The sequence below is a fragment of the Miscanthus floridulus genome, chromosome 8 (assembly GCF_019320115.1).
Source record: "Miscanthus floridulus cultivar M001 chromosome 8, ASM1932011v1, whole genome shotgun sequence".
Lineage (NCBI taxonomy): Eukaryota > Viridiplantae > Streptophyta > Magnoliopsida > Poales > Poaceae > Miscanthus > Miscanthus floridulus.
Genome location: NC_089587.1, coordinates 216,785,434 through 216,857,207, shown reverse-complemented (window position 1 = coordinate 216,857,207; position 71,774 = coordinate 216,785,434). Strand labels below are relative to the sequence as shown.

General features: G+C 47.0%; 4 protein-coding genes and 3 pseudogenes across 4 annotated transcripts in view; 5 read left to right on the top strand and 2 right to left on the bottom strand.

Moving 5' to 3' along the window:
* The first annotated feature begins 2,814 nt into the window (after positions 1-2,814).
* Positions 2,815-5,056, top strand: LOC136478160 (alpha-amylase-like). The gene is made up of 4 exons (XM_066476507.1): positions 2,815-3,336; positions 3,424-3,556; positions 3,697-4,511; positions 4,603-5,056. Exons 1-4 carry the CDS (start codon positions 3,250-3,252, stop codon positions 4,852-4,854), a joined length of 1,287 nt encoding a protein of 428 aa, XP_066332604.1. The 5' UTR covers positions 2,815-3,249; the 3' UTR covers positions 4,855-5,056.
* A 29,168-nt stretch (positions 5,057-34,224) lies between these two features.
* LOC136474955 (ethylene-responsive transcription factor ERF109-like) lies at positions 34,225-35,645 on the top strand (annotated as a pseudogene).
* A 3,659-nt stretch (positions 35,646-39,304) lies between these two features.
* Positions 39,305-41,474, top strand: LOC136478159 (photosystem I chlorophyll a/b-binding protein 5, chloroplastic-like). Its single transcript, XM_066476506.1, has 6 exons — positions 39,305-39,669; positions 39,752-39,884; positions 40,560-40,672; positions 40,766-40,870; positions 40,949-41,037; positions 41,118-41,474. Exons 1-6 carry the CDS (start codon positions 39,446-39,448, stop codon positions 41,252-41,254), a joined length of 801 nt encoding a protein of 266 aa, XP_066332603.1. The 5' UTR covers positions 39,305-39,445; the 3' UTR covers positions 41,255-41,474.
* LOC136478934 (U4 spliceosomal RNA) lies at positions 40,101-40,247 on the bottom strand (annotated as a pseudogene).
* Positions 41,475-41,624: 150 nt separating the features above from the next.
* LOC136478158 (galactoside 2-alpha-L-fucosyltransferase-like) lies at positions 41,625-44,337 on the bottom strand (annotated as a pseudogene).
* A 21,628-nt stretch (positions 44,338-65,965) lies between these two features.
* On the top strand, positions 65,966-67,111 carry LOC136474954 (ethylene-responsive transcription factor ERF109-like). The gene has a single exon (XM_066472515.1). It carries the CDS (start codon positions 66,193-66,195, stop codon positions 66,943-66,945), a length of 753 nt encoding a protein of 250 aa, XP_066328612.1. The 5' UTR covers positions 65,966-66,192; the 3' UTR covers positions 66,946-67,111.
* A 4,600-nt stretch (positions 67,112-71,711) lies between these two features.
* LOC136478157 (photosystem I chlorophyll a/b-binding protein 5, chloroplastic-like) overlaps positions 71,712-71,774 on the top strand; it is a 2,140-nt gene continuing 2,077 nt past the window's right edge. Inside the window, exon 1 of the mRNA XM_066476505.1 lies at positions 71,712-71,774. This exon is cut by the window's right edge and continues 284 nt beyond it. The gene's annotated coding sequence lies outside the window, so the exon portion shown is untranslated.

Genomic DNA, 71,774 nt, shown 5'->3' with positions numbered 1-71,774 from the left:
GTTTAATTTTAGAAAGGACTATTCACCCCATCTAATCCGTCATCTTAACCCTACACATGTTTTATCCCAAATAAAATAATATTTCTTTTTCCTTCATGTACGGACTCTAGTTTGCATCTCCCAATTGGACTTTAACAGCACGTATGCCATTTGGGCTCAGATCCTTTTCTCTTTGCTTCCGAAGTTGCCATCCCAATGGAACACGTAGTTCAGGCCAAGATCTCATATACGTGCTTTCCGTAACCAAGTCCTCTTCCATGTACTTCGGAAAGTCCAAATCAACTTGCTTAGGGATGTCGTGCCTTGCATGCATGCAAATATACATTAATTATTGAACCATGCCTTGTGCATACGTGACGACATCCAACCAAAATAATAATTTATTTCCTTCATGAGCATTCGTAGTCGCATCTGATTTCCGAATTGATTCTGTGTGTGTGCCAAAGCTGCGTCCAGTAACGGATCAACCAGCCGATCTCTTTTTACCAAATTTTGGTATAAACACCTTTTCAATTAAGATGTTTTTTGACAGAAAAACTGTGGGGGAGATCCCATAGTGGTTTTAAATATATTTAAAAAGAGTTCAACAGAGTTACAGACCTGAATTAACTGAAATCATCTAGCCAAAAGAGAAAGGAGGACCTAAGGTCTTCCTTGAATCTAATCGACTGTACAAGACACTGGTTCTTAAAATTAGCAAGCCAAAGTACATAAGTAGGGTCACTTCTCTGAAAGATCTTGTCATTCGGCAGCTTCCAAAGTTCCCAAGAAGCTATAAGCACGACCTCTGAAAAAAGTCAGACGCTGGAGCTCTCTTTCTTTCGCGAACCGTTCTCGAAGAGGAAGGGCGACGTCCCAATGGAAGTTGATGGTAGACCAGCAATGTTGTGGAAACGGGTAGGAAAAGAAGACGTGCTCAATGTGTTCTTGTACCCCATCATTGCACATTACACATTACACATAACGCGTCATCTTGAGTATTTAGGTGCCTCCTTCTCAGCATTGCTTTCGTATTTAGCCGGTCCACCAGGATTAACCAGGCAAAGAATTTCACTCGTGGTGTGCAGCGAGAAGACCTCCAGATCATTTTGTAGATGGGATGTACCTCCATGGTGCTGAAGACATGCATAAAACTTTCTAGAAGAGTATCTAGGGCCCCAAAGTGACTCCCACGAGTCTGAGGATTTCTCATCATATGGTATGGCATCGAGGTGATCTTGAAGGAGTTGGAGCTCATCAAAAGCTTGTGTCAACAGGGGAAGTTCAGTTAAGATGTTGCTAGTTAAAGTTAGAATTTTTTTTTTGACTTGGAACAACATTAAATTAAACATACTTATATTTCTTTTATCATAGGAAATGCATGAGCTAAATGATCCCACACTATTGTAAATCATTAATAATCTTTCGGGCGATCTGGCCATTCATGATGTCAAAATAAGCATATAAGATGAGTTGTACTACAATCTGGCATGTGTTAAATGAGCTACATGTTATTCAGGAGCTTGTAACTGCCTTGTGCTAAGGAATGGGTGGCCATCTAACAAAAGATAGGTACACCATGGAAAGTTTTATGTAATGTATGCTCCAACGTCAAAGGGGACGTAGCTCATATGGTAGGGCGCTAGCTTCGCATGCGAGAGGCACGGGCTTCGATTCCCTGCGTCTCCAATTGGTTTTTAGTCTCACCTGTTTCGAGTTTCCCAAAGCACAGGCAACGGACCGGCCCACTCACAGGGTAACGGGCCCCTGTGTAAGGGCGGGACACGGTGTTCGGGGGTTTTCTCGGCCTGCGTGAGAAGGTCTTCTTCCTTAAGCACAAAGTTGCGGGGGCTGTCTGCCCACCGTAGGCCGAGTTTTTTTTTTATTTACTCATCAAGTTGAGCATTCTTTATTCAGGTTATAGGCACAAGCTCAGCATGATTACCCAACATGACTTCAGGAGCACTTCATTTTTCTCTGATTGATGATAAAAGAACCTGATCTATGCTTGTTATACATACATAGTAGGGCATCAAAACTACTCTCTGCTTTGAAGAAAAATTATTTGTGCTAGTTCTGCAGAGTTGGTACAGCATCTGACAACTTATCAGCCAATCATGGCTACCGGCTTGGTAACGGAGTCTGCTTATACAGAAGCATGAGCAATGAGCAGGAAAAGGCGGTTTGGCGGATCCCAAAAGGATGCGGAGAGCTGCAACCGCAAGGCAAATCTTGGAGTATTCCTTGGAGTACGAACCGATTTAAATCCGGGGTGAAATTTGCCGTGCCCATGCTAAAAAAAACCGTGTTTCCCCTACCTTATCCTCGTAAATCTGGGTGAAATATCATGTGGGCTACCTTATCCTCGTCAAGAAATCGACGTGGATCACTTATGGTTCTCGAACGAATGCAGCTCGGATAAACTTCCTGGATCGCTTTTGATCCGAGAATGGTGTAGGGTCGATGAGTAGAGCTGTCAAGTTGTTCAGGCACTCTTTGCTGGAAGTTTGCTGGAGTCGAAACTCATAGCTCCTAGAGTTATCCGCTTCGAGAGACGAACCATATCCTGAAATGAACCTGTAGCACATACTCATACAGTACATCGAAGCAGTATACAGCCTGCAGCGCGTACGCGTGGTCAAATACCACTTCATTCAGTGACCATGGTTTCTTTCTTCAGTGTCTATGTTGACCTTGGCTTTGAGGGGTGCAAATATCTGAACGCTAGATTTTTCTTCAGTGACACAGACACTAGTAAACTGTAAATGCCCTCTGATGAGTGAGGACCTCTGAAGTCTGAACGTTCGTGTCCCTGCAGTTTTTCTGTCCCAACTCGCCGTTGATTCTCGATCTGTATGTAACCCGGCATCCTCGCAAACGCCATGCCGTTCGCGGTTGCTGGTTCTCTTCTCCAATCGATCGGTTGCGCGCGGACGCAGTTCCGCCGCGTGTTTTTGCTTCAGGATTGCTCACGCACGTTACCGATCCGCATCAGGGGTAACAGACAAACGTCTTGACCGGGGCTGCCTTTCGAGGGCTCCGCCGTCATTGGTCGTTAAATCGTCTATGGATGGGCTCACCGGCCGATGACAAGCTCCGGCGGCGTCCGGTTATTAATGCACTGTGAGAAAGCAACGCTCGAGCCTCAAGCTCAAGCACCTCCGGCATGCATGCTCGCCAATAAATACCGGGCCAGTTGCACCGTCCAGCTCCATCCAGCCATCTCCTCCAGTTCATAAGCACACCAGCAGAGGCGCAGAGCTGAAGAACATGGCGAACAAGCGCTTGCCTTTCGCCCTGTTCCTCGTCCTTCTGGGCCTGTCGTCCAATTTGGTGGCCGGGCAAATCCTGTTCCAGGTAAGTTTTAGTGTTGTTCATCACACATCAGTTGCTAACAGTGGTTTCTACTGAGATTGAGATTCAGTTCGTGCCACCTTCCACCAGGGCTTCAACTGGGAGTCGTGGAAGCAGAACGGAGGATGGTACAACTTCCTGATGGGCAAGGTGGACGACATCGCCGAGGCCGGCATCACTCATGTCTGGCTCCCTCCGGCGTCTCACTCTCTCGCCGAGCAAGGTGCTTGCTTTCTCCTCTACTCTGTAACTCCCACGGTCCCACCAGTGCGCTGCATACCAGCCAGGTGCTTCACTGTCTTGCATGTGCTAACCTGTGGGCTGTGCCGACCGCACGTCTCCTTCGCGTGGTGACGTGCACAGGTTACCTGCCAGGACGCCTGTACGATCTTGACGCGTCCAAGTATGGCAACGAGGCGCAGCTCAAGTCCCTGATCGAGGCGTTCCACAACAAGGGCGTCAAGGTCATCGCGGACATCGTCATCAACCACCGCACGGCGGAGCACCAGGACGGCCGCGGCATCTACTGCCTCTTCGAGGGCGGCACGCCGGACTCCCGCCTCGACTGGGGCCCCCACATGATCTGCAGCGACGACAGGGCGTACTCCGACGGGACGGGGAACCCCGACACCGGCGGGGACTTCGGCGGCGCACCGGACATCGACCACCTGAACCCGCGCGTCCAGCGCGAGCTCATCGGCTGGTTCAACTGGCTCAAGACGGACATCGGCTTCGACGCGTGGCGCCTCGACTTCGCCAAGGGCTACTCCGCCGACGTCGCCAAGATCTACATCGACAACACCGAGCCCTGCTTCGCCGTCGCCGAGATATGGACCTCGCTGGCCTACGGCGGCGACGGCAAGCCTTTCTACGACCAGAACGCACACCGGCAGGAGCTGGTGAACTGGCTGGACCGTGTGGGAGGGAAGGCCAGCCCGGCCACGACGTTCGACTTCACCACCAAGGGCATCCTCAACGTTGCCGTCGATGGCGAGCTGTGGCGGCTGCGCGGCGCCGACGGCAAGGCGCCCGGCTTGATCGGGTGGTGGCCGGCCAAGGCCGTCACCTTCGTCGACAACCACGACACTGGCTCCACGCAGCACATGTGGCCATTCCCCGCCGACAAGGTCATGCAGGGCTACGCCTACATCCTCACGCACCCCGGGAACCCATCCATCGTGAGTTCTTGACCTCTGAAAGGCTGTAAATTGCCGTGCATGATAGTGATGAACTGAAGAAAAAATTGTGATTATATTTCTGCTTCCCCAGTTCTACGATCATTTCTTCGACTGGGGCCTCAAGAACGAGATCGCGCACCTGGTGTCCATCAGGGATCGCCACGGGATCCAGGCGGACAGTGAGCTGCGCATCATCGAGGCCGACGCTGACCTCTACCTCGCTGAGATCGATGGCAAGGTCATCGTGAAGATTGGATCAAGATACGATTGTAAGCATCTCATCCCAGAAGGCTTCCAGGTCGTGGCGCACGGAGATGGCTATGCCGTCTGGGAGAAAAACTGAGGCAAATTTGTGCTTCGTCCGGCACCAAGAGTTTTAGCAGATTTGACCTGCATTTTTCTTAGCTTATTATTCCTACTAATATGGGATAACTACAACCTGTATTCGAGATTAAGGTACTTCATTATCCGTAAATAAGTGAGGATGAGGGGCATGCAATATAATTTTGAGGAATAATGGCACAAAATAACTTTTTTTCACTGAATATGATGGGTGTATCGTTGTTTGTACTGCATTACCTATAGCCAAGATGGAATAGCTGCGGCATAAGAAGAACATGCTATTTTTGTTTGACGGAAATAAATAATATACAAGCAAAAGAAAAAAAAATGCTTTTGATCAGTGATGTGATTGTTGTCAATCCCAAATTAAGTGCACATCTCGCACTTCGAGCAGTCAAACAAACTTAAGATTAACCAAATCTCTATAAAAGAATACTAAGATTTATGATATCAAATAATCAATATTAAATTAATCACATCATAAGCTTTCATACTAATTCTATTTAGAAATATAAATGTTAATACTATTTTCTATAATCTGGTCAAACTTAAGATCGTTTGACTTTTTGAAATGTGAGATGTGCACTTATTTTGGGACGGAGAGAGTACAATATTCACGATATATGAACAATAGTCGCTCCTAAAACCATTTATGAAAGGTCCTAATATGGCTACAGGGGGTGAATAGCCAATTTAAAAACTCTATAAAGTACTAGAGTAATTGATTAGTACAATAAACGACGTAATATAATTTTGCTCTAGCTCTACAAGGGTTGCAAGCCACCTATTCCAACAATTCTAGTTGCTATGATCACTAGGCACACACAAGAGCTAAGTCACTACTCACTAAGCTAGTGTGCTCTCAAAGACTAACTAAAGAGCCACACTAACCAAACTAACAAGCTCTCAAAGACTAACTACACTAAAGAGCTTGGCAACTAGTTTGCAAGAAATGTAAGAAAGTGGGTAGTGTGATTATACCGTCATGTCGAGGAATGAACCAACCACAATATGAAGATAACCAATCACCGGGAGAAATCCAATCACAAGAATGATACACGATTTTTCTCTCGAGGTTTACGTGCTTGCCGGCATGCTAGTTCTCGTTGTGTCGATCAACACTTGATGGTTCGGCGACTAAGAGGTGTTGCAGGAACCTCGTTCAACAAATGGACACCGTAAGAACCTACCCACAAGTAAGGTAGCTCAATGACACGTGCAATCCAATAAAGTACCTTTTGGCTAATCATCGGGAGAAGGTCAAGAACCCGCATAAGCAACCGATCGAGGCCGGAGACAATCACCAACTCCGCTCAACGATCCTCTAATCACCGGGCCATCTAGATGTCGGCAAACACCAAGAGTAACAAGCTCACAACCAGCCCAAATCACCCAACTAGTACCACAAGATGATGCAACTCAATGCAATGCATTAGAGGCTCACCAATCTCACTCAAATGATGAAATCATGTGTGCAAGTGAGTGGATTGTGTTTGCTCAGCTCCCAAAGGGTGTACATAAGTGTATGAAGTGCCAAGATAATGGCGAAGGCCGGCCACACCCTCTATTTATAGCCACACAAGCAAATAGAGTCATTGTACCCCTTGGAGCTGTTTCTATGAGGGCACCGGACAGGGCGGTGCTTGGCACCGGACAGGGTGGCGGTGCCCTCCAACGGTCGAATTCCAACGGCTAGAAATTAGTCGTTGGTCACTGGACAGGGGTGGTGGTGGCACCGCCTCAGGGGTGGCGGTGACCACCCAGCCAACACCCCCGAAAACCAAGTCTCTGGAAAAATAGGGTGGTGCACCGCCGCACCCATGGCGGTGCCCCCTTCGCTTGCGCCTGTCTCTGGAGAAAAATGGCAGTGGCACTGGACACCCAATGGCAGTGCACCGCCATGTCCGAGGCAGTGTACACCAGCATATCCAGGTGGGCACCACTCTAGGGGTGATGGTGCACCAGACAGGGGGTGGCAGTGCCATCCTGACACCTCCACTAGCTCACCGACTTACAAACTTTTTCGCGTTTCAATCCACATCAACTCGAGCTACTCCCCGCAAGTGATGCTAACTCTCAAAGTGTTTTCTCAAAACATGTTAGAGCCAAGTTAGCATTTCTCAAAAATATTTTCGCTTGCTCTCCGATTGTGCACTAGGCCTAAATGCAATGCATGAAGTCTAACACCTAGTGACACTAGATGACCGAATTGTCTAGTAGAGAACCTCTCTTAATAGTACGGCCATCTATCATAAACGTGATCACACTCTCTATAGTGTCTTGATCATCGAAATAAAATCTCTATTTATACCTTTGCCTTGATCTTCATAGGGTTTTGTTTTTCTTTTTTCTTTTCCAAGTTGAGCACTTGATCATCATCACATGTGGCCATCTCATCATTTCATGTGATCAACACCTTCGCTTGAGTGCCACCATGCTCCACACTTGGATTGCCCCAACCTTGCTCATATCATAACTCATGACAAAGGTTAGTACATAGGTTTCATGAATTATCCAAAACCAAACTAGGGCTTTCAATCTCCCCCCTTTTTGGTAATTGATGACAACCTTTTTACAAAGATATTCAATAAAATCTTTTAGGATTCATGTTGCTTGCCCAAGCATTTTACCATGTGTAAAGGATATGGACAAGTTTCATAAACCTGAATTGGTAGCATTCGCTCCCCCTACATATGTGCTAAGAGTTTGGATTTGAAAGCTTGCACATATGCATGTATTAGAAAGAGTGGGGAAGTAATGTCTACCAAATGATGCTAAGGTGTAAAGAATAGACCTTTGAAGTGTGATACCAATCAGAGTTGCTATTTGAACACCATCCTAAGCACCATGATTAGTTAGATAGCACTTGCAAAACACAAACACTAGATACCTCGTGAGATCAACATTATAAGCAAGGCTCTAGTACCACTTGTAAAACATGCAAGGCACATCTAACTATCATCCTATACATGCTAGATTTTCATATCATCAATGAATCCTACAACTAGCATACACCACACAAGCATGGATATAGAATTTAAAACTTGTGTCATGCAAGCAAGCATATGTAATGCACATACAAATGCAACATACAAGTTTATGAGCTTGCTCCCCCTACTTGTATGCTTTAAATTTTAATTGATCCCCTAACTTTCTCCTATCTTTATCTTTGTGTTTCTCTCCCCCTATCTTTGTGAATTACTTCTTCCCCTTTGGCATCAAATACCACAAAAGGTGAGCTCTAATTTTAGATAGGTTTGGGTGAAATCATGTTAAGTGGGGATCATTTTCCCATATTTGGTTCAATCTAGATCACTTACAAAAGATATTTAACTCAGTTTGATCCAAGGGCAAGCTTCTTCACACCTCATTTCATGTGTTATCTTGACCATGTTGAGTTAAACATTTATAGCTTATTTTCTAGATTAAACACTAGGTTCACAAGCCCATAAACATGTCATATGCTATTACTAGATCATTTCAAGCATACGAGCAATAGTGGTACCATACAAGCATCAAATTTATTTGATTTTTATAAATGCGCCTAAGACATGTGAGGAATGACTAGATGCACTAAATAAGTCCTTGTCAAAAGATGAATGACATGTCAATCAATTTTACTGTGCTTTGCTCGAAGGAGAGGCATGTCATATAATGGGGGGGGTGTATCAACACATATTTGAGAAGTCAAGTATGTTCAATTCATTTCTTAGCTTACAAAACCTCTTCTCATCAAGTGGCTTGGTGAATATATCGGCAAGTTGATCATCAGTGTCCACATTCTCAATGTAAATGTCCCCTTTTTGTTGGTGATCTCTTATGAAATGATAGCGGATATCTATGTGCTTTATTCTTGAATGTTGAACCGGGTTGTTGGTGAGCTTCACGGCACTCTCATTGTCACATAGCAATGGCACTTGTTTGAACTTGATTCTAAAGTCACTCAAAGTAGCCTTCATCCAAAGTAATTGATCACAACAACTACTAGCCAAAATGTACTCCGCTTCAGCGGTTGAAAGTGCTATACTATTTTGCTTCTTTGATGACCAAGACATAAGTGATCTTCCCAATAGTTGACATGTGTCTGATGTGCTCTTCCTCTCTACCTTGCATCCCACATAATCAGAGTCCAAATATCCAATCAACTCAAATATTGCTCCTTTGGGATACCACAACCCAACATTTTGTGTAAGCTTCAAGTACCTCAATATTCTCTTAGTTGCCTTCAAATGACTTTTCTTGTTGAGGCTTGAAATCTAGCACACATGCATACACTAAACATCACATCCGACCTTGATGCAGTCACATAGAGTAAGCTTCCAATCATAGACTGATACATCTTTTGATCCACCATATTGCCACTAGCATCACTATCTAAGCTTCCATTTGTCCCCATTGGTATACTAATAGCTTTGCTCTAATCCATGCCAAACTTCTTGATCATATCTTTGATGTACTTGACTTGACTTACAAATGTGCCATTCTTCATTTGCTTGATTTGAAGACCAAGGAAGTAGCTAAGCTCACCAATCATAGACATCTCAAACTCACTTGCCATCATCATTCCAAACCCCTCACAAAAATCTTGATTGGTTGATCCAAAGATAATGTCATCAACATAGATTTGCAACACAAACAAGTCCTTGTCAATCTTCTTGTGAAGAGAGTGGTGTCAACATTGCCCATAATGAATCCCTTAGAGAGTAGGAAATCCCTCAATCTCTCATACCATGCTCTAGGTGCTTGCTTCAAACCATATAAAGCATTTCTCAACTTGTAGACATGGTTGGGTTTTTTCTCATCTTCAAAACTGGGAGGTTGCTCAACATACACAAGCTCATTGATGTACCCATTGAGAAATGCACTCTTCACATCCATTTGGTACAACTTGATGTGGTGGGCACAAGCATAGGCTAATAAGATCCTAATTGCTTCTAATCTTACAACCGGAGGATATGTTTCTCCAAAGTCAATACCTTCAACTTGAGTGTAACCTTGAGCCACTAATCTTGCTTTGTTCCTTACAACTATCCCATCTTGATCTTGCTTGTTTTGAAAGACCCATTTTGTTCCAATCACATTATGATCCTTAGGCCTCTTAACTAATTTCCATACTTGATTTCTTGTGAAGTTGTTTAGCTCGTCGTGCATAGCATTCACCCAATCAACATCCAACAAAACTTTATCTATGTTCTTTGGTTCAATGGATGACACAAATGAGAAATGTTCATAAAATAATGCTAATCTTGATCTTGTTTGCACACCTCTTGAGATATCACCAATTATAGAATCCAAAGGATGATCCCTTGCAACATTGGTTGGTTGGAGCACTTGAACTTGATTGCTTGCACTTGATTGATTATTTGGTTGAGATGATGAACTAGCCACTTGTTGTTGATCTTGCACTTTATCATCACTTGTACTAGCTTTATTTTAATCATGAGAACCACTAGCTTGCATATTTGAGTTAGATAGCACTTGATTCTTATTATATTTAATATCAATCACCTCTCTTGGCCTTATGTCACCAATATCCATATTCTTCATTGCATTGAGCAATTGAGTGCCTCTCACATCATCTAGATTCTTGTCTTTCTCTTGGGAACTATTGGTTTCATTAAATTCCACATCATGAACCTCCTCAAGAGTACCACTAGATAAATTCTAAACTCTATAAGCCTTGCTAGTAGTGGAGTAACCAAGCAAGAAACCTTCATCAAATTTCTTCTCAAACTTGCTCAATCTAGTGCTTTCTTCAAGAAACAACATTTGCAACTAAAAACCTAAAAGTATGCAATATTGGGCTTTCTATCATTTAAGATCTCATAAGGTGTCTTCTCCAACATCGGATGGCAATAGAGGTGGTTGCTATAGTAGCAAGCCATTTTAATTGCTTTGGCCCAAAAAGAATGACTAACATTGACTCACTCAATATTGATCTTGCCATATCAATCAAAGTTCTATTCTTCCTCTCAACAAGACCATTTGATTGTGGAGTGTATTTGGCTGAGAATTGATGTCTAATGCCAAACTCATCACATAGCTCATCAATTCTTGTATTCTTGAACTCACTACCATTGTCACTTCTCACTTTCTTGATGGTTGTTTCAAACTCATTATGAATTCTCTTGATGAATGTCTTGAAGGTTGCAAACACATCACTCTTGTCAACAAGAAAGACTATCATGTGTATCTAGTGAAATCATCCACAATCACAAAACTATATTTGTTTTCACCAATGCTAGTGTATGTTGTTGGTCCAAATAAATCCATATGCAATAACTCAAATGCCTTAGATGTGCTCATAATGGTCTTCTTAGGATATGTGTTACCAACTTGCTTTCTAGCTTGACATGCACTACAAAGCTTATCCTTCTCAAATGTGACATCTTTCAAGCCTCTAACTAGATCATGCTTAATCAACTTGTTCAATTGTTTCATTCCAACATAACCAAGCCTTCTATGCCATAACTAACCCATGCTAGACTTAGTGAGCAAACATGTTGACAATTGAGCTTCTCTAGCATTAAAATCAACCAAGTATAGATTCTCATGTCTAAATCCTTTGAATATCAAGTTAGAGCTATCTACACTTATGATCTCTACATCATCCACGCCAAATATGCATTTGAAACCAAGATCACATAATTGAGCTACCGACAATAGGTTGAAGTTCAAGCTCTCTACTAGTAGCACATTGAAAATGCTCAAGTCATTGGATACTGTAATCTTACCAAGCCCTTTGACCTTTCCTTTTCTATTATCACCAAATGTTATACTATCTACTCCATTGCTATCATTTGTGTTGATTGAATTGAATATTCATGAATCATCGGTCATGTGTTGTGTGCACCCATTATCAAGCACCCAATGCCTTCCTCTGGCTTTGTAATTGACCTACAAAAGAAGATCAATTCTTTTTAGGTGCCTAAACTTGCTTGGGTCCATGAAGGTTAGTCGCTAAGGTCTTTGGTACCCAAATGACCTTCTTCTTTGGACCCACAATTGGTGCACCAATAAACTTAGCCTTCACACCATTGACATCCTTAACAAGCATGTAACAAGAATCAAATCTAATTGAGGATACATTAGGTTACTTGTTCTTGTTAACCTTACAATATTGCTCTATATACCCCACTTGCTTGCATCTATTGCAAAATCGACCATTGCCCTTCACAAAGTTAGCTTTGAGAGTGACAAAGGTTGCCTTACCTTTCTTGGGGTATAGCCTAATCCCTCTTTGTTGAGAGAAAACCTTTGGCTACTCAAGCACTTTAACAAGCGGGTATCTCCACCATAGGCATTACCTAAGGCACGAGTGAGCTCATTCATCTCCTTCTTAAGAGTCTCATTTTCCACCATTAGTGAGGCATTACAAGTGAAACCATCACTCAAGGGTGAAGTAGAAGTGGCAGTGCTACAAGAAGGGTTAGTAGGAGCAATAACAATGGGCTTATAAAAAGATTCATCAAGAATATCATATGTTAGTCCCACATCACATGACACAATCACTTGCTCCTTCTTGGCTTCCTCCTTCTTGACTTGCTTGAGGAGAGAGGAGTGAGCCTTTTCAAGCTTGGAGTGAGCCTTGCCAAGCTCCTCATGGTCTTCCCTTAGACTCTCATGAGAAGCATTGAGATCATCAAAGGATTGCTCAAGAGATTTGACCTTCTTGCGTAATTCTTTGCACTTATTTCTCTTCATCTCAAAGCAAGTGTGGACTTGCTCCAACATGTCCATGAGCTCCTCCTTGGTGTACTCCTCATCATCATAACACCTACAATCATCACTTTCACAAGCATCATTATCACTCACATCATATTTTACATTGGTAGGCTTTGCCATGAGGCAAGTCGATGGAGTGTTAAAGATGGATGGCTTGTTGTTGATGGTGATGCTTGCTAGTGCCTTCTTGAGAGACTTTTTGTCATCATCCATAGAATCATCATTCGAAGAGCCATCACTATCCCATGTCACCACATAGCCACCACCCTTCTTTTTCTTTTGGAAGGTCATCTTCTTTTTCTTCTTCTCTTTCTTTTCCTTTCTCTCCTTTTCTTTCTTCTTATCCTCATCATTGTCACTATTATAGGGACAATCCACTATAATGTGATCCTTGCTCTTGCACTTGTAGCATCTTCTCACATAGTCCTTGCTCTTGAAGTTGTCTCTTCTCTTTCTTACACCATAGCCCTTCTTCTTCATAAATTTTCCCATCTTGCGCATAAAGAGAGCCATGGCCTCATTATCAATGTCACTAGCATCTTCATCCTCACTTGATTCTTCCTTCTTGGATTTACTCTTGTTCTTGTATGATGAGCTAGCCTTGAATGCTACACTCTTCTTGTTGTTGTCTTCATCTTTCTTCTTCTTATCCTTGTCAACCCCTTTCCTTTCCACATGGTATGTCTCTTGTGTCATGACATCACCTAGTACTTGGTTGGGGGTTAGTTGCTTCAATCCTCCTCTAATGATGATCAATCTCAATATCTCAAATCTTGGAGGTAAGCACATCAAGAACCAATGAGAGACATCATCATCATTAATCTTTTCACCTAAAGCCTTCAAGTCATTGACAATACTTGTAATCGATGGAACATCTCTGTAATGCTGTCATCATCCTTCATCTTAAAGCTTGTCAACTTGTCTTTGGGTATATATAGCTTGGCACTCTTCACCGCCGGTGTGCTCTCATATGTTTTTTCCAATCTCTTCCATACCTCATTTGCTCTATCACAATCCTTGATTTTCTCAAACACCATGGAATCAACGGTATTGTAGATGGTGTTGAGACACATTGTATTGCATTGCTTGTTAGACTTGTCAACATTTATGGGATTGTCAGGATCAAGAATCACATACTCACTTTTGGTCACATCCCACACTTGATCATTGATTGAACCAAGATACATCTTCATTTTTCTTTTCCAATAATTATAGCATGTGCCATCAATGAACTGTGGTTTGCCCCCACATGGTTGAACACAACTTGAGCCATCTTTCAATACCGAGGTGTTAAGCCTTCAATCAAATTGTGACCACGGCTCTGATACCACTTGAAAGGTCCTAATATGGCTAGAGGGGGGTGAATAGCCTATTTAAAAACTCTACAAAGCACTAGAGCAATTGATTAGTACAACAACGGCGTAATGCAATTTTGCTCTAGCTCTACAAGGGTTGTAAGCCACCTATTACAACAATTCTAGTTGTTATGATCACTAGGCACACACAAGAGCTAAGTCACTACTCACTAAGCTAGTGTGCTCTCAAAGACTAACTAAAGAGCCACACTAACCAAACTAACAAGCTCTCAAAGACTAACTACACTAAAGAGCTTGGCAACTAGTTTGCAAGAAATGTAAGGGAGTGGGTAGTGTGATTATACCACCGTGTCAAGGAATCAACCAATCACAATATGAAGCCAACCAATTACCGGGAGAAATCCAATCACAAGAATGACACACGATTTTTCTCCCAAGGTTCATGTGCTTACCGACATGCTAGTCCACGTTGTGTCGACCAACACTTGGTGGTTCGGCGGCTAAGAGGTGTTGCACGAACCTCGTCCAACAAATGGACATCGCAAGAACCTACCCACAAGTGAGGCAGCTCAATGACATGAGCAATCCAATAGAGTACATTTTGGCTCTTCGCCGGGAGAAGGTCAAGAACCCGCACAAGCAACTGATCGAGGCTGGAGACAATCACTAACTCTGCTCAACAATCCTCCAATCACCGGGCCATCTAGGTGTCGACAAACACCAAGAGTAACATGCTCACAACCAGCCCAAATCACCCAACTAGTGCCTTAAGATGATGCAACTCAATGCAATGCACTAGAGGCTCACCAATCTCACTCAAAGTGTTTTCTCAAAACATGTTAGAGCCAAGTTTTCATTTCTCAAACATATTTTCAATAAATATTTTTGCTTGCTCTCCGATTGCGCACTAGGCCTAAATGTAATGCATGAAGTCCAACACCTAGTGGCACTAGATGACTAAATTGTCTAGTAGAGAACCCCTCTTAATAGTACAGCCATCTATCCTAAACATGATCACACTCTCTATAGTGTCTTGATCACTAAAACAAAATCCCTATTTATACCTTTGCCTTGAACTTCATCGGGTTTTGTTTTTCTCTTTCTTTTTTTCCAAGTTGATTACTTGATCATCATCACATGTGGCCATCTCATCATTTCATGTGATCAACACCTTCTCTTGAGTGCCACCATGCTCCAAACTTGGATTGCACCAACCTTGCTCATATCATAACTCATGACAAAGGTTAGTACATAGGTTTCATCAATTATCCAAAACCAAACTAGGGCTTTGAATCTCCAAGAGTAAAAAAAACTCCAAAAATTGTGATTTAGGATGCTCCAAAAGATTATTGGAAACAAAAAAAACTTCTCCAAGGCTTCCTTTTGTTCTTAAACAAATCAAAATCGCACATTCTAGCTTTGACTGATCACATCTCGGTTAACCTGAGCACCGACCGTGTAGCCTAGCCACTGCCAATTTGCAGCCACCCCACAGTCAGTCGCTGCCTCCGCCAGTTATAGCTTGTTTCCTTGCTCAGTTCATGGCCAACTTGGCTCATTAAAAAAATTAATGGGGGCCAATCCAAAGTTTTAGAACAAGCTAAAGGAGATGGAAAGGCCCAAAGAACAACCATCAACTTGTTAGCCCTACAAGACCCACATTCAACCCTAGCTTTGGAAATCGCACATCTCTTCTCCACTTGTTCCGTGATGCCATCTTTGTCTCATCTCTCTTATGTAACTCCATAAACATGCATGTCGCCAACTACCGCTAGGCAGACTCTATTATCGTGTCCACGTGGCTCCGTCCCATCGTCAGCCACAAACGGGCCTAGAATTAGGAAATCAAGACCTCTCCATCCATCAAGTCAAGGAGGATGAGGTGGTGGAGGTTGTGCATACATATCCACCAGCCAAACCCCTAGCTTAAGAATAGACACATGAAGAAAAGAACTCCTCGTTGGCATCAACACTGGTGGCTCTAGGAAAGCTATAAGAACCATGAGTGTTCTAAATGTAGGGAGACCCAAGAGGGGGAAGGGCTAAATTGGGCCGTTAAACATTTATGACTATGTCTCTACTAGAACTTCACTAGAAGACCCATAAATTAAAACATGTGGACCACTGCACCATGTTTACTTGTCTTTACCAACGATCGAGCAAAAAGAGTTAGGCACACTTTGAAAGCAAACAACAGGGTTACAAGCAATCCTTAGTACAAACACCATCATAAAAGCAATTACAACAACAAATAATGCATTGAAATGCCCATAACCTATTGCTCAAGCACCTACTGATACACAATCATTCATGATAGCAACATTGTTCCTTATACCCATGCATTGTTCCTTACCTGACTAGTGGGAATAGTTTCCCGCCTCCAAGGGGTATGATAGGCAATCTGGGTTTGCTATTTTCTTTTTGTTTGCAAAAAGCATTACTAGAAGTACGTCCTTAAGATCAAGTTTAATTAGCAGTCATGATTACTTTATTAGCTAACCATTCTGGTATGCATCTGTTCTACTTTCAAGCAAGGGTTGAGCAATCAGAACCAATTTACTATCTTTCATCTTCTAGTTCTTACTACAGTGCTAGACCATAGCCAAGTCATACCGTCTTACGGAAACAACGATTCGTGAACCAATTTATCCTAGCTGGGTACCCCAAAACACACGCCCCGTTTGTACCCTAGGCACAAACAAGACCAACCCATTCCACTCCTATCATGGGGTCTAGGTCCCTGTCCAAACTTGGACTCCAAGCCTCCACACTTGAGACCCGGTCTCAATATGGTGGTTAGACCTCCACCTTTCCCTGCCTCCAATCAGTCAGTCCGGAAAGATCCGGAACCCACGATAAGAGCGTAACGAGCCTTTCCGCTCCCATAAGCAAGTATGTGCTCAGGATAATAAGTCTGTGACCTGACTACCATCCACAGCAACGGGTGGTCCTCAATCAACATGGATAGGGAAAATAGTGTAACCAAGGGAAGCCCCGTGGCCGTGGGATGCAACTCATCACACCCACCATAACCCATACCATATCCCTGCCTAGTCTCCATTTTCCTTTCATCATTTTTATCTTGAGAGTAATTATAATAATTACCTATTGTGAGTAACAGTAGGTTACTCATGCTACCAAAAACCTAAGCATAGCAGCTACTTGAACCTATATTAGTAGGACTCATAGGATAGTTATATCTATGTAGGTGGTTTTCATAAGATTCCTATAACGTAAATGCGCATAACATATATATACAGTGATTATAAAAAATAAGGGGTTATGCATCGGGGCTTGCCTTGGGCAGGCGCGGTGTCAACTGAGTCAGTTGGTGGTGTCTCCAGGACCTCCTCCCACATGGGAATCTCTTCCTCATACTTCTCAACGATCTCCTCAAACTCGTGCTCGCCGGTGGTCACGATCTCCGCCGACTCATTCTCTATATGCATGCGATGACGATGATGCAGCTATTTAGTATTTAGACAACAACAATTCTTAAAATAAGGACACATATGCCATACTAACAAGCTAGCTCTAATAGCTAAGATATTAAGCTAACCATCAGCTCTATCAAATCAAGTTCAAGCTCATCCTAACAAGTGCTTAATTTCATAAGTCAATATTATTCTCTTCTTCATATTAAGGTTTAATGGATATTTAACTACTCTAATAAACAGTCTATCTTGGGGCTACAAAAATTACAGTAAGCACATAATAATACAATGAAGCTATTTTGAAAATTTTAGGATTAAAGCTACCACCAATTTACCACAAAAAATCCTACAATAATTACCCTAATAATATTAAACACTTTCAAACAATTTAATAACCCATAGTATCAACATAGATATGTATGACTAACTATACCAATAGATAGACAATAATTTTAGGAACCTAACAAAATTAGTTTTATAATTTTTGGACATCTATATGATTTTATATTAATTATTCAAATCTAGCTCCGAAATTGAAATAGAAAACTATTACTAATTCCTTAAGAAAAAGAAAAATGAATTCGACCGGGCGGCCCACTTAGGAGGTGGCCCACGATGGGGGAGCCCGCGCGCGATGGCGCTTTTGTAGAAATGTCCCCGCGCTATCCGATATTAACGCGACCGTTTTGTGTACTATTCCTACAGACAGCGCTTATGCAAGGAAGCCCTCGCATTAACCCGTCTTCACAATGAAATGGTCCTCGACATCCCCACGCTCGCTAGCTTGGCATTGACTGGCACTGAGTAGCTACGCCGACCAACTGGGGACCCCTATGGCGCATCTAAAGGGCCGTGCTCACCTACGGGCCAACACGCATTGATGGACAGCGATTAGGAGACCAGAGACGAACTATAGTGGCTCCACCACATCGACGAACAAACCGTGGCAACGGTGGCAGTGTTTCGGTGAACTAGGACAGCTACCGGCTTAATCAGCCAGCCGTGCGACGCCAAGCGGCCGCGCGAGGTGACCATGCGCATAGGCTAGGCATATGATGTGCATGAATTTTAAAGCGTGCCTAAAAACTAACCTAACACAGTTGAAGCTAAACTACCTCGACCATGCTAAAGAGGGTAAATCAGTCTACCATAAGGAGCAAAAACACAGCATTGACCTTGTCGACAAAATATGCTCGACAGTCCACCGAGGGGTATCCCGCGATGGTAGATTTGTCGGTAGGGGTGCACGTAATCAGGAACCGGATGGTGACACAAGGCGCAGAGACAGCAATTTAGATAGGTTCGGGTCGTCTGATCGACGTAATACCCTACGTCCTATATCTTTGGTGTATTGTATTGATCTGTATGTAGATCCGATCTGATAGATCCTATCCGCTAGGGGACCCCTACCTCTCCTTATATACTCTGAAGGAGGTAGGGTTACAAGTAAAGTAGCCTATTTGGTACTATACAATGTCTTGCGGTGCATGCCGAGCAGCGCCGTGCATGCCTTAACCTTGTGGGCTGGGCCACCCCAGGGGGCATAGCCCATGTCTTGGGGGCCATACCCCCATAGCTAGTCCCCGAGCCTGATAGTAGGTGACATAGTCACATGATGCCAGGGTCAAAAAGTAGAAGATTAGCCGAGTAGGTAGCCAGTCCTCGGGCGTAGCCTCAAGATGAGAACAAGCACATTCACCTCAAGGTGAAGTGTGCCCACTTAGTCCCCGAGCCTACTGGAAGATGAAGAATGAATCTTGTAGCAGGTTCAAAGGAAAAGAAGTCTGAAAGCTTGCCGATGTCGTCTGACATGTGCATATCAAGACCCCAGAAGTGCTGCCCAAGATCAGCACCCTGATCCAAATAGCATGGAGCAGCTTGATAGCACACCGACGAGATGTAGCAAGATCCGAGCAGCAAGGGAGTCCCCGGCGTCGCTGGCGATGACCGAGCACCGAGGAGCGAGGAGTCCCTGGCGTCGCTGGCGATGTCCGAGCACCGAGGAGCGAGGAGTCCCCGACATCGCCGGTGATGACCGAGCACCGAGGAGCGAGGAGTCCCTGGCATAGGCGGTGATGACCGAGCACCGAGGAGCGAGGAGTCTCCAGCGTTGCTGGTGATGACCAAGCATCGAGGAGTCCCCGACGTAGGCGGCGATGACTGAGCACCGAGGAGCGAGGAGTCCTCGGTGTTGCTGATGATGACCGAGCACCGAGGAGTCCCCAGCGTAGGCGGCGATGACCGAGCACTGAGGAGCGAGGAGTCCCCGGTGTCGACGGTGATGACCGAGCACCGAGGAGCGAGGAGTCCCCAGCGTAGGTGGCGATGACCGAGCACCGAGGAGCGAGGAGTCCTCGGCATAGGTGGCAATGACCGAACACCGAGGAGCGAGGAGTCCCTGGTGTTGGCGGCGATGACCGAGCACCGAGGAGCGAGGAGTCCCCGATGTAGGCGGTGATGATCGAGCACCGAGGAGCGAGGAGTCCCTGGCGTCGCTGGTGATGACCGAGCACTGAGGAGTCTCCGGCATAGGTGGCGATGACCGAGCACCGAGGAGCGAGGGGTCCCCGGCGTAGGCGGCGATGTCTGAGCGTCGAGGAGCAAGGAGTCCCCGGCGTCGCTAGCGATGACCGAGCACCAAGGAGCGAGGAGTCCCCGGCGTCGCTAGCGATGTCTAAGCGTCGAGGAGCGAGGGGTCCCTGGCATCGCTGGTGATGACCGAGCACCGAGGAGCGAGGAGCGAGGAGTCCCCGACGTAGGCGGTGATGACCGAGCACTGAGGAGCGAGGAGTCCCCGACGTCGCTGGCGATGACCGAGCACCGAGGAGCGAGGAGTCCCCAGCGTCACTGGCGATGACCGAGCACCGAGGAGTCCCCAACATAGGCGGTGATGACCAAGAACCAAGGAGCAAGGAGTCCCCGGTGTAGGCGGCGATGACCAAGCACCGAGGAGCAAGGAGCGAGGAGTCCCCAGCATAGGCGGCGATGATCGAGCACCGACAAGCGAGGAGTCCCCGGCGTCGCTGGCGATGACCGAACTCTGAGGAGCGAGGAGCGAGGAGTCCCCGGCATAAGCGGTGATAACCGAGCACCGAGGAGTGAGGAGTCCCCGGCGTCGCTGGCAATGACCGAGCACCAAGGAGTCCCCGGCGTAGGTGGCGATGACCGAGCACCGAGGAGCGAGGAGCGAGGAGTCCTCGGCGTAGGCGGTGATTATCAAGCACCGAGGAGCGAGGAGTCCCCGGTGTCGCTGGCGATGACCGAACTCCGAGGAGCGAGGAGCGAGGAGTCCCCGATGTAGGCAGTGATGACCGAGCACCGAGGAGTGAGGAGTCCTTAGTGTCGCTGGCAATGATCGAGCACCGAAGAGCGAGGAGTCCCCGGTGTCGCTGGCGATGATCGAGCACCGAGGAGTCCCTAGCGTAGGCGGCGATGACCGAGCACCGAGGAGAGAGGAGCGAGGAGTCCCCGACGTAGGCGGCAATGACCGAGCACCAAGGAGTGAGGAGTCCCTAGCGTCACTGGCGATGACCGAGCACCGAGGAGTCCCTAGCGAAGCTAGCGATGTCCGAGTACCGAGGAGTGAGGAGTCCCCGGTGTAAGCGGCGATGTCCGAGCACCGAGGAGTCCTCGGCGTAGGCGGCGACGTTCGAGCACCGAGGAGTCCCCGGCGTAGGCGGCGATGTCCGAACACCGAGGAGTCCCCGATGTAGGCGGCGAGATCCGAGCACCGACGTAGCTGACGATGTCCGTGTGGTGAAGTGTACCCACTTAGTCCTCAAGCACGAAGAATCCAAGCGCTGAGGAGTAACTGGCGTAGCTGGCGATGAAGCACGAGCGACGAATAGTCTGGTCAACTGGTCAGCGGCGAAGTGAATATTGAGTAGAAACGACCGGCGAACAGTCCGATCAACTAGTCGGCGATGGAGTCCATGAACCAAGCGGTCCGACCAGTTGATCGGTGGAGAAGTCCGAGCACCAGGTGATTCGATCACCTGGACGATGATCCTGCAATGCAAACATGTAGAACAGGTAGTACATGACGCACAAATAAATAAACTCCAGAGAAAAATCAGCAATGGTGATGAAACGACGTATGCAGTTCGGCGATCAGTTGGCGTGAAAATATATTTATGTTTAATATAAACCGCCTAAACAGTTAGTATGTAGCTGAGTTTCTAGCCCTAGCTAGCCCATAGTCCATAACGTCGAGCGCGGAGCCCGTGCACGTGTAGGAGGAACAGGCGTGACCAAGGAGCCGCTGCTGACCACCCATAACGCAGAGCACGGAGCCCGTAGCACGTGTAGGGAGGAGCCAGAGACAGGGCCGTCTCTGGAGGCATTCGAGCATCAACAGGACTATTCGAGGGTTTGGAAAAATCATTTGGAGAGCAAATATGGAGAAAACAATTTGGAGAAACATCATGGCGATATACGGAGATTGGAGAATATTTAGGAAAATATTAAAGCGTGACTTAGCTTTAGATAGAAAGTCTGGTTGGCGACGTATGGCGTTATCTAGTCGGCGTTGACGGCGAACACCTGGCGGGCGGTGAGTTGTTGGTGAAGATGACCTCAGAGGTGGTTCTAAGATCAGATCTGCTGTCACAGGGGCTGGTGTAGCAGTGATGAATCATCGTCGTGGACTGGCATGGATCTCCACGAGATTGACGACGAGAACACATTGTTGATTTGAGGTCCATCTAGCTCGCCATGGATCAAGCACACACCCCTACCTGGCGCGCCAACTGTCGATAGAATATGCTCGGCAGTCCACCGAGGGGTATCCCGTGATGGTAGATTTGTCGGTGGGGGTGCACGTAATCAGGAACCAGATGGTGACACAAGGCGTAGAGACAGCGATTTAGACAGGTTCGGGCCATCTGATTGACGTAATACCCTACGTCCTGTGTCTTTGGTATATTGTATTGATCTGTATGTAGATCCGATCTGATAGATCCTATCTGCTAGGGGACCCCTACCTCTCCTTATATACTCTGGAGGAGGTAGGGTTACAAGTAAAGTAGCCTATTTGGTACTATACAATGTCTTACGGTGCACGCCGAGCAGCGCCGTGCATGCCTTAACCTTGTGGGCCGGGCCACCCCTGGGGGCGCAGCCCATGTCTTGGGGGCGATACCCCCACAAACCTTTAGCTAGATTTTCAAAAATTAATTCACCAACATTGCATTGTCACACTGTTTTCAGACTTAGAATTTGCTTAGTCTTAGGCTGAATTTGATTTCAAGTTCCATTTCTGAGCTATTAGATATACTAGCTAGCAATATTATTTTTCTAAGACAAGAGTTACATTGTCCTCTATAAAGTTTATACTTCAAACTTTATTTAGGGTCACATACATGTTCTATAATATTTTTTCTCAATAAAAATTAGTTTCCAACCCTACTTGATATACATGAGCTATTGAATCAACTTTCATTTAACATTTTTATTAGTCATTTTAGGTTAAAAAATTGATCTACACACTTTATCACATGCTTTATCACCTAAACATGATGCTCATGACATGGTTTAGTGGTTTGTTTAGGGTGTAACACCAAGGGTGTTACAGCTCTCCTCCTTAAACAAAATCTCATTCCGAGATTTCATGTGAGTGCCTAGTGTGGGAAAAGGGATAAGAAATAAATTTCAATTTAAACCATTACCTCGACGCATTAGGAAGGAGACGAGGATAATGTTCTAGAATATAATTCTCCTGCTCCCAAGTTGCTTCGTCCTCCGAATGATTTTGCCACTAGACTTTATAGAATTTTACCACTTTGTTCCTAGTGACTCTCTTTTCATCCAAGATTTTGACAGGGTGCTCAATATAGGAAAGATCAGGTTGGAGAGAGAGTCCTTCTATTTCCACCACTTCATTAGGAACCCACTAACACTTCTTTAACTAGGAAACATGAAAGACATTATGGACTGCTAACAGAATATTCAGGAGTTGGAGACGGTAAGCAACCGAACCACACTGCTCCAAAATTTTATAAGGTCCAACATAACAAGGAGCTAACTTTCCACAAACTCCAAATCGATGCACACCTCTCATCGGGGATACCTTTAGGTACACATGGTCACCAACTTTAAACTACAAGGGCCTTCTCCTCTTATCTGCATAAGCTTTCTGACGGTTCTGAGCTGCTTTCAAATGACTCTGAATAACACTGACTTGCTCTCTTGCTTCCTTTATAAAATAAGGTCCAAAGTAACCATGGTCACCCACTTCAACCTAGTTAAGAGGTGTTCTACACTTCTTTCCATATAGGGCCTCGAAAGGTGCCATTCGAATGCTTTCTTGATAGCTATTGTTATAATAAAACTTAGCTAAAGACAAGCATTCATCCCACTTTTCTAGATAAGAAATGGCATAAGCTCTCAACATATCTTCAAGTACTTGATTGACCCTTTCTGTTTGTCCATCAGTTTGCGGGTGATAAGCTGAACTTCTAAGGAGGCGAGTACCAAGGCACTTCTAGAGTTGCTCCTAGAAGCGAGAGACAAAAATTGACCCTCTATCAGAGACAATGGTGAGAGGAACTCCATGTAGGGTCACAACCCAATCAAAAAACAACTTGGCATACTTCTTGGTGGAATACCTTGTATCCACCGGGAGGAAATGAGCAGACTTGGTAAGACGATCCACAATGACCCAAATAGAGTCATACCCCTTTTTGTTGTGCAGGGCAAACCCACAACAAAGTCCATGGAAATATCCTCCCATTTCCAAATAGGGATAGGCAAGGGTTGTAGAAATCTAGGCGTACGCATATGGTCTGCCTTAATCCTTTTGCAAATGTCACATTCTGAGATGTATTTGGTAATATCATGTTTCATATTTGGCCACCGATATAAGTGACGCAAATCATGATACATCTTGTTACTTCCCGGATGAATGGATAATTTGGAGTTGTGGGCTTCATCCAAAAATTTTCTCCTAAGCTCATCACTTGAGGGAACCACTAATCAATTCTTGAACTTCACCACACCTTGATCATCAATACTAAAATGAGGACCACGCCCTTTGTCAATTAACTTCTTGATATAGGGGATTTCCAAAGCATCTTGCCTTTGCTCTATAATAATTTGCTCAAGTAAATCCAAGACTAGAGCAATATGGGCTAACACTTCAGAATGGGTGAGGGACAAAGATTCTTCTTCAACTTGATGCGACTTCGGACTTAAGGCAACAGCTACCACATTAGCTTTCACCAAATGATAATGAACTTCTAAATTGTAATCCTTGATTAACTCGAGCCACCTCCGTTGGCCCATATTCAACTCGGATTGAGTGAAAATATATTTGAGACTCTTGTGATCCATGTAGATATGCACTTTATTTCTCAATAGGTAATACCTCCAAATTTTTAGAGCGTGTACAGCTATAGCCAGCTCTAAATCATGGGTGGGATAATTCATCTCATGCTTTTTAGCTAACGTGAAGCATAAGCTATTACACGTCCATCTTCCATAAGCACGCAACCCAATCGAGTCCTAGAGGCATCACAATACACATCAAATGGCCTATCAATATCTGGTTGAGCAACAATAGGAGCAGAGGTAAAAAACTTCTTTAGGGCTTTGAAAGCTTCTTCACAAACCGAACTCCATACAAACTTGACAAACTTCTAGAGCAACTTGGTCATTGGTTGAGCTACTTTAGAAAACTCAAGGATGAAGAGCCGATAATAACCAGCAAGACCAAGGAACTGACGAATCTAATGCACTAACTTTGGAGATTTCCAATTTAACACATCCTACAACTTGTCAGGATCCACAGAGATGCCTTCAGGTGTTAGGACATGTCCCAAAAACTGCACTCGATCCAACCAAAACTCACACTTGCTGAATTTGATATACAGCTTGTGTTCCCGCAATCGAGTCAAGACTATGCAAAGATGTTGTGCATGCTCTTTGTTGTTCTTGGAATATATCAATATGTCATCAATAAATACTACTACAAACTTGTCTAACTCTGGCATGAAGACTGAATTCATAAGATACATGAAGAATGTAGGAGCATTGGTGAGACCAAAAGACATGACTAAGTATTCATAAAGGCCATACCTAGTAGAGAAAGTTGTCTTTGGTATATCTTATGGCCGGATCTTAATTTAGTGATACCTAGAATGAAGATCAGTCTTTGAAAACACCTTGGCACTAGCCAACTGACCGAACAAAGTACCAATATGAGGTAAATGATACTTGTTCTTAATGGTTATTGGGTTGAGAGGGCGATAATCCACACACATCCGAAAGAGTGTCATCCTTCTTCACAAAAATAGCTGGACAACCCCTATGGTGAAGAACTAGGATAGATGAATCCCTTCTTCAATAATTCTTCTAACTATTTCTTCATCTCAGCCAAGTTCATTTAGAGCCATGCAGGTAGGGACTGCCATGCAAATAGGAGCAATACCTGGTTCTAACTCAATGGCAAACTCCACATCCCTGGTCCGGATGATAACCCTGGTAGATCCTCAGGGAAAGACATCTAGAAACTCATAGACCATAGAATAGAAGTAAGGTCAGGAGAAGCTTCAGCATGAGCAACAACTGGTAAGGAGGGGACTGAAGACATAAGTAGAGGACATTCTATCCTCAGAAGAAGGGAGCTTCAACTCAACAATTCTCTAGTCTAAGGTTCAGGACTACCCCATAATTTTTCAACTAGTTCATTCCTAGAATTGCATCTATGCCTTGCTCAGGCTAGCACCATGAACTGATGATGATAAGAGTGAGTTGCTAGCACTAGTCTCACTGTGTCCGTTTGAGTTTTAATGCGTAACTACGCACCCGGGGTTCTGATTCTATAGGCAATAGGAATAGCCATAGTAGATATATTATGCCTTTGTGCAAACCCCATACTCATAAATGAATGTGATGCACCAGAATCAAATAATACATATGCTAGGTGGGAATCAATGGTGAACATATCAGCCATCACAGGCTCTCCCTACAGGATCTCCTCAGCCTCAGTGAAGTTAACCTGTCCCGAGCGGCTCATGGGCACCTTCTTCCTGATGATAGTCCTCTTGACCAAATGAGAGTTGGCTGAAGGCTGAGAAGACTGAGTAAGATGGTTCTGGGGGCACTCACGGGCATAGTGTCATTCCTTGCAACACTTGAAACAAACACTCAGCTTGTTCCCCTATCCCTAACGAGGTGGAACCTACTGTCCCTGAGGTTGCTGCACCTGCTGAGTAGGTGCACGGTACTAAGTGGGAGGTGTTGGGTGAGTCTGCTGAGTTTGGCGAGACAACTATCCACCTAAAGAGTGATAGGACACCCCCCTCACAACCTGTACCTTCTGAGACTGTGGGTGACTAGAAGACCCAGTGATCACCCTCTTATGCTTCCACTTAGTCTGAGAGTCATGCTGAAGTCCCTCCATAGCAATGGCAACATTTATCAAAGCACCAAAGGTCTGATAGCCCCCTGTATACAGCTTCTCTTACAAGATGCAAGAGAGACCATAATTGAAATGGTCCATCTTCTTCTCATCAGTATCCACATGAGTCCCAGCATTTTGTGTAAGGTGGTTAAACTTGTTCACATATTCCATCATAATCATGTTTCCTTTCTTTAGCTCTAGAAACTTGGATAGCTTCTTGTTCAGCAAACTAGCAAGAATATAGTACTACGGAAAGCAATGGTAAACTCCTGCCAAGTCACATGGTGGTCCATAGGCTACATGGCGTTGAAAGTGTCCCACCAAGCACTAATAGATCCCAGAAGTTGTTATGCGGCAAAGCACACCTTCTGCTCGTCAGTCACATTGAGCAACTAAAACTTCCACTCTAGAATATGAAGCCAATGTCTAGAGGCTCAGGAGTCAGCGTGAACATGGGTGGGTGTGTCCCCAAGAAGTTCTGATAGGAACAGGTCCTCTTGGGACTGCAGGCACCACCCCCGTTCCCACCATTGCCACCGGGGCCTCCACGGGAGAAGCCACCAATAGCCTGTGTGAGCATCTCCAGGGCATGAGCCAACTCATGATGAGTAGCCAACATCTCAGCCATCATCTCTGCATAAGTCATCGGAGGCAGTGGTGGCGAAGGAGGAGGACCAAGGAGTGGGGCCATGTGGCTCTCCCCATTGGCATTGCCATGATCATCACCACGATCATTTTTGCCTTGATCTACACCAAGACCACGGCCCGTCCTAGCACTGGTGCTCCCACGACTAGATATCAGGTCCATCTATAGATAGATAGGAACCCACCGTTAGGGATAAGGCCTTAGATTAGGAACAAAAGATTAGAGAAATGATAGGGCTTGATAAGTTGTGGAAGGATAAGACTTTTCATTAAGAGGGGAAACATTTCTTTTTATTTATTAACCTATCATATTTACTACCCAAAAATATACATGACGGGGAGTTTAGCTTAAACAAGATTCTCTTTTCATTATGCATAGATCGACCTATTCGTTCGCTCAAGCTAGAATATAGCGGTATTCACATATAATTTTTGACATAGCGCACACTCACTTCCCGTACGCTAAACGATTCTTACGCAGCGTAAGCTAGTGTACCTATAGAAGATTGATAAGATAAAACCAATGCCACTATCCTAGATAGACCATATTACTAGGGCTTATATTTATTTACATAACTTATCGTATCCTACTTTTCGCAAAGCTTTTGTTGGTCAAATTTTAGGTTTTGAAAAGAGTTTTTAAACTCTTAGACTCAACCTGGCTCTAATACCACCTATGGCAGAACCGCCCGAAATAACACACTTTTGGAGATGCTCGTCTTCCACTAGACACTAAGTATCCTGAAAGTTAGCTACATCGGACAGTTCCGCCGAACATACCCCAAGGGAGAACTTCAAACTAATCCACGTTTTACATCTAGAATTCTAATACTGAGTATGAGTTTGCAATACTTAGTCCATTTCATACAACCAGAGGTCTTGAAAATTATTTATTACAATACCAGAGTTCAGAGTACGATAATTAAATAGCAGAAAGAAAATAAACATCTAGTGAAATGATACTAAGGATCCATTCTATGCCCACCAGAAGAATCCTCCACACAAGAGCTACTCCTTAAGCTGCACCTGCAATAGGGTAAAATAAACCCTGAGTACACAATGTACTCGCAAGACTTACCCGACTAGTGAGAATAGTTTTCTGAACTCCAGGGGGTATGATAGGCAATCGTGGGTTTATTGTTTCCTTTTTGTTTACGAAAAGCATTACTAGAAGTACATCCTTAAGATTAAGTTTAATTAGTAGTCATGATTACCTCATTAGCTAACCATTATAGGTAAGCACCTGTTCTACTTTCAAGCAAGGGTTGAGCAATCAGAACTAATTTACCATCTTTCATATTCCAGTTTTTACTACGGTGCTAGACCATAGCCAAGTCGTACCATCTCACAGAAATGGTGATTCATGAACCAATGTATCCTAGCTAGGTACCTCGAAACACATGCCCCATTTGTACCCTAGGCACAAACAAGACCAACCCATTCCACTCCTGTTACGGGGTCTAGGTCCCCGTCCAAACTTGGACTCCAAGCCCCCACACTTGAGACCCGGTCTCAATATGGTGCTTAGACCTCCACCTTTCCCCGCCTTCAATCAGTCGGTCTGGAAAGAGCTAAAACCCACGACAAGAGCGTAATGAGCCTTCCCGCTCCCATAAGCAAGTATGTGCTCAGGATAATAAGTCTATGACCTGACTACCATCCATAGCAACGGGCGGTCCTCAATCGACATGGACAGGGAAAACAGTGTAAGCAAGCTAAGCCCCGTGGCCGTGGGACATAACTCATCACACCCACCATAACTCATACCATATCCCTGACTGGTCTCCATTTTCCTTTCATCATTTTTATCATGAGAGTAATTATAATAATCACCTATTGTGAGTAACGATAGGTTACTCATGCTACCGAAAACCAAAGCATAGCAGCTACTTGAATCTGTACTAGTAGGACTCATAGGACAGTTATATCTATGCAGGTGATTTTCATAAGATTCCTATAACATAAATGCACATAACATATATATACAGTGATTATAAAAATAAGGAGCTTTGCACCGGGGCTTGCCTTGGGCAAGCGTGGTGTCAACTGAGTCAGCCGGTGGCGGCTCCGGGACCTCCTCCAGCACGAGAATCTCCTCCTCATACTCCTCGATGATCTCCTCGAACTCGTGCTCACCGGTGGTCACGATCTTCGCCGACTCGTTCTCTATATGCATGCGATGATGATGATGCAACTATTTAGTATTTAGGCAACAACAATTCTTAAAATAAGGACACAAATGCCATACTAACAAGCTAGCTCTAATGGCTAAGATATTAAGATAACCATCAGCTCTATCAAATCAAGTGTCAAGCTCATCCTAACAAGTGCTTAATTTCATAAGTCAATATTATTCTCTTATTCATATTAAGGTTTAATGGATATTTAACTACCCTAATAAACAGTCTATCTTAGGGCTACAAAAATTACAAGTAATGCACATAATAATACAATGAAGCTACTTGTGAAAATTTATAGGATTAATGCTACCACCAATTTACCACAAAAATTCCTACAATAATTACCAGTAATAATATTAAACACTTTCAAATGATTTAATAGCCCTTAGTACCAACACAGATATGTATGACTAACTATACCAATAGATAGACAATAATTTTAGGAACCTAACAAAATTAGTTTCACAATTTTTAGGACACATATACGATTTTATATTAATTATACAAATCTAGCTCAGAAATTGAAATAGAAAGCTATTACTAATTCCTTAAGAAAAAGAAAAACGAATTCGACCGTGCGGCCCACAAACACGTGACCCACACGCGAGGCGGCCCACGATGGGGGAGCCCGCGCGCGAGGGCGCTTTTGCAGAAACGTCCCCGCGCTATGCGATATTAACACGACCGCTTTGCGCACTATTCCTACAGACAGCGCTTATGTAAGAAAGTCCTCGCATTAACCCGTCTTAGCAACGGAATGGTCCCCGACGTCCCCGCGCTCACCGACGCGGCATTGACCGGCACTAAGCAGCTATGCCAGCCAACTGGGGACCCCTATGGCGCATCTAAAGGGCCATGCTCACCTAGGGCCAACGCGCAATGATGGATAATGATTAGAAGACTAGAGACGAACTACAGTGGCTCCTCCACGTTGGCGGACAAACCGCGGTGACGACGGTGGTGTTTCGGTGAGCTAGGACAGCTACCGGCTAACTAGCTAGCGTGCGAGCAACAGGGGCTCACCGTGTGCGACCGAGCGACACGGCGGTGCACCACGGCGGACACGACCGCGTCAGCAATGTTAGGGAAGTGGTAGAGGTACGGCTAAGGAGCGTAGGGCGACGTAGAGGTGGAAGCAAAGCTAGCGGTGCACTTGGATTGGGTTAGGGTGGACGAATGGAGGACTGCCCACAACAATGGCCAAGCTCGGCCTTATCGGCACGGCGATGGGTAAAAACTCCAAATTGGAGCTTGGTCGTGCTCGCTTCAAGGTTGTGTGGGGTTAGGTGGCTAAGGAGGTTAATGGTGGAGCTAGGGCGCATCGAATAGGGCGATGGTGACCTTTCCCTGATGGGTTTAATGAATGGCATCACGTACAGTAAAAACGACAAGGAGGGGAGGGAGGTCAGCCTGCGCTCGGCACGACATAGTTAAAGACGATGGCTGCTGGGGGTACGGCTGTCACGGTGGCTTGGGCGCACGTGGGAACACCGCGGCTGCGAGCACGGCCATGGGCTGAGCAGCGAGTGTTCCATGTGCATGCACGCGACCATGGCAACGCCAACAAACAGGGCCAGGGAACGGCGTAGAACTACAAGGGCGCGGACGCGATGGTGAGGCGACGGCGGTGGCAGCCGGGACAAGCCCAAGCGCGTGCAGGCGAGGAGGATAGCGGCAACACCACAGTGCGAGGTGGAAGGGCGACAGCGGTGGCAGCAGCGCAGCAGCGTGGTGGGCAGCAGCGTGACGGCCAGCAGCTGCAGGGCGATGACAATGGCCTGCTGGAGCCGGCCACGGCCAGACAGGCCGATCGGGCTCAGCACCGCGGCGCGCGGGACGCGGCCAGCCGCGCGACGCCGAGCGGCTGGGCGAGGTGACCATGCGCACGGGCCAAGCATATGACATGCACGAATTTTAAAGCGCGTCTAAAATTAACCTAACATACTTGAAGCTAAACTACCTCGACCATGCTAAAGAGGGTAAATCAGATTGCCATAAGGAGCAAAAACACAGCATGACCTTTAGCTAGATTTTCCTAAATTAATTCACCAACATTGTATTGTCACACTGTTTTCAGATTTAAGAATTTGCTGTCTTGGGCTGAATTTGATTTCAAGTTATATTTCTAAGCTATTAGATATACTAGCTAGCAATATTATTTTTCTAGACAAGAGTTGCATTGTCCTCTACAAAGTTTATACTTCAAACTTTATTTAGGGTCACATACATGTTCTATAATATTTTTGCTCAATAAAAATTGGTTTCCAACCCTACTTGATATACATGAGATATTGAATCAACTTTCATTTAATATTTTTATTAGTCATTTTAGGTTCAAAAATTGATCTACACACTTTATCACATTGCTTTATCACCTAAACATGATGTTCATGACATAGGTTTAGTGGTTTATTTAGAGGTGTAACACCGAGGGTGTTACAGTAATTATTCCATTAAGATGGCAAAAAAGTGTCAGATCTAAAAGATTATAGATTCTCGTCATTGAATAAAAGACACAGAGAAAAATGATGCTATGTGTGCTCGGGCGAGATAGCTAGACAAGAGACACCCTTTTATAGAATCGGACTAACATACCATGAAACAATAACATGGCATGGAGGGCTAGGCCCATTATGTCACGCCTTGCCACGTACTCGCGTGACACACCTCTTTCCTCTTCCAACTTCTAAACAGGTCCACACAATAGTTATCTATTTAAATTGGCCTCTAGTTACAATCCCACGTGGGACTAACACATTTATTGCACCTAAAATTAAGATTTAATATGGCCTTTTGAATTTTGAATTTTAATTAAATAAAATTACGCCAAACTTAATAATCAATAAAATCCAACGTGATGACCAACTCATATGTCGTAGATTTAGTACTTCATTGATGTCTTGAATGTCACGCTCTCTATCCTTGAACCACCGCCCCACAGTGGTCTACGATAGCGAATGAAGCCGTGGCCTCACGCACGAGTTGTTCTTGAGAGATGGCTTTGTACAGTTCAGTTCAGTTCATGAGGACAGGACTCCTTTTAGGGCCTGTTCGTTTCGTACGGAATGGAGCCTGGAATGATTTCAAACCAGGAATGTTGTGCTAATTTATACTATATTTGATCACCTAGAATGAATCCTGGCGAAATGAGGGCTAAACGAACAAGCCCTTAGTGGTTTGGATCACCCGGTCGACATGATAAGCAAGTCGGTATCTTGACGAGTCAGAAGCAATTAAGCGAGGACCCCGACGACCTCAGCTGATAAGAACACCACCGCGCCGATCCGAAAACCACTTCACGCTCGTCGACATCCACGACGACGAGGACGCGCGCGAAACGCACACGCACCGCCGGCCCGGCCGTCGCGTACTGGTTAGGTGGGCCGGCCGACCACAAGGCGAATATAAAAAATACCCACTTGGGACGGTATTATCTGGATTTTTTTTTTGAAACTTGGTATTATCTGGATCAGTCAGTACTAAGGTCCTGTTTGATTCCTATAGAAAGTAGCTATCTGCTAATAATTATCTATTTGGGATCAAATATGTATAGATAGTGGACTAGATAATTGTTAGTTTGAGCTATAAATAACAATTATAACCCCGTTCGCTTCGCTGAAAAAACAAGCCGAAACGCTTCGCTGAAAAAACAAGCCGAAACACTGTTCCAGCTGATTTATTGTGAGAGAAAAACACTGTTCCGACTAAAAAAATAAGCTAAAAAATATGAATTATAAGACAAGCAAAGAGCCTATCACACTAGCTGCATCAAATCAGAGACCTATTAGCTAGATAACTATTATCACATAGTAAATCGCCTAAAAAAACAATTGCGGTCCCCGTGCCACCGCGAGGTCTCAGTCTGACTTTCTGAGTTGTTTATTCAGTTCAACGACCGGTCGTCCCTCGTCAGGGTCTTCCAGTTCCATTCCACGATCCACACAGGACACAGCGTACAGCCTACAGCGTCCAGCTCGCCAGGGGCCACCCCAAAGTCCCGAAGTCCAAACCTCCAAGGGGGTAAACTTGCTGTAGATACAGACTGGACAAGAAAACGCTGCGTTTTCGTACACAGCATGTGAGTATATCACAGCTAGCAATACAGTTGGTCTGAATTTCTCTCTATGGCAATTTTCATCTTGTTTGAACGCTAGTCCATTAATTCTTGAGTTATTAGCGCTATAGTACTAAGGTCTGCTAGCACCAAGCAACTGCTAACCAAGGATTGAAGTAACATCAATAGTACTCCACTTTATTTTCTTATAGCAACATCAATGGTATCTTTCTGGAAAAAGGAGTATATTTATTGGTCCAGCACGAAATTAACGTGTGTTGAGCTCATGATATGCACTAATCATAAGATAAGAATGCCAAACCGGGCACTATAATAATACCGTATGAACCTCCACGGATTACTAGATTAGAATACCACTGTAATCGAAGCCGCTTGCATCCACCTAACCTAATCATGTATCTTCGCCGGCCACTTCTATTTCTGATCATCCATCCATTCATATCTTAAACTATCTGCACCCGTTCACACTGATGACGAGAAACGTGCGCCAAAACAACCCGGGGCGGCACCCGCTTGGACTCCGCGTGACGCTCGTGCCGGTGCGCATGCACGCGCGCGTAGGTATAAAAATCCCACAGGACAACACCCTGAAACATCATCGCCTCGACCTCGGAGTCCAAGACACCTTTTTCCGCCACTTTCTCGCGACACCGACGCCACGTCGTCGCACAGCCACCACCCCGCCATGGCGCCGAGGCTGGAGCGCGGCGGGTTCCAGCTCCCCAACACCGAGCAGGAGAACTCCCTCTTCCTCCGCGCGCTCATCTCCATCGTGTCCGGGGACACCGCCGCGTTGCCCCCGGTGGCGTCAGCGGCGGCGGCAGTAGAGGCTCCGGCTCCCGCTCCCGCGGCGTGCGCCAGGTGCGGCGTGGACGGGTGCCCCGGCAGCGGCTTGCGAGCTCGTCGCCGGGTCGAGCAGCGACAGCGACGGCGCAGAGTGCTCCGCGTCCGCGAGCCGCGGCAACGGCGGAGGAAGCGTGGGCAAGCGGAGAGGGAGGGCGAAGAGGGTGAGCCAATACATGGGCGTGCGGCGGCGGCCGTGGGGCAAGTGGGCGGCGGAGATCCGCGACCCGCGCCGCGCCGTGCGCAAGTGGCTCGGCACGTTCGACACCGCCGAGGACGCCGCGCGCGCCTACGACGTCGCCGCGGTCGAGTTCCGGGGCCACCGCGCCAAGCTCAACTTCCCGGCGGACGCTGCCGCCGCGGCGCCGGCGCCTTCGTGGGCGGGGGCGGCTGTGCAGCCGCACCCACCGTCCATTGCCCGATCATCAGAGCCTCCGCGAGAACTGCGGGTCCAACGCCGCGTCGCCGGTGCACGTGGCGCAGGCGCCGACCACGCAGCAGGGAATAATAAGGCCGGTGCCCAAGGAACAGGACATCTGGGACGGCTTGAACGAGATCATGATGATGGATGACGGCAGCTTCTTGTCCATGCTATGATCCTGCTCCTGCACCTTCGTCCATCCATCTCCGGATCTTTTCCTCTTGTTTTAGTGCTTTTTATTTTATGATGATGAGATTCCATGATTGTTTTTTTAGGAAGAGATTCCATGATCTCCCTCTGAAAAGAGAACACTTAGGCTCAGTGGCGGATCCACGGGGGCCGCAGCCCCCCCTGTGAGAATGATTTTTCTTTGTATTTACTGTAGAAAAAAAAAACGTGATTTCACTGTTAATCTTCGATATTTGTTCTAAATCTCTATTGATTAGCCCCTCGAGGTGCTCATCTTGGCTCCGCTAATGCTTAGGCTTCATGAGATTGCTTGGCATGCAGACGTACGTAAAGTAAGTTTTAATTTGGTGCCATAGCTCACGGTGGCCACCAGATTCGTCAGTCACCAATCGCTTTCGTATGACTTTTACACCGACCTCTGACCACCGTCGTCCGTTTACACAGTACTATGTGAGTCGATGAGTGGCTACAAAGAATCCAGCTAGCGTTCCTCCGTTCGTTCGCCTTCGTTACCTTTGACCACGGGCGCTGCACGTATGCACGTGCACCCACTTCCACCTTTACCGACAAAGTATGTCCGTATCCCGACCGATGTTGATGCATTGATGCATGCCGATTCAAGACGTAGAAGGGATGCATGCGGACAGGCAACTCCGATCTGTCACGCTTTCGCTGTTCACCCTACAATGATGCATCAGTTTGGTAGTTCTACTTCATTGTAATTTTTTTTCTTTGACGATGAAGCAGCTCTGATAGAATTTAAGGTGTTCTACTTCATTGTAGTTTTTTTTTCTTTGACGATGAAGCAGCTCCGATAGAATTTAAGGTGTTTTGCGACTTCACCTGTGGTCCAGTGGTAGACGCTATCCATCAGGGTTTGAATCATGTTGATCGCACATTTTTTCTGGAATTTTTCCATAAATTTTAGGATATACGCACGCGTGTGTGTTCGGTGGTACTGCGTGTTTCCCGCGCATTCGAGATGGCGACGCCGTCTCCCAATCACTTCTTTGCGTGTATATAGACGTGCATTGCGTGTGTGTGCGTGTGGTGTGAGTGTGGAGTAATGTGTTTTGTGTGCGACCAAGTTGTAAACCCGATCAAAAAAAAGAATTTTTGGTGTTTTATAGGAAAAACAAATTTGATAAAACATTTTTTCCTAAATATTAAAAATACTCAAGGTAACGGTGTTAAAAAAGTTGAAAGATGACAAGTTTGCCCTTCCGAATATTGCGTTTTTGCCCCTATTTCAAACCTCAATTGTGATTTTACCCCCACTTTCTTCTACTTTGTGTTTTTACCCCTACTTTTCCAAAACGAATGCTCCGTTTACCCCAATTCTTAACTCAGTTATCTACATTCGGATCAAAACAATTAAAATTAACCAAAGCCCCGTGAAAAGACAAATTTACCCCTTATCTCTCGGTCGTCTCTCTCAGGGTCGTCCCTCTCAACGCTAGCAGACAGCGGGGCAGCTGGGTACGGCGGCGGAAGGGGCAGCGTCGGGCCGTCGGGCAGGCGCGGCGAGCAGGCGGTGCGGTTTAGCCTGACGTGGACGCGCAGCCAGGCACGCGGCTCTGCTCGGCGCGGACGGGCGTAGCTAGGCACGCGGCTCTGCTTGGCACGGGCACGCACGGCTTGGCCAGCGTCGCGAGCGCGCGTCTCGTGAAAGCAGCCGACCATGGAGTCGAAGATCCGTCTCTCTCTCAACTCTAGCGGATGGCTGGGTGCTGGCGGCGGCGGAAGGCCAACAGCGGGCCAACAGCACACCGCACGACGCACCCAGCATCCGCTAGGAGTTGAGAGAGAGAGGCGGGTCTTCGACTCCATGGTCGGTTGCTTTTTCACAAGACGCGCGCTCACGACACCGGCCAAGTCGCCGCGCGCCCGCGCCAAGCAGAGCCGCGTGCCTGGCTACACGCCCACGTCAGGCTAAGCCGCGCGGCCCCGCGCCGCTTCCTCCGCCTGGCCGCACAGCTCGCTCGCCACGCCCGCCCGACACTGCCCTTCTGCCGCCACCGCCGCCGCACCCAACGCCCGCTGCCTGCTAACGTTGAGAGGGACGACCCTGAGAGAGGACGACCGAGAGATAAGTGGAATAAAATGTCTATAATACCTTTTTATTTTCCTTCCTCTATTTATTTTCTTTCTCACTTATGACTTATTTTACCCTTTCTCTCTTCTCTATGCGGCTTATCTTCTCCACGGGATCCTTCTCCGCACGAGGAGACCCTTCTCCACCACACACAGTTTTAGGGTCTATTTAATAACCCTAACAGGACAATTTTGATCCTAGAAAGTTAAAATCCAACGTTTGAGAATGTTTTGCCTACCAAACAGATTTATCGGGTGTCAAACTAAATAGATGCTTATTTTATTATTTTTAGCTACCACATTAGTAAATAGTATTTGAGTCAGGGCTCAAATAACCTCTTCAATGCATGGTTTTTATTTTTTATGTTTTTTATGAAATTGTTGCATTTAAACTTGGAACTTTGTCTATGAAGTTATCTAGTATGGTTAGGTGCAATCCTATCAAATGAGAACAAAGCTCCCATTAAGATGGGTCCAACGCTAAATGGCTAATCCAAGTGGATAGTAACATACTTATTAATCAGATGTTATATAGAAAACTATGTAGTGTTATATAGAAAAATTATATAGTGTTGAGGGACTAGATCTCCTTGGAGAAGACCCAAATAGAGGTTTAGGTTGCTTCATGTAAAAATCAGTTTCATCAAGGGCCTGCTTGTAAGTGACCACTTTCCTATGTAAAGTGCCTAATAAGTGCATAATGAGGGGAGGAGAGAGTTCTCTAGAATGGAAAGGAAGCCCTAATTCTTGTTATCCTGAGCTAGAGAATGAAGAACGTTCAAGGAAAGGTTAATTCTCCGAGAGCATTTGAGAGAAGGGTTTAACCTCGGAGAGACCCTTTAAAAAAGGTTTAATCTCCAAGAACCTTTGAGAGCATTTAAGACAAGGTTTAACCTTCGAGAACCTCGGAATGAAGGTTAAACCTTCTTTAGCATAGGAGAACCTCCAAAGAAACGTAGAACCTCTAAAATCTCCAAAGGAAGGTAAGGCTTCGAGAACCTCCAAGGGAAGTTGCGGGAATCCAATAAAACCTTCGCTGGTCTTTGTAAAAGCGTGCTGATGAAGTGAAATAAGATCTCTGTTCGTTGTTTCACCAACGTGTACAATCTTAAAGTTTATTGTCAAACAATATAATGATACCATATGTTGAGGGAGATATATTATAATTATCATAACAATGTAAACGCGTGATCACTGGGGACAGCGGATAGCCATAGCCTAAGCCAGACAGCAATGGGCAACGCGCAGCACCGCCCGGAAGCAGACAGCTTGTAGAGTTGTAAGGCGTAGCAGACCACGTGGATCGGACTTGCTTCGGAGTGATATTCTTGTTTTTTATATGCTTACTAATAAACAAGTGATATTCTTTTGGAAGCAACTAGATGACCATAGGAAAATCGTATTGTATATTTTATACACAGTACAGGCAATAATACGGAGCACGTACACGTACGAGGCTGGTACGCGCCTACGCGGAAAGCACGTCGGTGCAGTCGGCGAAGCCGATTGGTGCAATCAAACAGTTGGTCTTAGCTGGATCACCATCAATCACAATCAGGATTGTATTGACCTTGAAATTTGTCTGTGATTTTTTTAAATTTTTTGTGTGGCGGCTTAGCACTGGCGTTGAGAATAAATATTGGAATATGATTATGCTATTTTTTATAATAATTTTTGAAATCTCGTGTCCTCCGTACGAATCATTTGTAGTTTTATACCACTGGAAGGTATTGCTGCGCTACTGTATGATTGTTTTATCATGTTACTCTCGGTGGTTACAAATGCTTGTCATGTATACTCTGTACTCTCAAGTTAAACTTTCGATGCATTTCTTGAAAAAAGAAAACACCCATTTTTTCGAAACAAAAAGAAGAAGAAAAACTAACGAAACAGTGAATGCAGACGAACACGGCCCGGCAGAGGCCCATCTGTTGTTTCCCGTCTCAGCCTGAAAAAAACAAAATACCACCAACCAGTTCGTGCAGTCCACAGACCACAGATAATGTGGCCCAAAAAGTTCTCCTCACCTTATCAGATCGGGAGCCTGGCAAACAACCACATTCTTGCGCTTTTCCGCATAGCATCAGCATCACAGCCCGTCAGCCTTTGAACGAAGCAACGAACGCCTCTAATTTCATATCCAGAACCGAGAGCTTCCTGCCCAACACCCCCGGTCAAAAGACGAGCAAGCACGAACGCCCAATCCCCCGGCTGTATTTTGTCCCGCAAGACAACAAACATCCCCGGCAGCTACGGTGGCTGTGGCAGCCATGGCGTCCACTGTAACAGCCGCCAATAGCCATGGAAGCGTCCTGCGTACCCGTACCGCCCCCTCCTGCAGGCAGCTCGCAGGTTGGAGCAGCAGACGCACGCTTGCCATGCCTGCACACCACGCGCGGTCACCCAGAGCTCGAGTTGTCGCCGTCCGAGCTGCCGGCACCCAGCGGCCGACCTGGTTGCCCGGACTGGACCCGCCTCCTCACCTCGACGGCACGTCGGTTTTCTGACGCTCTGATATCTCCCGGTGTTTCTCTGCAGGCGATGATCAGTTGACAGTGTAGCGTCTCTGATTGCAGACTACCAGGTGATTTCGGCTTCGATCCCCTGGGCCTCGGCGAGGATCCGGCAAGCTTGAAGTGGTACGTTCAGGCCGAGCTCGTGCACTGCCGCTTCGCTATGGCAGGGGTCGCCGGCATCCTTTTCACTGACGTAAGTTTCTCACCTTCCCGTCTGTTTGTCAAAGTACTTCCCTTTCATTAGATGGGTAACTATACAATAACGAAGCCACCACAACTGATTGTAAGCCAAGGACAACTCCAATTAGGAAAAACAACTGAACCAGCCAAAGACAACACCAATTAGGAATTGCTGATGGATTCAACACAAACGTATGCAGCCCTCAAAAAATTTCAGTTACGAATTGTGGGCTTTACCCTGGTTAGAGGGAGCCCTTCCAAAAATTCTCTGTGGCCCTGGTGGGCCGCAGAGGGGGTTTGGAAATAGTTTTCAACCAGCAATTGACGCGCCTCGGTATTACCTCATGAGCTGCGTCATTGCCCCAAGCGCAAAGACGAGTTTAAACGCCAGCCCACAGCCTCGTTTTATACATCTCTGAGGACGCGCGTTCGCTGACATAGGCGATGTGGTACTAAACGGCAAACCGACCTACTACTGCTATGTGTTATCCCGGCGGGCTCGGCCTGCAAAGCTGCAACGCCAAGTAGAGCTGCCCAAGTGCCGATTTGGGCTTTTCCTCTTCCATTTTACTCCCTGCTAATCATGGGCCTAGTAGCGAAAGCCAAGATTCACATGGGCCTTACTGATTTGGAGAACAAGGCTGACTCCTCAACCCTTGCTTTGCTTGTGACTCTTTGGTCTTTGCAGTTGCTCCGTGTATCAGGGAACAACGACCTCCCCGTGTGGTTTGAAGCAGGTGCGGTGAAATTCGACTTCGCAAACACCACGGCGCTCTTCTTCGTTCAGCTTCTCTTGATGGGGTAAATTCAACTTTAACATCCAAACATTTCGATAGAAAATGGGATAGGCTGTGATTTGATTTCATGTTTTCTATTCAACTCCGCTTCCGACAGATTCGCTGAAACCAAGAGGTACATGGACTTCAAAAATCCAGGATCACAAGCAGAGGAAGGAACATTCATAGGGTTAGAGGCTGCACTTGCAGGTCAACAGCCAGGGTAAGTGAGCGTTGAAGCATAACAATTTACCTGACAGGACTTAGCTACGCTCATTACATTTTTTTTCAATTTCGACAGCTACCCTGGGGGTCCACTGTTCAATCCACTAGGACTTGCAAAGGATATAGAGAATGCTCATGAAGAGAAGCTGAAAGAAATCAAGAATGGTAGGTTCCTCTCAGTACAATTTGCGAGAAAAATAAGCCTACACTTAGTTTGCTAATAACGTGATTTCTTACTGTCACAGGGAGGTTGGCAATGGTAGCCATGCTTGGTTTCATGGTGCAAGCATCAGTAACTCATGCCGGCCCTATCGACAATCTTTTGACACACCTTTCGGACCCGTTCAACAAAAATATCATCCACGCATTCTCCTCTTCCTAAGTACTCGTCCCAACTCCCAAAACCTTTGTTTTCCCTGTCCATTGCTATGGCACAAAAAGGTCACAATGTCTTCTAACAGGGAGTGGCCCTTGTTAGCTCTGCTCTTCGCAGTTTTCTATCATGAAAATTGAATAAAAGCTTCAATAGCTGACGAACTGTATTAATAGCTCATGGTAGGGGGGACGGAAGACAAGGAAATACAGCTTATCATTCTTTGCCATTGATCATAGTCCTCAGTATATTTGCCCACTTTCATTTTCTTGGTCGATTTTTTCCCAGTTCAAGCATGTATAATTGCATGAACAGATGCTATGAGAGATACAGATAATTTTTTTTAGAAAGGCGGGAGATACAGATAATTTATATGTACAAAACCGTTATAGTTGCACTAAGCTTATATATACCTGACCACAAGCAGCATACTGTGCCATTTCGTATTAACTACATCACTCAAATCTTGCCTTCAATATAAATACAAACTCGAACCTATATACCTGAAAAATCCATAGCACAAAGCATTCGGTTGTACTGTACATATATGAACTAAACAAAGAAAAAACACCGCATCTAGTCATCTACAGCTCACCCGTATCAACTAGCTTGAGGCCCCAGCTCATGTCTTCACAGTGTCTTACATGTGGAACAAGCTTTCCTGTATCAGTTCCCCTCCTAGTTTTGCAATCATAGAAAGGTGGAGCATGAAAGCACGGCTCTATAGACATGACTTGACGGCAAGGTGGATTAGGCACGGTGCGGTTTTCTGGCTTGAACATTAGCCACGTCTTCGAACCACTCAGACCCTGAGCTACATACCCAAAAGTTGACCATGCACTTGTTACCATAACATCAGATAAGCTCAACAAATAAATCTCTGCCCATGCTTTCATGTTATGCATTTTCTTGTCTGAATCCTGATGCTCCTCGTGACTTGGCTGATGGAAGCTAATTATCTCACCATTCTCAGTTGGATGTTCCCAATACATGTTCCTGATTCTTTCATAGTATCCTGAGTTCAAAGAAGTAATCAGAACAACTTTGGACCTGATGTTCCCTGTCGAGATAATTGGCTGTTGTGCATTAATCTCTGGTAGTAATTTTTCCTTCAGTGTGCAATCAAGGACCTGATCCAAGACATGCTGAAATGGACCGGTTTCAGTATCGAAGACTCTAATCTGGATACCTAACTTCTCATCAGCTCTGGCAAGATAAGAATCATAGTACCTTGTAATCAAGCCCCAGACAACATTGGTAGGGTGGAACAAGTAACGTCCCAAGTGATGGAAAACAACATCTTTCTGAGGAAACAGCCTCGTGAGTTCCTCTTGGTATGATGGGATCAGAAAAAGTGAAGGTACAAAGTAATTATCGGATCTTAAGATCAGCCATGGGATCTTCTGAAGATGTTGCTGACTATGTTCACAGAAAAAAAGCTTATCATAATCATCATAGTCATGAGCCAGGTGAAGATATAGAAAGGCAGGTTTAGGACCCTTAAAAGAACCATCAGAGTGAATAGCTTCAGCTTTCACCATGTTTCCGTAACTCTCAGGGGAGCCAATACTGAAGTTCTTAAATTGAACAATAGGGAAATCCGGCGGTAGTAACCATGAAGTTTCAGGGAACGGTTCACAGAAAAGATCTGCAGTGCCTTTATCTCCATCTACAAGTAAAACTCTGTTTGTAAGGATGGCATAGAGAAATGCTGAGGCAATAGTCAAGATCCTGTTCCCAAGACCACTATAAGATACCCATACCAAATAGTTGCAATCTCCAGCCATAATATCTTGACCAGATTTTAGTTGCTCAATAGCTTTCTTGTATGACTCTGTATTCGGGCCACATTTCTTCTGGAGAACCTCATGTTCTCTCAATCTTTCCAGAAGATATGTTGATATTAAATGGGGCGATTCTTTACGATACAATGCTGATCGATATCTACTTATACATGAATGTTTATCAAAACCAGGAGTTAACAAGCCACCAATTAGTCTGTCCCTTTGAAACTTTGGAAGACAACATAGTTCCATGCTCCCCTGAACACAGGAAGTGAATAGTTTTATATCAGAGTTCAGATGGGATAATTTGACTTCATTCTGTGTAAGACAAATGCTACTTTTCGTTCTTCCATTATATTACATTCATGACATATACATATGTGAGGTGGTGGATATTCTCAGAAAAGAAAAGGAAAGAAAGGTGAGGCAACAGTGAATTATTAACTTTAATTATCAGTTCAATAAAAACAAAAATCTATGCTTCCACGAACAGCATCATGGCAAAACTTAAATGAGACCTTTTGCCACAGTTTAAGTGGCAAACCAGAACAAATTATTTTATCACAGATGCTATGTGAACGGTGAACCGCCTATAAAAATAAGTACCGGGGATGATACCTACATGTTAAAACACAGTAGCAGTAGCGGTAGCTAGTGCAAATCAAATGTCCACTACTTCAAATGCAGCTATAGGCGAGAACATATTGCAAGATCAAGACTCCACACATACACAATGGTGCTATGCACGTTCTCGAAAAAAAAAAGTGTTACACTGCAGGCGTCAACCAAGGTAACTTAAGACCACTGCGCTTAAAAATATTTCAGTGACAAGTACTAGGAGAATTTCAGAAATGCGACCAGATGGCAGTCCCAAACAGTCGAAGTCCAAATGGAAACTGTCAAAACCGAGGACCACGCGCATGTAGTTAACGTACCATCGCGCGGTCCGGCCTGGTCAAGGCCGCCACGGTCGTCGCCGCCGCCGGAGAGAGTGGTACGATCCGCGCCGGAGAATTGGCAGCCCCTCCTCGCCGCGGAGCCGCCCGCGAGCAGCAGCAACATGACCCCGCACGCCACGAGCGCCGCGATCGACAGGGGCAGCACCGCGACCCGGCCCTTCCTCCCGTGCGGGTGCCCGGGCGCGGACGCCGCCTGCGGCGTCGGCATCGGCGGCGGCGAGCGGCGGATCCGCTCCTTGATGTCCATGCGGCGTGGCGCCCGAGCCGAGCCGCAGGGTTCTTCAGTTCTCCCCGCGCTTCTGCCGCGGTGTGGTCTGTGGAAAAGCACAAAGGAGTCCGCGGTCGCGACGTGGGGGCGTCGTGTCGCGCCACGAAAGGCGCAGTTCGGGCGCGGACCCGCGCGGCTGAAATAGAGGGCGTTTACGAGGCCGAGCACGTGATGGGGCCGAGTGGCAACAAGGGTTTTCGATGCGTTGAGGTGAAAAAAGTGGGGTCCCGTACAGTGGCGACGTGGACGGCACGGTGCCGAGTGGGGGCGGTCCTCGGCACGACGTTGTCGGTGAAACTGGAGCGACTAGGCGTGGCGATCGAGTCAGGGCATCGGACGTGGGGTTCTGTTCTCGCCTATTGCACAGTCGTGCCGCGGAGTGCCGCGGATCTGAGGTAGTTGAGTCGTTGAGCATTGGCCGGCCGACTGGGTCATGTCGCTGGGGGTGCCGGGTTCGACTTCTGCTTTGGGGCGCATTCGCGGGGACTCGCCGGCGTGTGCTTCGTGACCGCTTTGGGGCGCATTGGCTGTTTGGATCCGCTTGTACGAGCTTTTTTTATAAGGGTTCGTGGAGAGAATAAGACAGAGTTGAAGAAGAAAATCATATAACCCCTGTTCGGTGTGAAAGTTTCAAGTAGAAAAATCATATGACAGGTCATGATGAACGGTGATGATGTATTTATTTTTCATTAAGAGCATAGTTCTCATCCAATTGCCACCCCTTCCTAGAAAATTGATCAGTGAGAGTTGGTCATCTAAACTCTCGTTACCCAAAACTCTACGAATAAACAAAGGATTTCTAAACTCCTGCCTTCCAACTCTTATTCCATCCTTTCAATTACCCCAACAAACCCCGCCATCAAAGAGTCATTTTCAAGACAAGGGTCATCCAAAACCTTTTTCTACTAAATCATGGAAAACATCCTTTTCCAACTACCATCTTACCAAATTTAAAGATAGGCCTAGCTATATCCTCATGAACTCCATAGTCAATAATTAAAGGGACATGGTCACTAAAAGCTTTGGATCCTATGTCCTAACAATAGCTAGGAGCTACTTTCAAAAGCAATGCTGCCAAAAAAAAATTACCGAGGGCAGTCATAATTAATTGCTTCCTGATTGTTTCACCAAGTGTAAGCCCTACTAGAGTTCTTATATTCATTGCACCAGTCATTTAACATATATTAGCCCAATGATAATTAATCATCCCATTATTCTTCTCATTTTGAGTTCTACACTATTTAAATCCCCACCGACTAAGGTTGGTCTATTTCAATTATCCATCACCATGTGAAGTCCATTAATAAACTCTTGTTTACCTTCCTCATAAGGGGTGCCATACACCACAACTACTAGGAATCTACACTTACATGACGAACAACTTCCGTCACTGAAGAAGCCAAATTCATCATAATTTCAGTTTTTATGACGAAAAACGGTTCGTCATAGAAAGCGCGTCACATTTGAACTTTCATGACGAATCCGAATACATCGTCATAGAAGTGGTTTGATCTGTGACGAAAAACTGACCGTCATAGAACTGTTTTGGCATGCCTGGCAGGAGGCTGCCATGCTGGTGGCTGTTTCGTTGGAGATGATTTTTACGTATACATGCTATAGCTGGTTGCATTTGAGATGGTTTGACTACGTATCACCTTCTTATTGCACAACGTGGTCATCTCTAGTTTTTGCACGTTTCATGTTTTTACTGGACCACGTGTCAGGTGAACCTAGCCTCCAAACAAATTATCTACTCCCTCCATTCCAAATTATAAGTTGCTTTGACTTTTTGATACATAAAATTTGCTATGTATCTAGACATATGTTATATCTAGATATATAGCAAATTAAGTGTATCAAAAAAATCAAAGCGACTTATAATTTGAAACGGAGGGAGCACCACATTTTAATATGCCCAAATCATACATAATTTGAAATTTTTATCAACATGCCATCTCAAATATGCCAGCATTAACCCCTACTTATTGTAACAACCCGAGTTTTTGTGCAACCAAAAATACGAACTTTTTAAAAAAAATCCTGCAATGTGTGAATCATGTAATCGCTAGGTCAAACCGAGGAGAGATGACTAAAAATTGTTGCATACATCTAGATTTGATTGTAGAAGTGTGCCCGATTCTTGAGTTGGTTTTGGGTTTGAGTTTGTTTGGAGTGCATAAATCCGTAGCAAAGTTCCTCTCGAATTCATCTCAATCCGCTCTTGAAATTCTGTCTCAAATCCCTAATTTAGAAGAGGAAAAATCCTTTTTCCTTTTTATTTCTCAATCCAGCCCACCTCCTCCTCTTGGGCTAGCCACCCATCTCCTCTTTCCGTCGGCCTAGTTCCCCACTTCCTCCTTCAGCCGGCCCGCTCGCTCCCCCTTCCCTCCTCTTAGCCCAGCCGCCAAGCAGGCCCATATGGCCTCTGTCTCCTCCCGCCTTGCGCCAGCCCACGCGAAAGCCGCCGCTAGGCCTCAGCCTCCCTGAGCGGCCCAGCTCACCCTCTCCACCTCGCGAGCCCACGCCGGAGCAGCAAACCTGCGCAGCCCAGCTTGACCCACCGGCCCCCAAAGGGCCATTCACCGGCCCCCGCGACCCGAGCTGCACCATAACCCTAGGAGCGCGACGCTCCCAAAGCCGCCGCTTGATGCCGTGACCGCGCTCCCTGCCTCTACGCTCCGCCTCCCGATGCGCTCCACACATTTCCTGGGTATGGACACCGAGGATGCCGCCGTCCATCACCTCAAAGCCCTAGCGCACCATGCTATAAAGCATGTGGCCACCACTCCTCTTCTTCTCTCCCCATCAGCCGCCGCCACTCTCTTCTTCCACCGCAGTCACCGCGCCTTGCCACCTCCCTTCGTCACCTCACGCCCTCCAGTAGAGGTGCTTTGCTCAACGCTCGTGGCCACGTGGAGCCTCACCGCGCTGGGCACCGTGCGCCGCCGGACTTCTTCCTCGCACGTGGGCACGCTAGAGCAACCGCGATGGCCATCCTTGCTCCTCGCCAACGCAGCCGAGTCACACCACCACCACGACGTCATGCCGCACCTCACCACCGCGACGTCCTCCTCCGCGACTACCACGAGCCCCTACACCGATCACCCCGTCGGCCTCCATGCCTCGCCTCGTCCCGATGTCTCCACTGCCGTGCCACCACCAAGGCCACGACATTGTCACCCATGCCGTCGAAGCTCCTCCTCGCGCCAAGCTTCACTAAGCCCCGCACGTCTGCCTCCCGGTTCATGAGTACTTCGCCGAGCCCAAACAACACCGCACCTGCTCCTGCTTCACCGTCGGCCACAACCTTCTTCGAGCCGAGCCGCATCCACCTCGCCGAGCTCTGATGCCCTGCTGCTCTCCAAGAAGGACACCACCACCACCTTCACTATACCTCATCAGCGACCCATCCTCCTCCTACCACCAGTGAGCTCTGTACCCCCAAAGCCCCCTCTATTCCTTGAAATCGGTCACTATACCTGCTGTCCCTGATCGTTCCCAACTGCGAGCTCAAGGTCGCACCCTTGTAGCCCTCCTTATCACCGCTGGTGTCTCCAACAACAGCCTCGACAAGCACCTATAGGAGGCCCCATGACAGCAAGCCGTAGCTAGCCCGAAGCCATGTTTGGCCAGCCACAGCCCCCTCTGGCTAGCCGCAGCAAGACACCGACTAGCCACAGCAAGCCGTAACCAAGCTATAGCAAGCTGCAGCTGCCCAGCAGCCAAGCAGCAGTCAGCCAAGAGTGGCAGCAGCAAGCCCGCAGCTCACCCGTGCCCATCCTCGTCTTCACAGCAAGGTCGAACTCCTCCAACCTTTGCCGGCGCCGCACCCAACATCGACAAAAGCCTCTTTTATCATCATCTATACTTGTTCATACATCCCATTCATACTTGTTCATACATCTCATTCATACTTGATCATACATCTTCATATCTTTGTTCATACTTGTCAAACATGATCTATCTATCTATCTATGCCTATGTCATGCCATCGTTGAAAGGTCCTAATGGCCAGAGGGGGTGAATAGCCTATTAAAATTTTTTACAATAACACTTAACAAATCGGTTAGACAATTATGAGGCGAAGCGAGTGTTGCGCTAGCCTACTAAAAATACAAGCCACCTACCATAATTCTAGTTTATGTACTTCTATCAACACAATAACTATGTCACTACACTAAGTTAGCGTGCTCTCAAAGGCTAACTAAAGAGCCACACTAACCAAACTAACAAGCTCTCACAACTAGTTTGCAGTAATGTAGAGAGAGTGAGCAAGATGGTTATACCGCTGTGTCGAGGAGTGAACCAATTAGTCATAAGGATGAATACCAATTACCCTCGGAATCAAATGATGACACAATGATTTTTACCGAGATTCACTTGCTTGCCGATAAGCTAGTCCTCGTTGTGGTGATTTACTCACTTGGAGGTTTACGCGCTAATTGGCATCACACGCTAAACCCTCAATAGGGTGCCGCACAACAATACAAGATGAGGATCACACAAGCCATGAGTAATTCACTAGAGTACCTTTTGGCTCCCCACCAGGGAAAGGTTCAAGAACCCCTCACAATCACCACAATTGGAGCCAGAGACAATCATCAACCTCTGCTCGACAATCCTCGCTCCTCCAAGCATCTAGGGTGGCGGCAACCACCAAGAGTAACAAGCGAATCCCACAGCAAAATACGAACACCAAGTGCCTCTAGATGTAAACACTCAAGCAATGCACTTGGATCTCTCCCAATCTCACAAAGATGAATAAATCAATGATGGAGATGAGTGGGAGGGCTTTGACTAAGCTCATAAGGTGCTATATCAATACAAATGGCCAAGAGAGTGAGCTTGAGCTAGCCATGGGACTTAAATAGAAGCCTCCACGAAATAGAGCCATTGTACACCTTCACTGGGCACAACACGGGGTGACCGGACGCTCTGGTCATATCGACCGAACACAGGACCCCAGCGTCCGGTCATGTGATGCATGCCATGGTCATCAGCTTCAAATGCTGTTCACCCAATCTCATACGGTCAAGTGATGACCAGACATGCTGCTGTGAAGTGATCGGACGCTGGACCTCAGTGTCCGGTCGTTTCCAGTAAGCATCTAGAAATGAGAAATCATGACCGGACGTGTCCGGTCATGCTCGATCGGACTCACCCAGCGTCCGGTCAATCAATGTCTCCTCTATACGTGCCACACTGGTGCGACCGGACGCACCTAGCCAGCGTCCGGTCATTTTCATCACCAGCGTCCGGTCGAAGACCGACGCCTACGCGTTTTCTGTTGGAACTGATCGGACGCGCCGGTCCTACCGAGACCAGCGTCCAGTCACTATGTGACCAGCGTGACTAACTTCTTTTCAACTCTATCTCCTTCACCCTTGCTCAAATGTGCCAACCACCAAGTGTATCACCCTGTGCACATGTGTTAGCATATTTTCATAAACATTTTAAGAGTGTTAGCACTCCACTAGATCCTAAATGCATATGTAATGAGTTAGAGCATCCAGTGGCACTTTGATAACCGCATTTCGATACGAGTTTTTACCCCTCTTAATGTATGGCTATCGATCCTAAATGTGATCACACTCACTAAGTGTCTCAATCACCAAACAAAATGGCTCCTATAATTTATATATTTGCCTTGAGCCTTTTATTTTTCTCTTTCTTCTTTTCAAGTCCAAGCGCTTGATCATCACCATGGGCATCAACCATCATCATGTCATGATCTTCATTTGCTTCACCACTTGGAATGTGCTATCTATCTCATGATCACTTGATAAACTAGGTTAGCACTTAGGGTTTCATCAATTCACCAAAACCAAACTAGAGCTTTCATTCGTGTCGGTCTATGTCTTATGCTATGGTCTCTACCTCTTGTGCTATGGAAATGTGCTACTCCAGTTGTCATTTGTGTTGTTGGTTCTTTGTGTGTTTGTGTTGCTATCTATGGACCGAGCCTTCGAGCTAGTCGAGGGATCGTACCTCGTTTGAACGTTTAGGTCGTTGGTTTGTCCTGCCATGGTTGTGATGCCAAGCTTAACATGACCCCTTTATTTTTAGTTGACTTTGTAGTGACGTGATCGTTGGCCCCTCCTATGGCCCTAGGACATGGCCACCTTGGGCTCGACATCGGTACGCTTACTACCCCGCACATGATGAGTCCATCATGGCCTAGTCTATATGGGACGAACTAGGGGACGACCGTTGTGGAACTTATGGAAGCCAACTCATGTGGGTAAAGCTCATGACCGCGAGTTATCTCGCTATGATCATCGGGCTCTACCCCTTTTGCTCTCTTGTTCTCTTTTGATCTCATTTGCTATCTTGTTCTTCCTAACCACCTCGTATGCTTGTACCACATTGACCATAGCGTTCCTTCGGATCTAGCAGTGACAATCACATTGCTACGGACCTTAGGGATAACCTTGTGTCGATTTAGTTGCATGGTCGTGGTGCCCTATGAGTGGGTTTGGATCGTGGGACCGTGCCTCCTTCCTTTCAACCTTTGTCCGTTCCATGACGAGTTGGTCGAAAGAGTGTGGATTCCATTCTTCTCTCCTCTCTTGTTCTCAATCCTCGTTGATCCAGTAAGATATGGATTGAGCCCTTCGCTTGTTTGGTCTTTATTGCTCTCTTGATTCCATTTCTTTGATTCTCGTCGTTGCTATGGCGAGTGGATCAAGGAAACTGGATCCCATGTTCCCCTCTTTTGGTTCTGTCATGCCTAAGCCCTTGTATGCTTGTACCTATTTAGACTGTAGCATTTCTTTGGTTCTTGCGGTGACAACCGCACCGCTAAGAACCCTAGGGATGTCTTGGTGCATTTAGTGCACCTAGGTCGTGGTACCCTACAAGTAGTTTGGGCACTCGTGTTATCTTGTGTGTCGCTCCTTTCAATGCCCCATCTCTGCCATGGCATGTTGATTGGAAGAAGTAGACCACCTCCCTTCTCTTCTCTCCCCCGTTCCACCCTTTCTTGGTTCTCGTCAATTATAATAGCGTATGGATTGAGAGAGACCGAAACTGCTTCCTTTCCCCCTTAGCCACTCTTTTCGATTCCCATTGATCTCCATGACGCCCGGATCAGAAGACCGCGAGCCGTGGTGTTCGCTTAAGATGAGCTAGGGTCTATGCCATTTTTATTGAAACGCACACGATCGACCCGGGAAGTACTGGCTAGGCTAAGACTTAAGCTTGCGCTTAGCAAACAACCACTTCTGTTTCTTTTGGCCTAGGGATTGGACATCCACCGAGAGGGCTAAGTCATTTTCCCTTTGGTGTTCCTTCAGTGTAGTTGTTCTTCCCGTGCTTTATTGCCTCTTTACTCACAGTCTTTCTTGGTTACTGGTTGATTGCTCCTTGCTTGTTTATCGTACGAGCAAGGCAGTTGCACTGGGAAATGACGTTGAATGGACCGGAACCCATTGGAGGAAGGACACGTGAACGACAGTAGGACTTGGAGGGAACGACTATGAGTACACTAAGGATCTCGGAGATATGATCAGTCAATAGGTGCCACGTCCCACCCGATCTCGTAGAATCCTATTAGGCACACAATAATATAGCTGCTAGTACTTTATTTTATGCAATTGAACTATGATAGGTTGCATGGTAGATTTGCATGAAAGCCTTTACCTTGACGCGACCTTTACCCCTGCACACCCGCTGATAGGCTAGATGCTCGCTTACTACTTGCTACTGCTTCTACTATGCATTATATATGTGATGTGATGCTTGGTGGAGGATTGTTTGTGAGTGGCTAAGGCACATGGTACCGCTAAAACTGGTGATAACTTTGGGAGATCTTGGCCTGTGTCTTGGTGTGTGTGGTGAGGATTGAGTTGACCAGGCAGGATCCTATGACAAGTCTTTGGACAAGTCTTGCCAGGGGGATGTGACATGGGCATTCCCTACGAGAGGTACCTATGGCGGGTACATGTGTGAGGAGTATATTCCGAGGAGGTGACTCTTTGGGATGGAGGTGCCATCGAGACATGGGGCTGTTGGTTATCCCCTTTGAGAAGATGTCATGTCTGGGTCCCCCTAATGACCGGTTATGTCGAGAGAACCAGATCATAGGACCCTACATGCACACCACTCGTTCCTGAATGGGCGGGGGACGGATGTTGACCAGCTAGGACGGTGCCACTACTACTCAGGTTGATAGCAGATAGTGTAGGGAGGGAGGTACGGGTATGGGCCCCACACCCTCCTAAGACAGCGTAGTGACCCTTGGAAGCCTGGTACTATGTCTCACAATCTCAGCGTGTCGGTGGACTCTGGGGTGGCCCAGGGCCTGAGTGGTAGGGTAGCATCAGCACCGGTTGGAAGGTAGCCCGGTATCAGCCTAGGCGAGGGCACACTCGGATGATGGACGATCTTGTGGTTCTAGGTGTACAAGTGTCGGTGTTTTGGAACCGGGGGTCCCTCAACCAACGAGTGAATTTGTGCTGCGTGCCCCTAATCCCGGATGGTGATGCAAAGAGACACAAGGTTTATACTGGTTCGGGCAACCGAGGCCCTACGTCCAGTCTGAGAGATCGATCTTGTATTCCTTGCACCTGAGTGCTCGTAGTAGGGGTTACAAGCTAGGTGAGAGGGAGCTAGCCCCAGGTCTCGGCGAGGGTGGTGTGGGCTGCTTGAGACGTTGCTCCCAAGCAGCGTGGAAGTGCGTGGCTCTATCGGTGTGTTCGTCTTTTGTTCGCCCTCCTCTCCCCTTTACGAATGGCACCGGCTACCTCCTTTTATAGCCACAAGGAGGAAGCCAGAAGTACATGAGAAGGTTACTATTTGGTGACGTATTCCGCTCCCTGGAGCAGCACGGCGTCGTGGGAGTTCCCGTCGATGTCTAGTCGGTATGGTCTTCAAGGCTGGCGACATGCCGCGCTCCTGTACTTTTGTTGACTTGGTGAAGTGCCGAGGTCTGGTGGCTGCTGTAGTAGGCTGTGCCGAGACCTGCCGTGCTGAGGCCTAGACCCATTGTGAGGTCTGGGCGGCCATTGTCGATAGTCGATTTAGGTGGCACAGTGCGGAACGTGCGTCTACAGGATACGGTGTACCATGTATTGTCAGTAAGGGATGGTAAAAAGGCGATTTGACCGTTGTCCTGTCGCTCCTGTTGCGGCGTACTGCCGATCGTGGCTTACGTAGTGGGGGCAGCTGGGCGCATTAATTGGATGCGATAGCCTGCCAGAGTGACTTTTGAGGCGGAGGCGACGGAGGGAGGGAGAGAGGGGGAGGCGGGACATGGCCAGTTCGCCCGAGGCCCTACCGGGAGCCTCGGGCGAGGCGGAACTTGGTTAGTTCGTCCGAGGCCTATCGGGGGTCTCGAGCGGGGCGGAGCGGTCGGTTCGCTGGTCCCGAGGTCACAGGAACCCGGTTCTGACTCCCCACGTCGTGTTCGTCCTCGGTGCAGGAGTTTAGGCAGCACAGTAGCCGGTAACCCCTGCCCAGTCCCGTCGTGGATGGCAGGGTGCTGACGTGACGGACGTCTGGTCTGCCACTTGCTGTACTGTGCCGTCGTGTGGTTTGTTGGAGTGGTTGAGCGCCCTGATGGGACGTGCGGAAGTGACACGCTAGTCATACTCGGTCTTGTGCGTCGTGGGGCTCCAGTACGGCTTGATGCAGGACATGGCGGGCGACGTGCTGGTTGTCGTGAAATGACGTAGGGAGCAGCAGCTCTGCCGATGCCGAGGCCGAGCCATCGTGGGGGGCTCGGTGGTCATGGACCCTCAGGCTGCCGAGCTCGTGAAGCAAACTGTCGAGGCCTTGGGGGGAGTTATTGGCCCTGGGTACTGATTCCGAGGCCACAGTAGCCCAGATGTGGCTCCCCATGCTGCATTGTCCTCGGTGCAGGAGTTGGCAGCATAGTGAGGTATGGGCGTTACGGTGGTTAGTACAGTGGCGGGTAACCCCTGCCCAGTCCTGCCTCCTGTCCCATCGGCCATTCTGTGTACCGTGCCGGGCGTGCGGCTGTTGTCAGGGACAGCAGCCGGCTGAGTTGATGTGACACGACGTTTTGTCAGAGGGACGGGAGAAGGAAGAGGTAGCGGAGTGCTGCCGAGCCCGCCTCGCGCGAGACAGAGGGTCGGTGGCCCGGCCGAGGCCTTTGGCGGAGAATCGGCCGAGGCCAGCAGCGTTTAGCTGGTTTCGATCTTTACGAAGTCTAAGCAGTCGTTTTTTGGTCTTGCTTAGGGTACCCCTTCTCACGGTATCCGACAGTAGCCCCCGAGCCTTGGGGGGAGTGGAGGCACTCCCCCTGAGGTTCTGACGAGAATGGCTTGATAGTTCCTGTCGGGATGGTGTTTGTTCGAGGTTTTGGTGGGTGCGCGCGAGCGCACCCGCCGGGTGTAGCCCCCGAGGCCCTGGAGGAGTGATTTCACTTCTTCAGGGGCTTTTTTCTCTTTCGAGTGAGGAGTTTTCATGTGTTTGTCGGGCCCGTGGGCGCGAGTTCGGATCGCAGGGTCTCGACGATGTTGCGGAAAGAGCCCCTTAGCCTCCGCCTGGAGCGAGAGGGCCGTCAGGGGTCTCCGACTTTTTTGTCCGTCTCCCGCACGTCCTTTTCGCTGGACGGGGGCTGTTTGCCGAGCCCACTCGCGTGCGAGCCTGAGCCGCTGGGTCTCGGCAAAGTTGCAGGAGGAGCCCCCGAGTCTCTTGCATGAGAGAGCGGTCAGAGGTCCCCCTGGCTTTTGGTTCGCCCCTCGCGTGTGAGGGTCTGTGGCCCCCTCGGGTGCGAGCCTAGGTCGCGGGGTCTCGGCGTCTTGCGGAAGGAGCTCCCTAGCCTCTGCACGGAGCAAGAGGGCCGTCAGGAGTTCTTCCGGCTTTTTGAACGACCCTCGCGCTTCCTTTTCGCTCGGAAGGAGGGTTTGTATTGCCGAGACCCCTCGTGTGCGAGCCCAAGTCGCTGGGCCTCGGCAATGTTTTGCAGGAAGAGTCCCTTAGCCTCTGCGCGGAGCAAGAGGGCCGTCAGGGATTCTCCTGACTTTTGTTCGACCCTCGCGCTTCCTTTTCGCTCGGAAGGAGGGGTGGAAGATGCCACGCTACCCTCGGTGGGCGCGAGCGACGGCATTTCCGGTGAGCTGTTATCGGGTAAGTCCGAGTGGAGGCCCGTACCCCGTTCGCTGGGGGTCGGCTAGCGGTCCGGAGACGCGCTCCAAGAGTACCGGAGGGTTTCTCTAGTGGGTGCCGAGGCCGTTCGCTGGGCCTCGGTGGCTCGGTGCCTCCCTACGGTGGGATCCCATTCAGAGACTCCCTGCCGGTCTCGGACACGACACAGGGCGTCCCAAGCGTTTCGCTTGCTTGGGCCTCGGCCTCGTATAGGCTCGCCCGTAGTCGTCCCTGACTCTTTTGCCCTGGGGCGGCTGTCGAAACCCCTGGGGGCCCAGCCTTCGAACCCCTGGACCGTAACGGGCTGGTTCGCTTGTCTTTATCTCGGGTGCAGGAAGAGCCCCCGAGCCTCCGCACGGAGCGAGAGGGCGGTCAGGGGTCTTCCCGGCTTTTTTGTCCGTCTCCCTCACGTCCTTTTCGCTCGGACGGGGGCTGTTTGCCGAGCCCACTCGTGTGCGAGCCTGAGCCGCTGGGTCTCGGCAAAGTTGCAGGAGGAGCCCCCGAGTCTCTCGCACGGAGCGAGAGAGCGGTCAGAGGTCCCCCTGGCTTTTGGTTCGCCCCTCGCGCGTGAGGGTCTGTCGGCCGAGGCCCCCTCGGGTGCGAGCCTAGGTCGCGGGGTCTCGGCGTCTTTTGCGGAAGGAGCTCCCTCCTCTGCACGGAGCAAGAGGCCGTCAGGAGTTCTCCGGCTTTTTGAACGACCCTCGCGCTTCCTTTTCGCTCGGAAGGAGGGTTTGTATTGCCGAGCCCCCTCGTGTGCGAGCCCAAGTCGCTGGGCCTCGGCAATGTTTTGCAGGAAGAGTCCCTTAGCCTCTGCGCGGAGCAAGAGGGCCGTCAGGGATTCTCCTGACTTTTGTTCGACCCTCGCGCTTCCTTTTCGCTCGGAAGGAGGGGTGGAAGATGCCACGCTACCCTCGGTGGGCGCGAGCGACGGCATTTCCGGTGAGCTGTTATCGGGTAAGTCCGAGTGGAGGCCCGTACCCCGTTCGCTGGGGGTCGGCTAGCGGTCCGGAGACGCGCTCCAAGAGTACCGGAGGGTTTCTCTAGTGGGTGCCGAGGCCGTTCGCTGGGCCTCGGTGGCTCGGTGCCTCCCTACGGTGGGATCCCATTCGGAGACTCCCTGCCGGTCTCGGACACGACACAGGGCGTCCCAAGCGTTTCGCTTGCTTGGGCCTCGGCCTCGTATAGGCTCGCCCGTAGTCGTCCCTGACTCTTTTGCCCTGGGGCGGCTGTCGAAACCCCTGGGGCCCAGCCTTCGAACCCCTGGACCGTAACGGGCTGGTGCCCAGTTCCTTTGCCTGAAAGGAATCGGGTGGAGGTTACCTCTCTCCCCGCGGTTAGCAACGGCAGGCGCGCCTTTTGAGGCAGCTCATGTAGATATGCACTTTATTTCTCAATAGGTAATACCTCCAAATTTTTAGAGCGTGTGTACAGCTATAGCCAGCTCTAAATCATGGGTGGGATAATTCATCTCATGCTTTTTAGCTAACGTGAAGCATAAGCTATTACACGTCCATCTTCCATAAGCACGCAACCAATCGAGTCCTAGAGGCATCACAATACACATCAAATGGCCTATCAATATCTGGTTTGAGCAACAATAGGAGCAGAGGTAAAAAACTTCTTTAGGGCTTTGAAAGCTTCTTCACAAACCGAACTCCATACAAACTTGACAAACTTCTAGAGCAACTTGGTCATTGGTTGAGCTACTTTAGAAAACTCAAGGATGAAGAGCCGATAATAACCAGCAAGACCAAGGAACTGACGAATCTAATGCACTAACTTTGGAGATTTCCAATTTAACACATCCTACAACTTGTCAGGATCCACAGAGATGCCTTCAGGTGTTAGGACATGTCCCAAAAACTGCACTCGATCCAACCAAAACTCACACTTGCTGAATTTGATATACAGCTTGTGTTCCCGCAATCGAGTCAAGACTATGCAAAGATGTTGTGCATGCTCTTTGTTGTTCTTGGAATATATCAATATGTCATCAATAAATACTACTACAAACTTGTCTAACTCTGGCATGAAGACTGAATTCATAAGATACATGAAGAATGTAGGAGCATTGGTGAGACCAAAAGACATGACTAAGTATTCATAAAGGCCATACCTAGTAGAGAAAGTTGTCTTTGGTATACTTATGGCCGGATCTTAATTTAGTGATACCTAGAATGAAGATCAGTCTTTGAAAACACCTTGGCACTAGCCAACTGACCGAACAAAGTACCAATATGAGGTAAATGATACTTGTTCTTAATGGTTATTGGGTTGAGAGGGCGATAATCCACACACATCCAAAGAGTGTCATCCTTCTTCACAAAATAGCTGGACAACCCCATGGTGAAGAACTAGGATAGATAAATCCCTTCTCCAACAATTCTTCTAATTGTTTCTTCATCTCAGCCAATTCATTTAGAGCCATGCAGTAGGGATGCCATGAAATAGGAGCAGTACCTGGTTCTAACTCAATGGCAAACTCCATATCCCGGTCCGATGATAACCCTGGTAGATCCTGGGGAAAGACATCTAGAAACTTACAGACCACAGAAATAGAAGCAAGGTCAGGAGAAGCTTCAGCATGAGCAACAACTGGTAAGGAGGGGACTGAAGACATAAGTAGAGGCATTCTATCCTCAAAAGAAGGGAGCTTCAACTCAACAATTCTCTATCTAAGGTTCAGGACTACCCATAATTTTTCAACTAGTTCATTCCTAGAATTGCATCTATGCCTTGCTCAGGCAGCACCATGAACTGGAGATGATAAGAGTGAGTTGCTAGCACTAGTCTCACTGTGTCCGTATGATTTTTAATGCACAACTGTGCACCCGGGGTTCTGATTCTATAGGCAATAGGAATAGTCATAGTAGATATTGTTCCTTTGTGCAAACCCCATATGAATGAATGTGATGCACCAGAATCAAATCATACATATGATGGGTGGGAATCAATGGTGAACATACCAGCCATCATAGGCTCAGCCTTAGTGAAGTTAACCTATCCCGAGCGGCTCACGGGCACCTTCTTCCTGATGATAGTCCTCTTGACCAAACAAGAGTTGGCTAAAGGCTGAGAAGACTGAGTAAGATGCTTCTAGGGGCACTCACGAGCATAGTGGCTGTCCTTGACACACTTGAAATAAGCACCCAGCTTGTTCCCCTATCCCTGATGAGGCAGAACCTGTTGTCCCTGAGGCTACTGTACCTGCTGAGTAGGTGCACGATACGAATTGGGAAGGTGTTGGGTGAGTCTGCTGAGTCTTGGCGAGACAACTAGTCCACCTAGAGAGTGATAGGACACCCCCCTCACAACCTGTACCTTCTGAGACTAGTGGGTGACTAGAAGACCCAGTGGATCACCCTCTTATGCTTCCCACTTAGCTCTGAGAGTCACTGCTAAGTCTCTCCTATAGCAATGGCAACATTCATCAAAGCACCAAAGGTCTGATAGCCCCTGTATACAGCTTCTCTTAGCAAGATGCAAGAGAGACCAGAATTGAAATGGTCCATCTCTCTTCTCATTCAGTATCCACATGAGTCCCAGCATTTTGTGCAAGGTGGTTAAACTTGTTCACATATTCCATCACAGTCATGTTTCCTTGCTTTAGCTCTAGAAACTCGGACAGCTTCTTGTTCAGCAAACCAGTAGGAATATAGTACTGACGGAAAGTAGTGTTAAACTCCCACCAAGTCACATGGTGGTCCACATGCTGCATGGCATTGAAAGTGTCCCACCAAGCACTGGTAGATCCCAGAAGCTGCTCGTTAGTCACATTGAGCAACTAAAACTTTTGCTCTAGAATATGAAGCCAATGTCTAGAGGCTCAGTAGTTGGCGTGAACATGGATGGGTGTGTACCCAAGAAGTCCTGATAGGAATAGTGCCTCTTGGGACCACAGGCACCACCCCGTTCCTGCCATTGCCATCAGGGCCTCCAAGGGTGAAGCCACTAATAGCCTATGTCAGCATCTCTAGGGCACGGGCCGACTCACGACAAGCAGCCAACATCTCAGCCATCATCTCTGCATGAGTCATCGGAGGTAGTGGTGGTGGCGGAGGAGGAGGACCAAGGAGTGGGGCCATGTGCTCTCCCCATTGGCATTGCCATGATCATCACCACGACATTTTTGCCTTGATCTACACACCAAGACCACGGCCCAGTCCCTAGCACTGGTGCTCCTACACTAGATATCATGTCATCTATAGATAGATAGGAACCCACCGTTAGGGATAGGCCTTAGATTAGGAAAAAAGATTAGAGAAATGATAGGGCTTGATAGTTGTGGAATGATAAGACTTTTCATTAAGAGGGGGAAACATTTCTTTTTATTTATTAACCTATCATATTTACTACCCAAAATATCATGACGGGGAGTTTAGCTTAAACAAGATTCTCTTTTCATTATGCATAGATCGACCTATTCGTTCGCTTCAAGCTGAAAATAGCGTATTCACATATAATTTTTGACATAGCGCACACCTCACATTCCCGTACGCTAAACGAGTCTTACGCAGCGTAAGCTAGTGTACCTATAGAAGATTGATGAGATAAAACCTATTGCCACAATCCTAGATAGAACATACTACTAGGGCTTATACTTATATTTAGTAATTTATCGTATTCTACTTTTCGCAAAGCTTTTGTTAGTCAAATTTTAGGTTTTGAAAGAGTTTTTAAACTCATAGACTCAACCTGGCTCTGATACCACCTGTGGTAGAACCGTCCAAAATAACACGCTTTTGGAGACGCTCGTCTTTCACTAGACACTAAGCACCCCCAAAAGTTAGCTACATCGGACAGTCCGCCGAACACACCCCAAGGGAGAACTCAAAATAATCCACGTTTTACATCTAGAATCTAATACTGAGTACGAGTTTACAATACTTAGTCCATTTCATACAACCAAAGGTCTTGAAAACTATTTATTACAATACTAGAGTTCAAAGTGCGCTAATTAAACAACAGAAAGAAAATAAACATCTAGTGAAAATGATATAAGGATCCGTCTATGCCCACCAGAAGAATCCTCCACACAAGAGCTACTCCTCAAGCTGCACCTACAACAGCTTAAAATAAACCCTGAGTACACAATGTACTTCGCAAGACTTACCCGACTAGTGGGAATAGTTTTCTGACTCCAAGGGGTATGATAGGCAATCTGGGTTTGTTGTTTCTTTTTGTTTACAAAAGCATTACTAGAAGTACATTTTTTAAGATCAAGTTTAATTAGCAATCATGATTACTTCATTAGCTAACCATTCTAGGTAAGCACATGTTCTACTTTCAAGCAAGGGTTGAGCAATCAGAACTAATTTACCATCTTTCATATTCCAGTTTTTACTACGGTGCTAGACCATAGCCAAGTCGTACCATCTCACAGAAATGGTGATTCATGAACCAATGTATCCTAGCTAGGTACCTCGAAACACATGCCCCATTTGTACCCTAGGCACAAACAAGACCAACCCATTCCACTCCTGTTACGGGGTCTAGGTCCCCGTCCAAACTTGGACTCCAAGCCCCCACACTTGAGACCCGGTCTCAATATGGTGCTTAGACCTCCACCTTTCCCCGCCTTCAATCAGTCGGTCTGGAAAGAGCTAAAACCCACGACAAGAGCGTAATGAGCCTTCCCGCTCCCATAAGCAAGTATGTGCTCAGGATAATAAGTCTATGACCTGACTACCATCCATAGCAACGGGCGGTCCTCAATCGACATGGACAGGGAAAACAGTGTAAGCAAGCTAAGCCCGTGGCCGTGGGACATAACTCATCACACCCACCATAACCCATACCATATCCCTACCCGGTCTCCATTTTCCTTTCATCATTTTTATCATGAGCGTAATTATAATAATCACCTATTCTGAGTAATGGCAGGTTACTCACGCTACCAAAAACCTAAGCATAGCAGCTACTTGAACCTATATTAGTAGGACTCATAGGAAAGTTATATCTATGTAGGTGGTTTTCATAAGATTCATGTAACGTAAATGCACATAACATATATACAGTGATTATAAAAAATAAGGGGTAATGTACCGGGGCTTGCCTTGGGCAGGCGCAGTGTCAATTGAGTCAGCCGGTGGTGGCTCCGGGACCATCTCCTGCACGAGAATTTCATCCTCATACTTCTCGACGATCTCCTTGAACTTGTGCTCGTCGGTGGTCATGATCTTTGCTGACTCGTTCTCTATATGCATGCGATGACGATGATGCAGCTATTTAGTATTTAGGCAACAATAATTCTTAAAATAAGGACACATATGTCATACTAACAAGCTAGCTCTAATGGCTAAGATATTAAATCAACCATCAGCTCTATCAAATCAAGTGTCAAGCTCATCCTAACAAGTGCTTAATTTCATAAGTCAATATTATTCTCTTATTCATATTAAGGTTTAATGGATATTTAACTACCCTAATAAACAGTCTATCTTAGGGCTACAAAAATTACAATATGCACATAATAATACAATGAAGCTATTGTGAAAATTTATAGATTAATGCTACCACCAATTTACCACAAAAATTCCTACAATAATTACAGTAATAATATTAAACACTTTCAAATGATTTAATAGCCCTTAGTACCAACACAGATATGCATGACTAACTATACCAACAGATAGACAATAATTTTAGGAACCTAACAAAATTAGTTTCACAATTTTTAGACACATATACGATTTTATATTAATTATACAAATCTAGCTCAGAAATTGAAATAGAAAGCTATTACTAATTCCTTAAGAAAAGAAAAACGAATTCGACCGTGCGGCCCACAAACACGTGACCCACACGCGAGGCGGCCCACGATGGGGGAGCCCGCGCGCGAGGGCGCTTTTGCAGAAACGTCCCCGCGCTATGCGATATTAACACGACCGCTTTGCGCACTATTCCTACAGACAGCGCTTATGTAAGAAAGTCCTCGCATTAACCCGTCTTAGCAACGGAATGGTCCCCGACGTCCCCGCGCTCACCGACGCGGCATTGACCGGCACTAAGCAGCTATGCCAGCCAACTGGGGACCCCTATGGCGCATCTAAAGGGCCATGCTCACCTAGGGCCAACGCGCAATGATGGATAATGATTAGAAGACTAGAGACGAACTACAGTGGCTCCTCCACGTTGGCGGACAAACCGCGGTGACGACGGTGGTGTTTCGGTGAGCTAGGACAGCTACCGGCTAACTAGCTAGCGTGCGAGCAACAGGGGCTCACCGTGTGCGACCGAGCGACACGGCGGTGCACCACGGCGGACACGACCGCGTCAGCAATGTTAGGGAAGTGGTAGAGGTATAGCTAAGGAGCGTAGAGCGGCGTAGAGGTGGAAGCAAAGCTAGCGGTGCACTTGGATTGGGTCGAGGTGGACAGATGGAGGACTGCCCACAACAATGGCCGAGCTCGGCCTTATCGGCACGGTGGCGGGGAAAAACTCCAAATTGGAGCTTGGTCGTGCTCGCTTCAAGGCTGGGTGGGGTCGGGTGGTTAAGGGGGTTAATGGCGGAACTAGGGCGCGATGAATTGGGCAATGGTGACCTTTCCCTGATGGATTTAATGAATGGTGTCGCGTCGGGTAAAAACGACAAGGAGGGAAGGGAGGTCAGCCTACGCTCGGCGTGACGTAGTTAAAGACGATAGCTGCTGGGGGTACGGCTGTCACGGCAGCTTGGGCGCATGTGGGAACACCGCGGCTGCGAGCACGGCCATGGGCCAGGCAGCGAATGTTCCATGTGCGTGCACACGACCATGGCAATGCCAATGGACAAGGCCAGACAGCAGCGCGGACGCGATGGTGAGGCGACGGCGGTGGCAGCCGGGACAAGCCCAAGCGCGTGCAGGCGAGGAGGATAGCGGCAACACCACAGTGCGAGGTGGGAAGGGCGACAGCGGTGGCAGCAGCGCAGCAGCGTGGTGGGGCAGCAGCGTGACGGCCAGCAGCTGCAGGGCGATGACAATGGCCTGCTGGAGCCGGCCACGGCCAGACAGGCCGATCGGGCTCAGCACCGCGGCGCGCGGGACGCGGCCAGCCGCGCGACGCCGAGCGGCTGGGCGAGGTGACCATGCGCACGGGCCAAGCATATGACATGCACGAATTTTAAAGCGCGTCTAAAAATTAACCTAACATACTTGAAGCTAAACTACCTCGACCATGCTAAAGAGGGTAAATCAGATTGCCATAAGGAGCAAAAACACAGCATTGACCTTTAGCTAGATTTTCCTAAATTAATTCACCAACATTGTATTGTCACACTGTTTTCAGATTTAAGAATTTGCTGTCTTGGGCTGAATTTGATTTCAAGTTATATTTCTAAGCTATTAGAAATACTAGCTAGCAATATTATTTTTCTTAGACAAGAGTTGCATTGTCCTCTACAAAGTTTATACTTCAAACTTTATTTAGGGTCACATACATGTTCTATAATATTTTTGTTCAATAAAAATTGGTTTCCAACCCTACTTGATATACATGAGATATTGAATCAACTTTCATTTAACATTTTTATTAGTCATTTTAGGTTCAAAAAATTGATCTACACACTTTATCACTTGCTTTATCATCTAAACATGATGTTCATGACATAGTTTAGTGGTTTATTTAGAGTGTAACACTGAGGATGTTACGTAATTATTCCATTAAGATGGCAAAAAGTGTCAGATCGAAAAGATTATATATTCTCGTCATTGAATAAAAGAAACAGAGAATAATGATGCTATGTGTGCTCGGGCGAGATAGCTAGACAAGAGACACCCTTTTATAGAATCAGACTAACCTACCATGAAACAATAACATGGCATGGAGGGCTACGCCCATTATGACACACCATGTCCTGCCTTGCCACGTGCACGCGTGGCACATCTTTTTCCTCTTTTAACTTCTAAATAGGTACACACAATAGTTATCTATTTAAATTGACCTCTAGTTACAATCCCATGTGGGACTAACACATTTATTGCACCTAAAATTAAGATTTAATATGGCATTTTGAATTTTTAATTTTAATTAAATAAAATTACGCCAAACTTAATAATCAATAAAATCCAACGTGATGACCAACTCATATGTCGTAGATTTAGTACTTCATTGATGTCTTGAATGTCACGCTCTCTCTCCTTGAACCACCGCCCCACAGTGATCTACGATAGCGAATGAAGCCGTAGCCTCACGCACGAGTTGTTCTTGAGAGATGGCTTTGTACAGTTCAGTTCATGAGGACAGGACTCTTTTTAGTGGTTTGGATCACCCGGTCGACATGACAAGCAAGTCGGTATCTTGACGAGTCAGAAGCAATTAAGCGAGGACCCCGACGACCTCAGCTGATAAGAACACCACCGCGCCGATCCGAAAACCACTTCACGCTCGTCGACATCCACGACGACGAGGACGCGCGCGAAACGCACACGCACCGCCGGCCCGGCCGTCGCGTACTGGTTAGGTGGGCCGGCCGACCACAAGGCGAATATAAAAAATACCCACTTGGGACGGTATTATCTGGATTTTTTTTTGAAACTTGGTATTATCTGGATCAGTCAGTACTAAGGTCCTGTTTGATTCCTATAGAAAGTAGCTATCTGCTAATAATTATCTATTTGGGATCAAATATGTATAGATAGTGGACTAGATAATTGTTAGTTTGAGCTATAAATAACAATTATAACCCCGTTCGCTTCGCTGAAAAAACAAGCCGAAACGCTTCGCTGAAAAAACAAGCCGAAACACTGTTCCAGCTGATTTATTGTGAGAGAAAAACACTGTTCCGACTAAAAAAATAAGCTAAAAAATATGAATTATAAGACAAGCAAAGAGCCTATCACACTAGCTGCATCAAAATCAGAGACCTATTAGCTAGATAACTATTATCACATAGTAAATCGCCTAAAAAAACAATTGCGGTCCCCGTGCCACCGCGAGGTCTCAGTCTGACTTTCTGAGTTGTTTATTCAGTTCAACGACCGGTCGTCCCTCGTCAGGGTCTTCCAGTTCCATTCCACGATCCACACAGGACACAGCGTACAGCCTACAGCGTCCAGCTCGCCAGGGGCCACCCCAAAGTCCCGAAGTCCAAACCTCCAAGGGGGTAAACTTGCTGTAGATACAGACTGGACAAGAAAACGCTGCGTTTTCGTACACAGCATGTGAGTATATCACAGCTAGCAATACAGTTGGTCTGAATTTCTCTCTATGGCAATTTTCATCTTGTTTGAACGCTAGTCCATTAATTCTTGAGTTATTAGCGCTATAGTACTAAGGTCTGCTAGCACCAAGCAACTGCTAACCAAGGATTGAAGTAACATCAATAGTACTCCACTTTATTTTCTTATAGCAACATCAATGGTATCTTTCTGGAAAAAGGAGTATATTTATTGGTCCAGCACGAAATTAACGTGCGTTGAGCTCATGATATGCACTAATCATAGGATAAGAACGCCAAACCGGGCACTATAATAATACCGTATGAACCTCCACAGATTACTAGATTAGAATACCACTGTAATCGAAGCCGCTTGCATCCACCTAACCTAATCATGTATCTTCGCCGGCCACTTCTATTTCTGATCATCCATCCATTCATATCTTAAACTATCTGCACCCGTTCACACTGATGACGAGAAACGTGCGCCAAAACAACCCGGGGCGGCACCCGCTTGGACTCCGCGTGACGCTCGTGCCGGTGCGCATGCACGCGCGCGTAGGTATAAAAATCCCACAGCACAACACCCTGAAACATCATCGCCTCGACCTCGGAGTCCAAGACACCTTTTTCCGCCACTTTCTCGCGACACCGACGCCACGTCGTCGCACAGCCACCACCCCGCCATGGCGCCGAGGCTGGAGCGCGGCGGGTTCCAGCTCCCCAACACCGAGCAGGAGAACTCCCTCTTCCTCCGCGCGCTCATCTCCGTCGTGTCCGGGGACACCGCCGCGTTGCCCCCGGTGGCGTCAGCGGCGGCGGCAGTAGAGGCTCCGGCTCCCGCTCCAGCGGCGTGCGCCAGGTGCGGCGTGGACGGGTGCCCCGGCAGCGGTTGCGAGCTCGTCGCCGGGTCGAGCAGCGACAGCGACGGCGCAGAGTGCTCCGCGTCCGCGAGCCGCGGCAACGGCGGAGGAAGCGTGGGCAAGCGGAGAGGGAGGGGGAAGAGGGTGAGCCAGTACATGGGCGTGCGGCGGCGGCCGTGGGGCAAGTGGGCGGCGGAGATCCGCGACCCGCGCCGCGCCGTGCGCAAGTGGCTCGGCACGTTCGACACCGCCGAGGACGCCGCGCGCGCCTACGACGTCGCCGCGGTCGAGTTCCGGGGCCACCGCGCCAAGCTCAACTTCCCGGCGGACGCTGCCGCCGCGGCGCCGGCGCCTTCGTGGGCGGGGGCGGCTGTGCAGCCGCACCACCGTCCATTGCCCGATCATCAGAGCCTCCGCGAGAACTGCGGGTCCAACGCCGCGTCGCCGGTGCACGTGGCGCAGGCGCCGACCACGCAGCAGGGAATAATAAGGCCGGTGCCCAAGGAACAGGACATCTGGGACGGCTTGAACGAGATCATGATGATGGATGACGGCAGCTTCTTGTCCATGCTATGATCCTGCTCCTGCACCTTCGTCCATCCATCTCCGGATCTTTTCCTCTTGTTTTAGTGCTTTTTATTTTATGATGATGAGATTCCATGATTGTGATTGTTTTTTTTAGGAAGAGATTCCATGATCTCCCTCTGAAAAGAGAACACTTAGGCTTCATGAGATTGCTTGGCATGCAGACGTACGTAAAGTAAGTTTTAATTTGGTGCCATAGCTCACGGTGGCCACCAGATTCGTCAGTCACCAATCGCTTTCATATGACTTTTACACCGACCTCTGACCACCGTCGTCCGTTTACACAGTACTATGTGAGTCGATGAGTGGCTATGTGAGTCGATGAGTGGCTACAAAGAATCCAGCTAGCGTTCCTCCGTTCGTTCACCTTCGTTACCTTTGACCACGGGCGCTGCACGTATGCACGTGCACCCACCTCCACCTTTACCGGTTTGTTCAACTTATTTTTCTAGAATAGTATTCGTCTCTTAAAATAATTCAGCTAGAACAGTATTTTTCAACCAATTTCGGTCAAAATACAACAAGCCGAACGGGACCATGCTCCGTATCCCGACCGATGTTGATGCACTGATGCATGCCGATTCAAGACCAAGACGTAGAATGGGATGCATGCGGACAGGCAACTCCGATCTGTCACGCTTTCGCTGTTCACCCTACAACGATGCATCAGTTTGGTAGTTCTATTTCACTGTAGTTTTTTTTTCTTTGACGATGAAGCAGCTCCGATAGAATTTAAGGTGTTTTGCGACTGCACATGTGGTCCAGTGGTACGTCTATCCAGTGTGAGGGTTTAAACCCTGTTGATCGCACTTTTTTGGAATTTTTTCATAAATTTTAGGGTACACGTACGCGTGCACGTTCGGTGCTACTGCGCGTTTTCCGCGCATCGGAGGCGGCGACGCCGTCTCCCAATCACTTCTTTGCCTGTGTATGGACGCGCATGCGTGTGTGTGCGTGTGGTGTGAGTGTGGAGTGTGTGTTTTGTGTGCGACAAGTTGTACCCGATAAAAAAGAATTTTTGGTGTTTTATAGAAAAAACAAATTTGATAAAACATTTTTCCTAAATATTAAAAACACTCAAAAATAAAAGGGGCTATTGCGTTCTTGCCCCTATTTTGAACCCCAATTATGATTTTACCCAATTTTCTTCCACTTTGTGTTTTTACCCCTGTTTTTTCAAAACGAAGGTTCAGTTTACCCCTACTACGTGAACAGCAGGTAACGGTGTTAAAAAGTTGAAAGATGACAAGTTTGCCCTTCCGAATATTGCGTTTTTGCCCCTATTTCAAACCTCAATTGTGATTTTACCCCCACTTTCTTCTACTTTGTGTTTTTACCCCTACTTTTCCAAAACGAATGCTCCGTTTACCCCAATTCTTAACTCAGTTATCTACATTCGGATCAAAACAATTAAAAATTAACCAAAGCCCCGTGAAAAGACAAATTTACCCCTTATCTCTCGGTCGTCTCTCTCAGGGTCGTCCCTCTCAACGCTAGCAGACAGCGGGCAGCTGGGTACGGCGGCGGAAGGGCAGCGTCGGGCCGTCGGGCAGGCGCGGCGAGCAGGCGCGTGCGGTTTAGCCTGACGTGGACGCGCAGCCAGGCACGCGGCTCTGCTCGGCGCGGACGGGCGTAGCTAGGCACGCGGCTCTGCTTGGCACGGGCACGCACGGCTTGGCCAGCGTCGCGAGCGCGCGTCTCGTGAAAGCAGCCGACCATGGAGTCGAAGATCCGTCTCTCTCTCAACTCTAGCGGATGGCTGGGTGCGGCGGCGGCGGAAGGCCAACAGCGGGCCAACAGCACACCGCCCGACGCACCCAGCATCCGCTAGAGTTGAGAGAGAGAGGCGGGTCTTCGACTCCATGGTCGGTTGCTTTTCACAAGACGCGCGCTCACGACACCGGCCAAGTCGCGCGCGCCCGCGCCAAGCAGAGCCGCGTGCCTGGCTACACGCCCACGTCAGGCTAAGCCGCGCGCGCCCGCGCCGCTTCCTCCGCCTGGCCGCACACGCTCGCTCGCCACGCCCGCCCGACACTGCCCTTCTGCCGCCACCGCCGCCGCACCCAACGCCCGCTGCCTGCTAACGTTGAGAGGGACGACCCTGAGAGAGACGACCGAGAGATAAGTGGTAAGTTTATCTTTTCACAGGGCTTTTGTTAATTTTTAACTGCTTTGATCCGGATGTAGATAACTGAGTTAAGAATTGGGGTAAACGGAGCCTTCGTTTTGAAAAAGTAGGGGTGAAAACACAAAGTGAAAGAAAGTGGGGGTAAAATCACAATTGAGGTTTGAAATAGGGGCAAAAACACAATATTCGGAAGGGCAAACTTGTCATCTTTCAACTTTTTTAACACCGTTACCTGCTGTTCACGGAAGTAGGGGTAAACTGAACCTTCGTTTTGGAAAAGCAGGGGTAAAAAACACAAAGTAGAAGAAAATGGGGGTAAAATCACAATTGTGGTTCAAAATAGGGGCAAGAACGCAATGGCCCCAAAATAAAATGTCTATAATATCTTTTTCTTTTTTTTCTTCCTCTATTTATTTTCATTCTCACTTATGACTTATTTTACCCTTTTCTCTCTTCTCTATGCGGCTTATCTTCTCCACGGGATCCTTCTCCGCACGAGGAGACCCTTCTCCACCACACACAGTTTTAGGGTCTATTTAATAACCCTAACAGGACAATTTTGATCCTAGACGGTTAAAATCCAACGTTTGAGAATGTTTTGCCTACCAAACAGATTTATCGGGGTGTCAAACTAAATAGATGCTTATTTTATTATTTTTAGCTACCACATTAGTAAATAGTATTTGAATCAGGGCTCAAATAACCTCTTCAATGCATGGTTTTTATTTTTTATGTTTTTATGAAATTGTTGCATTTAAACTTGGAACTTTGTCTATGAAGTTATCTAGTATGGTTAGGTGCAATCCTATCAAATGAGAACAAAGCTCCCATTAAGATGGGTCCAACGCTAAATGGCTAATCCAAGTGGATAGTAACATACTTATTAATCAGATGTTATATAGAAAAACTATGTAGTGTTATATAGAAAAATTATATAGTGTTGAGGGACTAGATCTCCTTGGAGAAGACCCAAATAGAGGTTTAGGTTGCTTCATGTAAAAATCAGTTTCATCAAGGGCCTGCTTGTAAGTGACCACTTTCCTATGTAAAGTGCCTAATAAGTGCATAATGAGGGGAGGAGAGAGTTCTCTAGAATGGAAAGGAAGCCCTAATTCTTGTTGTCCTGAGCTAGAGAATGAAGAACGTTCAAGGAAAGGTTAATTCCCCGAGAGCATTCGAGAGAAGGGTTTAACCTCCGAGAGACCCTTTAAAAAAGGTTTAATCTTCAAGAACCTTTGAGAGCATTTAAGACAAGGTTTAACCTTCGAGAACCTCGGAATGAAGGTTAAACCTTCTTTAACATAGGAGAACCTCCAAAGAAACGTAGAACCTCTAAAATCTCCAAAGGAAGGTAAGGCTTCGAGAACCTCCAAGGGAAGTTGCGGCAATCCAATAAAACCTTCGCTGGTCTTTGTAAAAGCGTGCTGATGAAGTGAAATAAGATCTCCGTTCGTTGTTTCACCAACGTGTACAATCTTAAAGTTTATTGTCAAACAATATAATGATACCATATGTTGATCGAGGGAGTTATATTATAATTATCATAACAATGTAAACGCGTGATCACTAAGGACAGCGGATAGCCATAGCCTAAGCCAGACGGCAATGGGCAACGCGCAGCACCGCCCGGAAGCAGACAGCTTGTAGAGTTGTAAGGTGTAGCAGACCACGTGGATCGGACTTGCTTCGGAGTGATATTCTTGTTTTTTTATATGCTTACTAATAAACAAGTGATATTCTTTTGGAAGCAACTAGATGACCATAGGAAAATCGTATTGTATATTTTATACACAGTACAGGCAATCAGGGGCGGATCCAACGGTGGGACCGGGGGGCTCGAGCCTCCTACCCATATCGTAGTAGTGGAACCCATTGTTCAGCTCCCCTGAAATATTTTTTTGATCCGTCGCTGCAGGCAATAATACGGAGCACGTACACGTACGAGGCTGGTACGCGCCTACGCGGAAAGCACGTCGGTGCAGTCGGCGAAGCCGATCGGTGCAATCAAACAGTTGGTCTTAGCTGGATCACCATCAATCACAATCAGGATTGTATTGACCTTGAAATTTGTTTGTGATTTTTTTAAAGTTTTTGTGTGGCGGCTTAGCACTGGCGTTGAGAATAAATATTGGAATATGATTATGCTATTTTTTATAATAATTTTTGAAATCTCGTGTCCTCCGTACGAATCATTTGTAGTTTTATACCACTGGAAGGTATTGCTGCGCTACTGTATGATTGTTTTATCATGTTACTCTCGGTGGTTACAAATGCTTGTCATGTATACTCTGTACTCTCAAGCTAAACTTTCGATGCATTTCTTGAAAAAAGAAAACACCCATTTTTTCGAAACAAAAGAAGAAGAAAAACTAACGAAACAGTGAATGCAGACGAACACGGCCCGGCAGAGGCCCATCTGTTGTTTCCCGTCTCAGCCTGAAAAAAGAAATACCACCAACCAGTTCGTGCAGTCCACAGACCACAGATAATGTGGCCCAAAAAGTTCACCTTATCAGATCGGAGCCTGGCAAACAACCACATTCTTGCGCTTTTCCGCATAGCATCAGCATCACAGCCCGTCAGCCTTTGAACGAAGCAACGAACGCCTCTAATTTCATATCCAGAACCGAGAGCTTCCTGCCCAACACCCCCGGCCAAAAGACAAGAGCAAGCACGAACGCCCAATCCCCCG

Excerpts from the sequence above, each read along its gene's own strand:
- LOC136478160 (XM_066476507.1), top strand. The coding sequence starts at position 3,250 with ATGGCGAACAAGCGCTTGCCTTTCGCCCTGTTCCTCGTCCTTCTGGGC. Across the intron at positions 3,557-3,696 it reads TCACTCTCTCGCCGAGCAAG|GTTACCTGCCAGGACGCCTG; the intron begins GTGCTTGCTTTC and ends TGACGTGCACAG. Across the intron at positions 4,512-4,602 it reads ACCCCGGGAACCCATCCATC|TTCTACGATCATTTCTTCGA; the intron begins GTGAGTTCTTGA and ends CTGCTTCCCCAG.
- LOC136478159 (XM_066476506.1), top strand. The coding sequence starts at position 39,446 with ATGGCGTCCACTGTAACAGCCGCCAATAGCCATGGAAGCGTCCTGCGT. Across the intron at positions 39,670-39,751 it reads CCTCCTCACCTCGACGGCAC|ACTACCAGGTGATTTCGGCT; the intron begins GTCGGTTTTCTG and ends CTCTGATTGCAG. Across the intron at positions 41,038-41,117 it reads GCTGAAAGAAATCAAGAATG|GGAGGTTGGCAATGGTAGCC; the intron begins GTAGGTTCCTCT and ends TTACTGTCACAG.
- LOC136474954 (XM_066472515.1), top strand. The coding sequence starts at position 66,193 with ATGGCGCCGAGGCTGGAGCGCGGCGGGTTCCAGCTCCCCAACACCGAG.